Here is a 72089-nt window from a genome sequence, read left to right on the forward strand (position 1 = left end):
CAGCCACAGGTTTGCCTACCCATGAGGATTCTCCCTGGACATCTTCACACACTCTGGGTATGGGCAGGGCCACATCTTTCTGAAGCCAAATTGAGAAGGGCCCAATGCAATAATACCTCTATCATTATCACAAACACCAGCAAACACCCAAGCTGAAACAAGTGGATGTTACTCTGAGACACTGTCCCTGAATAGTGTCCATGCAATCCCTCTTTCATCAAAAAAGCTCAAGAGTGGTGATGGAGACACACACTGCCAGAAATCATCACCACACATGAGATTTGGAGAAAGTTGAGAATGAAGTACGCAGCGCAGTCTCCTATCAATCAGGTTGTATCTGGAATAAGAAACACCCGTGGGCTTAGGCCTAGGGAGCCCTCTGAAGGACACCACCTGGGTGCTCTGTCAGCAAGTACCCAGCCGACTTTCTTTAGGAGCCAGGGATTTCTGGCTTGGACTATCCATGCCATTTTCTCCATTAGGTGAGGGAGGCAGCAGTGTTTGTGCTGTAACTATGGGATCTGAGGGGTCTTGCTCAGGAATCTGCTACACTAACTTGGTTCCCTCATTCCTGGCAAGGGCTCTTCCACTGCAGAGCCCCTCTTGGTTCCTACTGCCCATGTGCAAACTGCTTCTCAGGATGAAGGCACCTCAGTCATCCAGGACAGTGAGGCCAGCTGGCTCCCCTTTACCCTCCATAGCACAGCAGGCCAAGCCCCAATATGCAGTGTCTAAAGGCCTTTCCTTTGGTAGAGTGGAGCCTGGTAGCTTTCACTGATCCCAGGAACAGAGTGTGAGATTGTGGCCAAACCGGGTTTGCCAGTTGAGTGAGTGATGGCTCCATGGCCCCTAAGGGAGAAAACATATGCTTTGGGAGACACACAGCAAGGAAAAAGAAGTGGGCACCAGGATGGCCCAAACTCGGCAATTCCAGTGGGAATGGGGATGTCCTTGGCACAGAATGAGACCAGCTCCCTGCCCAAATCTCTGGCCCTTCCTACAAACCAAATATCCTCTGCTGGGGTCCTTCAAATGCCCTCAGCTTCAGAATGGCCTAATACTTCCGAAACAAAAAGAATTATTGAAGGAGCCCTGTGGCAAAATCTCACGCACCCCCATCACAAGCACTGGACCACACTACCAGATGGAAGGTAGAGGATAGGACTCTTGAAACATTGATTCTGAATGGATTGCAGGAAGAACCATGTTTTCCCAAGAGGTCAAGGTGAATAAGGACGGCCAGAGCTCTAAGGGCATGGAAGAGAAATTCTATGGAGATGGGAATGCCCAGAGCCTGTTCCTGGCAACCTAGTGGTTAGAAGGAGAACACTAGAAGGCTTTGGCAAAAACACCTTCTCAAGTCTCCATCTGGGAGCCCTGTCAGCTCTAGGCCTGCTGTCTTCCTTCAGAGGGACCTAGAGAGCCCTGGGACTTGGCCAGCTCTTGTTGCTATTCACATCATTGAATGGAGTGAGCAGTGACAGTGCTGTAGCTGGGAGGTGCCCCAAGCTGTGGTCCCAAAGTGTGGAGACGGGCTTTTTGCTGCCCTCTTCCTGTAACCGGGTCTTTGTGCTGACCAACTTCTGGAGCCTAATGCTCCTGTGTGAACTGCTTTTCAGAAGGAAGGCACTTCAATCAGGCAGCACAAGGAGGCGATCTGGCTCCACTCCCCCCACCCTTTGTTACAAACAGGCAACCAGTAGGCCCACGGATATGAAGAATATTATCTTTTGGGATATCTGATGCTGATAGCTCTAAATAAGCAAGGGACAGAGTAAGAACCTGATGCCTGCCCATGGGTGCCTGCTAAGTGTCAGCTCCAAGCCTCCTAAGGATGAATCAAGAGGCAGTCAGAAATGCAGGGAGGCAGAAGAGATGGCTGCAGCCAGGACCAAAGGGCATTCAATATTTCCATCCAATGGGAATGCGATCAATGTGGGATGGAGATCTTTATCTTCATTTCCACGAGTCCCAGCAAGGGAACAAGCTTCTGGCTTATATGTCTGCCCAAGCTTCTCCATGCACAACTCTCAGCTGGACCTCCATCTGATGCCCTCTGGCGCTTCATGTCTTTCCAAGAAACTTGACAGCTAACAAATTGGTCAAAAAATGATTTAAGCAATATAACGGAAAAAGAATTTACAATAATAGTCATAAAATCAATCGCTGGGCTTGAAAAAAGTATAGAGGACAGCAGAGAATCTATTGCTGCAGAGATCAAAGGACTATGAAATCGTCATGAGAAACTAAAAAATGCTACAAATGAGGTGCAAAATAAAATGGAGGCGACCACAGCATGGATTGAAGAGGCAGAGGAGAGAGTAGGTGAATTAGAAGATAAAATTATGGAAAAAGAGGAAGCTATGAAAAAAGAGAGATAAAAAAATTCAGGCATATGAGGGGAGAATTAGAGAACTAAGTGATGCAATCAAATGGAACAATATCCATATAATAGGAATTCCAGAAGAGGAAGAGAGAGAGAAAGGGGCTGAAGGTGTACTTGAACAAATCATAGCCAAGAACTTCCCTGATCTGGGGAAGGAAAAAGGCATTGAAATCCAAGAGGCACAGAGAAGGCCCTTCAGACGTACCTTGAATCAATCTTCTGCACAACTTATTATAGTGAAACTGGCAAAATACAAGAATAAAGAGAAAATTCTGAAAGCAGCTAGGGATAAACAGGTTCTAACCTAAAAAGGGAGACCCATAAGACTAGTGGCAGACCTATCTACTGAAACTTGGCAGGCCACAAAGGAATGCAGGAAATCTTCAATGTGATTAAGAGGAAAAATGTGCAGTTGAGAATCCTTTATCCAGCAAGTCTGTCATTCAGAACAGGAGAGATAAAGGTCTTCCCAAACAAACAAAAACTGAAGGAATTCATCACCACTAAACCAGCCCTACAAGAGATCCTAAGGGGGATTCTGTGAGTGAAATGTTGCAAGGACCACAAAGTACTAGAGATGTCGCTACAAGCATGGAACCTACAGACATCACAATGACTCTAAACACAATGACTCTATTATCGTTCAATAATAACACTGAATGTAAAGGGACTAAATGCACCAACCAAAGACATAGGGTATCAGAATGGATAAAAATAAGATCCATCTATTTGCTGCCTACAAGAGACTCATTTTAGACCTGAGGACACCTGCAGATTGAAAGTGAGGGGATGGAGAACTATCTTTCATGCTACTGGAAGTCAAAAGAAAGCTGGAGTAGCCATACTTATATCAGACAAACTAGACTTTAAATTAAAGGCTGTAACAAGAGATGAGGAAGGGCATTATATAATAATCAGAGGGACTATCCATCAGGAAGAGCTAACAATTATAAATGTCTATGCGCAGAACATGGAGCCCCCAAATATATAAAACAATTAATCACAAACATAAGCAACTTTATTGATAAGAATGTGGTAATTGCAGGGGACTTTAATACTCCATTTACAACAATGGATAGATCATCTAGACACAGGATCAATAAAGAAACAAGGGCCCTGAATGATACATTGGATCAGATGGACTTGACAGATATATTTAGAACTCTGTATCCCAAAGCAACAGAATATATTTTCTTCTCGAGTGCACATAGAACATTCTCCAAGATAGATCACACACTGGGTCACAAAACAGCCCTTCATAAGTATAAAACAATTGAGATCATACCATGCACACTTTCAGACCACAATGCTATGAAGCTTGAAATCAACAACAGGAAAAAGTCTGGAAAACCTCCAAATACATGGAGGTTAAAGAACATCTACTAAACAATGAATGGGTCAACCAGGAAATTAGAGAAGAAATTTAAAAATATACAGAAACAAATGAAAATGAAAATACAACAATCCAAACGCTTTGGGATGCAGCGAAGGCAGTCCTGAGAGGAAAATACATTGCAATCCAGGCCTATCTCAAGAAACAAGAAAAATCCCAAATACCCAAACACCCAATATACCAAATACCAAATACCCAAATACCAAATACCCAATATACCAAATACCAAATACCCAATATACCAAATACCCAAATACCCAATATACCAAATACCCAAATATAACAGAACACCTAAAGGAACTAGAAGCAGAACAGCAAAGACACCCCAGACCCAGCAGAAGAAGAGAAATAAGAAAGATCATAGCAGAAATAAACAAGACAGAATCTAAAAAACTGTAGAGCAGATCAATGAAACCAAGAGTTGGTTTTTTGAAAAAATAAACAAAATTGATAAACCTCTAGCCAGGCTTCTCAAAAAAAAAAAAAAAAGGAGAGGATCCAAATAGATAAAACCATGAATGAAAATAGAATTATTACAACCAATCCCTCAGAAATACAAGCAATTATCAGGGAATACTATGAAAAATTATATGCCAACAAACTGAACAACTTGGAAGAAGTGGACAAATTCCTAAGCACCCACACACTTCCAAAACTCAAACAGGAAGAAATAGAAAACTTGAACAGACCCATAACTAGTGAAGAAATTGCATCAGTTATCAAAAATCTCCCAACAAATAAGAGTCCAGGACCAGATGGCTTCCCTGGGGAATTCTACCAGACATTTAAAGCAGAGATAATACCTATCCTTCTCAAGCTGTTCCAAAAAATAGAAAGGGAAGGAAAACTTCCAGACTCATTCTATGAAGCCAGCATGACTTTGATTCCTAAACCAGAGACCCAGCAAACAAAAGAAAACTACAGGCCAATATCCCTGATGAATATGTATGCAAAATTTCTCAATAAAATACTAGCAAATCGAATTCAAGAGCATATAAAAAGAATTATTCACCATGATCAAGTGGGATTCATTCCTGGGCTCCAGGGCTCGTTCAATATTCGCAATCAGTCAATGTGATATATCACATTAATAAAAGATAAGACCCATATGATCCTGTCAATTGATGCAGAAAAAGCCTTTGACAAAATTCAGCATCCTTTCTTAATAAAAACCCTTGAGAAAGGCAGGATAGAAGGAACATACTTAAACATCATAAAAGCCATTTATGAAAAGCCCACAGCTAACATCATCCTCAATGGGAAAAACTGACAGCTTTCCCCCTGAGACCAGGAACACGACGGGGATGTCCACTCTCACTGCTGTTGTTTAACATAGTGTTGGAAGATCTAGCATCAGCAATCAGACAACAAAAGGAAATCAAAGGCATCCAAATTGGCAAAGATGAAGTCAAGCTTTCGCTTTTTGCAGATGACATGATATTATACATGGAAAACCCAATAGACTCCACCAAAATTCTGCTAGTACTGATACATGAATTCAGCAAAGTCGCATGATACAAAAATCAATGTACAGAAATCAGTTGCATTCCTATACACTAATAAGCAACAGAAAGACAAATAAAGAAACTGATCCCATTCACAATTGCACCAAGAATCATAAAATACCTAGGAATCAACCTAACCAAAATGTAAAAGATCTGTATGCTGAAAACTATAGAAAGCTGATGAAGGAAATTGAAGAAGGTACAAAGAAATGGAAAAGCATTCTGCGCTCATGGATTGGAAGAATACATAGTGTTAAAATGTCAATACTACCCAAAGCTATCTACACATTCAATGCAATCCCAATCAAAATTGCACCAGCATTCTTCTCGAAGCTAGAACAAGCAATCCTAAATTTTGTATGGAACCACAAAAGACCCCGAATAGCCAAAGTAATTTTGAAGAAGAAGACCAAAGTGGGAGGCATCACAACCCCAGACTTTAGCCTCTACTACAAAGCTCTAATCATCAAGACAGCATGGTATCGGCACAAAAACAGACACATAGACCAATGGAATAGAATAGAGAACCCAGAATTGGACCCAAAAATGTATGGCCAACTAATCTTTGACAAAGCAGGAAAGAATATCTATTGGAAAAAAGTCTCTTTAACAAATGCTGCTGGGAGAACTGGACAGCAACATGCAGAAGAATGAAACTAGACCACTTTCTTACACCATTCACAAAAATAAACTGCAAATGGATAAAGGACCTGAATATGAGACAGGAAACCATCAAAACCCTAGAGGAGAAAGCAGGAAAAAAACCTCTCTGACTTCAGCTGCAGCAATTTCTTACTTGACACATCCCCAAAGGCAAGGGAATTAAAAGCAAAAATGAACTATTGGGACCTCATGAAGATAAAAGCCTCTGCACAGCAAAGGAAAAAATGAACAAAACTAAAAGGCAACCAACGGAATGGGAAAAGATATTTGCAAATGACATATCGGACAAAGGGCTAGTATCCAAAATCTATAAAGAACTCACCAAACTCCACACCCAAAAAAAAATAATCCAGTGAAGAAATGGCCAGAAGACATGAATAGACACTTCTCTAAAGAAGACATCCGGATGGCCAACAGGCACATGAAAAGATCCTCAACGTTGCTCCTCATCAGGGAAATACCAATCAAAACCACACTGAGATACCACCTCACACCAGTCAGAGTGGCTAAAATGTACAAATCAGGGGACTATACATGCTGGAGAGGATATGGAGAAATGGGAACCCTCTTGCACTATTGGTGGGAATGCAAACTGGTGCAGCCACTCTGTAAAACAATGTGGAGGTTCCTCAAAAAATTAATAGACCTACCCTATAACCCAGCAATAACACTGTTAGGAATTTACCCAAGGGATACAGGAGTGCTGATGCATAGGGCACTTATACCCCAATGTCTATAGCAGCACTTTCAACAGTAGCCAAATTGTGGAAAGAGCCTAAATGTCCATCAACTGATGAAAGGATAAAGAAATTGTGGTTTATGTACACAATGGAATACTACGTGGCAATGAGAAAGAATGAAATATGACCTTTTGTAGCAACATGGATGGAACTGGAGAGTGTGATGCTAAGTGAAATAAGCCATACAGAGAAAGACAGATACCATATGTTTTCACTCTTATGTGGATCCTGAGAAACTTAACAGAAGACCATGGGGGAGTGGAAGGAAAAAAAAATTAGGAGAGGGAGGGAGCCAAACCATAAAAGACTCTTAAAAACTGAGAACATCTGAGGGTTGATGGGGGGTGGGATGGAGGAGTGAGTGGGTGATGGGTACTGAGGAGGGCACCTGTTGGGATGAGCACTGGGTGTTGTATGGAAACCAATTTGACAATAAATTTCATATTTAAAAAATAATAATAAATAAAATTAAGTTAATAAATTAACTAATTAAAAGAAAACCAAAATAAGAGACATCACAATCCTGGACTTCAAGCTATACTACTGAACTGTAATCATCAAGACAGTATGTGGTACTTGCACAAAACGGACACTCAGATCAATGGAACAGAACAGAGAACCCAGAAATGGAAACACAAATGTATGGCCAACTAATCTTTGACAAAGCAGGAAAGAATATCCAATGGAATAAAGACAGTCTTTTCAGCAAGTGGTGTGGGAAAACTGAACAGCAACATGCAGAAGAATGAACCTGGACCACTTTCTTACACCCTATACAAAAATAAACTCAAAATGGATGAAAGACCTAAGTGTAAGACAGGAGGTCATCAAAATCCTTGAGGAGAAAACAGGCAAAAACCTCTTTGACCTTGGCTGCAGCAACTTCTTACTCAACACGTCTCCGGAGGCAAGAGAAACCCAAGCAAAAATGAATTATTGGGACCTCATCAAAATAAAAAGCTTCTGCACAGCAAAGGAAACAATCAGCAGCACTAAAAGGCAGTTGACAGAATGGGAGAAGATATTTGTAAACGACATATCAGATAAAGGGTTAGTATCCAAAATCTATAAAGAACTTATCAAACTCAACACCCAAAAAACAAATAATCCAGTGGAGAAATGGGCAAAAGACATAATAAATAGATACTTCTCCAAAGAAGACATCCAGATGGCCCACGGACACATGAAAAAATGCTCAACATCACTCATCATCAGGGAAATAAAAATCAAAACCACAATGACATACCACCTCATACCTGTCAGAACAGCTAACATTAACAACTCAAGCAACAACAGATGTCGGCGAGGATGCAGAGAAAGAGGATTTCTTTTGCATTACTGGTGGGAATGCAAGCTGGTGTAGCCACTCTGGAAAACAGTATGGAGGTTACTCAAAAAATTAAAAATAGAACTACCCTATGACCCAGCAATTGCACTACTAGGTATTTATCCAAGGGATACAAGTATGCTGTTTCGAAGGGGCAAATGCACCCCCATGTTTATAGCAGCACTATCAACAATAGCCAAAGTATGGGAAGAGCCCAAATGTCCATTGATGGGTGAATGGATAAAGATGTGGTGTGTGTGTATACACACACACATATGCATACAATGGAGTACTACTCGGCAGTCAAAAAGAATGAAATCTTGCCATTTGCAACTATGTGCTTGGAACTAGAGGGTATTATGCTAAGTGAAATTAGTCAGAGAAAGACAAATATCATATGACTTCACTCATTTGAGGACTTTAAGACACAGAACAGATGAACATAAGGGAAGGGAAGCAAAAATAATATAAAAACAGGAGGGGAAAAAACATAAGAGACTCTTAAATATGGAGAACAAACAGAGGACTACTGGAGGCGTTGGGGGGGGTTAAGCTAAATGGGTAATGGGCATTAAGGAATCTACTCCTGAAATCATTGTTGCACTATATGGTAACTAATTTGGATATAAATTTAAAATATAATAAAAATAAAATAAAATAAAGTAAAATATAAAAGATGTGGTATACAGAGATACAGATAGGTAGAGATAGGGATATAGATTATGGATATAGATATATGTACGTATACATATGCAATAGAATATTACTCAGCCATCAAAAAGAATGAAATCTAGCCATTTGCAATGAGGTGGATGGAGCTAGAGAGTGTTATGCTAAGCAAAATAAGTCAGAGAAAGACAAAATACCATATGATTTCACTCATATGTGGAATTTAAGAAACAAAACAGGGGCACCTGGGTGGCTGTCAGTTGAACATCTAACTTTGGCTACTGTGGTAATCTCATCATGGTTCATGAGTTCGAACCCCAAGACAGGCTCACTGCTATCAGCACGTAGCCTTCTTAGGATCCTCTATACCCCTCCTCCCCCTTATGCTCTCTCTCAAAAACAAAAAAGAAACATTAAAAAAAAGAAACATCTTTAAAAAAAAACAGATGAACATAGTGGAAAAAAAGAAAAAAGTGTGGCAAACCAGAAAACAGACTCTTAATGATAGAGAACAAACAGGGTTATTGGAAGGGAGATAAGGGACATGAGGATTGGGTTACATGTGTGCTGGGTATTAAGGAGGGCACTTGCGATGAGCACTGGGAGTTGTAGATGAGTGATGAATCACTAAATTCTATACTAGAAACTAATATTACAATGTATGTTAACTAACTGGAATTTAAATTTAAACTTGAGGGAGGGTATTGAGGAGGGCATCTGTTGGGATGAGAACTGGGTGTTGTATGGAAAACAATTTGACAATAAATTTCATATTAAAAAATAAAATTAAATAAGTAAATTAAAACTTGAAGCTAAAGAAGCCTAAAAACAAGTAATTGGTGTTAATTGGAGTCAATTTAGCAGTATCTACGACAATTTTTAGATACCCATCCCCTTGGCTTAATAATTTCACTTCTCAGTACCTACAAAAATATTTATACATGCACAAAAATACATGTAAAGGTAGTCATTCACTGCATTTTTTAAATATTGAAGAAAAGGAAATGCCCTAAACATTCACCATTATGGGGATCAAAAAAATATAGTGTATCTGTCTATGGAATTAAATGCAACAACTTTTCCAAGGAGATTTTCTAAGACATTGTTAAGTAAATAACTTATTGTGCTATATTGTAAAAATTATATATGTGATATTATGTAAAAATTATGTGATGTATATGAATGCAAAAGCATAAAAATGGCGTAGTGAGATACACACTTTTACTGCATTTAGTGTGCCACAAAAATTCATGTTTTCCTGGAACCCTAGAATGTGAACTTATTTATTTTTTTTTATTTTTTTTTTATGAAATTTATTGACAAATTGGTTTCCATACAACACCCAGTGCTCATCCCAAAAGGTGCCCTCCTCAATACCCATCACCCACCCTCCCCTCCCTCCCACCCCCCGTCAACCCTCAGTTTGTTCTCAGTTTTTAACAGTCTCTTATGCTTTGGCTCTCTCCCACTCTAACCTCTTTTTTTTTTTTTTTCCTTCCCCTCCCCCATGGGTTCCTGTTAAGTTTCTCAGGATCCACATAAGAGTGAAACCATATGGTATCTGTCTTTCTCTGTATGGCTTATTTCACTTAGCATTACACTCTCCAGTTCCATCCACGTTGCTACAAAGGGCCATATTTCATTTTTTCTCATTGCCACGTAGTACTCCATTGTGTATATATACCACAATTTCTTTATCCATTCATCAGTTGATGGACATTTAGGCTCTTTCCATAATTTGGCTATTGTTGAGAGTGCTGCTATGAACATTGGGGTACAAGTGCCCCTATGCATCAGTACTCCTGTATCCCTTGGATAAATTCCTAGCAGTGCTATTGCTGGGTCATAGGGTAGGTCTATTTTTAATTTTCTGAGGAACCTCCACACTGCTTTCCAGAGCGGCTGCACCAATTTGCATTCCCACCAACAGTGCAAGAGGGTTCCCGTTTCTCCACATCCTCGCCAGCGTCTATAGTCCCCTGATTTGTTCATTTTGGCCACTCTGACTGGCGTGAGGTGATACCTGAGTGTGGTTTTGATTTGTATTTCCCTGATAAGGAGCGACGCTGAACATCTTTTCATGTGCCTGTTGGCCATCTGGATGTCTTCTTTAGAGAAGTGTCTATTCATGTTTTCTGCCCATTTCTTCACTGGGTTATTTGTTTTTCGGGTGTGGAGTTTGGTGAGCTCTTTATAGATTTTAGATACTAGCCCTTTGTCCGATATGTCATTTGCAAATATCTTTTCCCATTCCGTTGGTTGCCTTTTAGTTTTGTTGGTTGTTTCCTTTGCTGTGCAGAAGCTTTTTATCTTCATAAGGTCCCAGTAATTCACTTTTGCTTTTAATTCCCTTGCCTTTGGGGATGTGTCGAGTAAGAGATTGCTACGGCTGAGGTCAGAGAGATCTTTTCCTGCTTTCTCCTCTAAGGTTTTGATGGTTTCCTGTCTCACATTTAGGTCCTTTATCCATTTTGAGTTTATTTTTGTAAATGGTGTGAGAAAGTGGTCTAGTTTCAACCTTCTGCATGTTGCTGTCCAGTTCTCCCAGCACCATTTGTTAAAGAGGCTGTCTTTTTTCCATTGGATGTTCTTTCCTGCTTTGTCAAAGATGAGTTGGCCATACGTTTGTGGGTCTAGTTCTGGGGTTTCTATTCTATTCCATTGGTCTGTGTGTCTGTTTTTGTGCCAATACCATGCTGTCTTGATGATGACAGCTTTGTAGTAGAGGCTAAAGTCTGAGATTGTGATGCCTCCTGCTTTGGTCTTCTTCTTCAAAATTCCTTTGGCTATTCGGGGCCTTTTGTGGTTCCATATGAATTTTAGGATTGCTTGTTCTAATTTCGAGAAGAATGCTGGTGCAATTTTGATTGGGATTGCATTGAATGTGTAGATAGCTTTGGGTAGTATTGACATTTTGACAATATTTATTTTTCCAATCCATGAGCAGGGAATGTCTTTCCATTTCTTTAAGTCTTCTTCAATTACCTTCATAAGCTTTCTATAGTTTTCAGCATACAGATCCTTTACATCTTTGGTTAGATTTATTCCTAGGTATTTTATGCTTCTTGGTGCAATTGTGAATGGGATCATTTTCTTTATTTGTCTTTCTGTTGCTTCATTGTTAGTGTATAAGAATGCAACTGATTTCTGGACATTGATTTTGTATCCTGCAACTTTGCTGAATTCATGTATCAGTTCTAGCAGACTTTCGGTGGAGTCTATCGGATTTTCCATGTATAATATCATGTCATCTGCAAAAAGCGAAAGCTTGACTTCATCTTTGCCAATTTTGATGCCTTTGATTTCCTTTTGTTGTCTGATTGCTGATGCTAGAACTTCCAGCACTATGTTAAACAACAGCGGTGAGAGTGGGCATCCCTGTCGTGTTCCTGATCTCAGGGAAAAAGCTCTCAGTTTTTCCCCGTTGAGGATGATGTTAGCGGTGGGCTTTTCATAAATGGCTTTTATGATCTTTAAGTATGTTCCTTCTATCCCGACTTTCTCAAGGGTTTTTATTAAGAAAGGGTGCTGGATTTTGTCAAAGGCCTTTTCTGCATCGATTGACAGGATCATATGGTTCTTCTCTTTTTTTTTGTTAATGTGATGTATCACGTTGATTGATTTGCGAATGTTGAACCAGCCCTGCATCCCAGGGATGAATCCCACTTGATCATGGTGAATAATTCTTTTTATATGCTGTTGAATTCGATTTGCTAGTATCTTATTGAGAATTTTTGCATCCATATTCATCAGGGATATTGGCCTGTAGTTCTCTTTTTTTACTGGGTCTCTGTCTGGTTTAGGAATCAAAGTAATACTGGCTTCATAGAATGAGTCTGGAAGTTTTCCTTCCCTTTCTATTTCTTGGAATAGCTTGAGAAGGATAGGTATTATCTCTGCTTTAAATGTCTGGTAGAACTCCCCTGGGAAGCCATCTGGTCCTGGACTCTTATTTGTTGGGAGATTTTTGATAACCGATTCAATTTCTTCGCTGGTTATGGGTCTGTTCAAGCTTTCTATTTCCTCCTGATTGAGTTTTGGAAGAGTGTGGGTGTTCAGGAATGTGTCCATTTCTTCCAGGTTGTCCAGTTTGTTGGCATATAATTTTTCATAGTATTCCCTGATAATTGTTTGTATCTCTGAGGGATTGGTTGTAATAATTCCATTTTCATTCATGATTTTATCTATTTGGGTCATCTCCCTTTTCTTTTTGAGAAGCCTGGCTAGAGGTTTGTCAATTTTGTTTATTTTTTCAAAAAACCAACTCTTGGTTTCGTTGATCTGCTCTACAGTTTTTTTAGATTCTATATTGTTTATTTCTGCTCTGATCTTTATTATTTCTCTTCTTCTGCTGGGTTTAGGCTGCCTTTGCTGTTCTGCTTCTATTTCCTTTAGGTGTGCTGTTAGATTTTGTATTTGGGATTTTTCTTGTTTCTTGAGATAGGCCTGGATTGCAATGTATTTTCCTCTCAGGACTGCCTTCGCTGCGTCCCAAAGCGTTTGGATTGTTGTATTTTCATTTTCGTTTGTTTCCATATATTTTTTGATTTCTTCTCTAATTGCCTGGTTGACCCACTCATTCGTTAGTAGGGTGTTCTTTAACCTCCACGCTTTTGGAGGTTTTCCAGACTTTTTCCTGTGGTTGATTTCAAGCTTCATAGCATTGTGGTCTGAAAGTATGCATGGTATAATTTCAATTCTTGTAAACTTATGAAGGGCTGTTTTGTGACCCAGTATATGATCTATCTTGGAGAATGTTCCATGTGCACTCGAGAAGAAAGTATATTCTGTTGCTTTGGGATGCAGAGTTCTAAATAGATCTGTCAAGTCCATCTGATCCAATGTCTCATTCAGGGCCCTTGTTTCTTTATTGACTGTGTGTCTAGATGATCTATCCATTTCTGTAAGTGGGGTGTTAAAGTCCCCTGCAATTACCACATTCTTATCAATAAGGTTGCTTCTGTTTATGAGTAATTGTTTTATATACTTGGGGGCTCCGGTATTCGGCGCATAGACATTTATAATTGTTAGCTCTTCCTGATGGATAGACCCTGTAACTATTATATAATGTCCTTCTTCATCTCTTGTTACAGCCTTTAATTTAAAGTCTAGTTTGTCTGATATAAGTATGGCTACTCCAGCTTTCTTTTGGCTTCCAGTAGCATGATAAATAGTTCTCCATCCCCTCACTCTGAATCTAAAGGTGTCCTCAGGTCTAAAATGAGTCTCTTGTAGACAGCAAATAGATGGGTCTTGTTTTTTTATCCATTCTGATACCCTATGTCTTTTGGTTGGCGCATTTAATCCGTTTACATTCAGTGTTATTATAGAAAGATACGGGTTTAGAGTCATTGTGATGTCTGTATGTTTTATGCTTGTAGTGATGTCTCTGGTACTTTGTCTCACAGGGTCCCCCTTAGGATCTCTTGTAGGGCTGGTTTAGTGGTGACAAATTCCTTCAGTTTTTGTTTGTTTGGGAAGACCTTTATCTCTCCTTCTATTCTAAATGACAGACTTGCTGGATAAAGGATTCTCGGCTGCATATTTTTGCTGTCTAGCACCCTGAAAATCTCGTGCCAATTCTTTCTGGCCTGCCAAGTTTCAAAAGAGAGATCAGTCACGAGTCTTATAGGTCTCCCTTTATATGTGAGGGCACGTTTACCCCTTGCTGCTTTCAGAATTTTCTCTGTATCCTTGTATTTTGCCAGTTTCACTATGATATGTCGTGCAGAAGATCGATTCAAGTTACGTCTGAAGGGAGTTCTCTGTGCCTCTTGGATTTCAATGCCTTTTTCCTTCCCCAGTTCAGGGAAGTTCTCAGCTATTATTTCTTCAAGTACCCCTTCAGCACCTTTCCCTCTCTCTTCCTCCTCTGGAATACCAATTATGCGTATATTATTTCTTTTTAGTGTATCACTTAGTTCTCTAATTTTCCCCTCATACTCCTGGATTTTTTTATCTCTCTTTTTCTCAGCTTCCTCTTTTTCCATAACTTTATCTTCTAGTTCACCTATTCTCTCCTCTGCCTCTTCCATCCGAGCTGTGGTGGTTTGCATTTTGTTTTGCATTTCCTTTAAAGCGTTTTTCAGCTCCTCGTGACTGTTCCTTAGTCCCTTGATCTCTGTAGCAAGAGATTCTCTGCTGTCCTGTATACTGTTTTCCAGCCCAGCGATTAATTTTATGACTATTATTCTAAATTCACTTTCTGTTATATTATTTAAATCCTTTTTGATCAGCTCATTAGCTGTTGTTATTTCCTGGAGATTCTTCTGAGGGGAATTCTTCCGCTTGGTCATTTTGGATAGTCCCTGGTGTGGTGAGGACCTGCAGGGCACTTCCCCTGTGCTGTGGTGTATAACTGGAGTTGGTGGGCAGGGCCGCAGTCAGTCCTGATGTCTGCCCCCAGCCCACCGCTGGGGCCACAGTCAGACTGGTGTGTGCCTTCTCTTCCCCTCTCCTAGGGGCGGGATTCACTGTGGGGTGGCGTGGCCCGTCTGGGCTACTTGCACACTGCCAGGCTTGTGATGCTGGGGATCTGGCGTATTAGCTGGGGTGGGAAGGCAAGGTGCACGGCGGGAGGGGGGGCAGGCTTAGCTCGCTTCTCCTTAGGTGATCCACTTCAGGAGGGGCCCTGTGGCAGCCGGAGGGAGTCAGATCCGCTGCCGGAGGTTTGGCTCCGCAGAAGCACAGAGTTGGGTGTTTGCGCGGAGCGAGCAATTTCCCTGGCCGGAACTGGTTCCCTTTGGGATTTTGGCTGGGGGATGGGCGGGGGAGATGGCGCTGGCGAGCGCCTTTGTTCCCCGCCAAACTGAGCTCTGTCGTCCGGGGGCTCCGCAGCTCACCCTCCCTTTGTCCTCCAGCCTTCCCGCTTTCCGAGCAGAGCTGTTAACTTATGACCTCCCAGACGCTAAGTCGCGCTTGCTGTTGGAACACAGTCCGTCAGGCCCCTCCGCTTTTGCAAGCCGGACTCGAGGGCTCTGCTTGGCTGGTGAGCCGCCCCTCCACCCCGGCTCCCTCCCGCCAGTCCGTGGAGCGCGCACCGCCTCGCCGCCCTTCCTACCCTCTTCCGTGGGCGTCTCGTCTGCACTTGGGTCCGGTGACTCCATTCTGCTAATCCTCTGGCGGTTTTCTGGGTTATTTAGGCAGGTGTAGGTGGAATCTAAGTGATCAGCAGGACGCGCGGTGAGCCCAGCGTCCTCCTACGCCGCCATCTTCCTGCGCCTCCGGGTCTCACTTTTCTGAACTTATTTAGAAATGGAGTCTTCACAGATATAATTAGCCAAGTAAAAATGACATCACAGTACATTAGTGTGGGCCCTAAATCCAATGACTGGTGTACCTAAACAAAAGCCATGTGAAGACATACAGGGAAGAAAGCCATGTGAAGATGGAGGACGAGACTGTGTGACATTAGCTACAGGTCAATGAACAACAAGGACTGCTGGTAACCACTAGAAACTAGAAGAGAATCATCGGAACAGATTCTCCTTCAGAGGCTCCAAAAGGAACCAACCTTGCCAATACCTTGACTTTGAACTTCTGGCCTCCTAAACTGTGAGAGAGAAAATTTTCTGTTATTTTAAGTCATCCATTTTGTGATAGTTTGTTATGGCAGTGCTAGGAAGCTAGTTATACACCTATGTAACAATGGCTAGCTACAAGGAAGGGACTCTATGTATTTCTATATTGGAATATTTACAGTGAGAATTTATTACTCACTAATTTATTACTCACTAATTACTCACTAATTAGCATGGCTAATTTTTTGCCAAAAAAATAAAATAATAAAGAAATTATCCATATTTTATGCTGTAAGTTTTGGCTCTGCCACTTATCAAGTATAAAATCTTGAGCAAGTCATTAAACATATGAATGTCTAAATTGCTTCATCTGTAAAAATAGGGATAGTAACATCTACCCTGCTCACCTTGCAGGTTGGTATTAAAGTCTCCTTGGACCCTTTCTTTCACTGTCCATATCCATTCTTCCTCCAAAGTGGCTCTAGTGACTATGAATACCTTTCCTTTCATACTACCATCTCTGTCTCTAATTCATGCTGCCAGCCCCCAGGAGATTTATTGTATCAAAACACCACTAAATGTTCCTTTCCTTTCTGAACCCCTTCAACAATTCCTCATTACCTGTTAAATTAGATCCAGTAGTTCTTAGTAGTTCAAGACCTTCTACATTTTGAGCCCCACTGACCATCCATCCTTATCAATCATCACTACTTCCTTGGTAGAGGAAAACCAGGTTTGTGGTTTTGAACCTTGAGCCTCACCTTTTTCAGCCATGCCATTGTGTATATTTATCCCTGTAAATGGACTGTCCTCCATCCTAACCTCCTTTCCAGCCTTATGGCTTATCACATGGTCCTCAAATAGAAATATTGCACTTTACTTTGAACTCCTATAGCACAAACCCTCAGTATCTTATGCATTTCAATTAAACTGAAAACTCCTTTGGAGAAAAAGAACTTTATTCATTATGGTGCCTAGCACACTACATTTCAGAGAGTAGGTGATCAATACATATTTGTCAAATAAATGAATAACAATTATAAAACACTTCACTTTTATTAAAGTAGTATGGGTTCTAAAATTGTTTTAAATTATAAACAAAAATAATATTCTGCCAGTACATACCAGTACAGTCAAACTAGCTGTAAAATATTGAAATACTTCCCTACCACTGCCCCTTGCCACCTGAATGCCTCCCATTACAATTGTTGGCCTGGTTTCCCCTCCCCTGGGAACACTTCAACCCCTCTACTCTCCTAACTAAAGGATTCATGCCTTCCACAGCAGGAAGCACTCAGGTCCTGGCTCTAGCCAGTGGAAGTATCTATTCTGACTGATCAAGACCCATGCAGAGTTACTGGTAAATATTTTGATAATCAACCCCTATTATAAATAAAATTTAACTATACAATTTGAAAATGATCCTTCTTCTCACTGCAAAATCTCTTGAGAGAGTCAGCAGATCCAGGGATAGAAAAGGAAAATGAAACTTTGTCAGTCTCTGACAGTTTAGGGTACATCCATTAGGATTCAATCTTCATGTAAACCAGAAGATATGCAGTTTCCCGCCTAGAAAGAAAAAAAAATGCAACATGACAGAAATGGAACATTCATAGTTAAGTGATATGTTTTTAACTCATGATAGGACAAGCATCAGAAAAGTTTCTGGTTATTGGATCAAGTCTTCATTTATCCATTATCTCAGAGGGGAAGAAAATGGGTAACCTGAGAAAATAGCCATTAAGCTTCTATTAGTTAACATCTGTATCATGGGTTGACAAACTACCTGTCCACAAGCCAAATATAGCCCTGTTTTTTTAAATAAATTTAACTGGAACACAGCCACACTCATTCATTCATGTGTCATCTGTGGCTGCTTTTGTGCTACAAGGGCAGAGTTGAGTGGTTGCAACAGAGACTGTGTGGCCCACAAAGCCTAAAATATTTACTCTTTGGCCCTTTACAGAGAAAGTTTGTCAAACCCTGATATAAATAATGGGACAATCACTGACGACCAGAAAGTGACAAAGAGTGCGTATCTAAGAGGGATGTTCAGAAGAAAAGATAAAAAGTAGAAGATTGTAAGAGAATTTAAAACACAAATTTCACCTAATTCATTATTTTTCAAGTGATCAGTCCTACTTAGCTGAAATAATTTCAAATATCACCTTTGGTGTACAATGTCACTGCAACCCAGAAACTCATCTGAAAAAACTTACAAAGTCTCTGCTTTAACTTCATCCAGGTTTTTTTTTCTCTCTAGCTTCCCCTCTGTAGTTGTTGATTTTTTAAAAAATATATTTATCACTATTTACTAAATGCAAGCCACTGTACCGGACAAAGAAAAAAAGAATGATCCTTGCTCGCAAAAAGTTCATGGTCTAATGTAAAAAAAAAGTTATATATGCAAACAATTACAAAACAGGGAGGTCCTGGGGCGCCTGGGTGGTGCAGTCGGTTAAGCGTCCGACTTCAGCCAGGTCACGATCTCGCGGTCCGTGAGTTCGAGCCCCGCGTCAGGCTCTGGGCTGATGGCTCGGAGCCTGGAGCCTGTTTCCGATTCTGTGTCTCCCTCTCTCTCTGCCCCTCCCCCGTTCATGCTCTGTCTCTCTCTGTCCCAAAATAAATAAAAAACGTTGAAGACAGGGAGGTCCTTTCTATAAATGAGGTATGCTTAAAGTGCAGAGCAAGCATATGAGAAGTCCCTACAAATCTGCTGGGGTCAATCAGTGAAGGCTTTATAGAGTAGGAAAAGCCATGAGCAGAGACATTAAAGCATGGTGGGAGTTTGCCTTAATAATAAATTAGGAGAGGGAAAGACAGATCAGGAACTGCATGTGTAAAACCATGGAGGATATGATGTTTGGGGAGCTACTTACAGTTTAGTATTGTTGGAATCTAAATTGTGAAAAAAGCATGGTATGGTAATATGGGTATTCAGAGATGAGGCTTAACAGTCACTGGGGAGTTACCCAAATATAAGCGGCAGCTGAATTCATGAGAGTTTCATACAGCACTAAGAAACCTGTGTAAACTCACTGGCTTTCCATCACTCAAACACTTCTCTTACCAGCGGTAGTTATGATTTCCATAAGTACACTGGATGTCTTCCCAGGATACCTGGAAGTACATAAACAGAAGAAATGAAGTATCCAGCTCACATATGTTAAGCATCCAGAGTATAGGGTGCTACAATTTACCCTCTGTCACATATCCAGACAAACCCCTCCCTGGTACCTCCCAAGACCTAAATCATCCAGTGATAGGATGCCATGTATATGAAGCCTCTTTTAGTACACTGGTCCTTCTATTTTTGGTTATGCTTGGTTCTAACTTACATATATCTAACTCTTCTGGCTCTCTATAAGTTTCCCACAAGCATGAAGCTGCAGGGCACTGAGCCTAGAACACCAAAAACCTAGACAATGAGCTAAGTGGATTCTTATAGGGCTATACACCAGATGGGGACTTGATGCAGGAAAGGACTTTAAGCAGGATCAGACCTATAAATACAGAGGACGAACTTATGGTTGGTAGAGGGAGTGGGTGGGGGATGGGAAAAACGGGTGAAGAGGAATGGAAGATACAAGCTTCCACTTATGTAATGAATAAGTCACAGGAATAAAAGGCACAGCATAAGGACTATAGTCAGTGATATTCTGATAGTGTTTTATGGTGACAGATGGTAGGTAGCTATACTTGTGGTTAGCACAGTATAATGTATAAACTCATTGAATCACTATACTATACACCTGAAACTAACATTCTGTTAACTATACCTGAATTTAAAAAATGTTTTTTTTTAAAGAAAAGGACTTGTTTAAGGGCTGCACACACAGAGAAAACAGGCCCACAATGTCTCCCGACCTTAAGGACCCATCTAGTCCTGGGTTCATAATTTATTAGAAGTGGCTAATCCAGGACAACATTTTGGACAATGTTCCTCACCCAACAAACATTGGAGTCGTTGAAGCAGAACCATTTTCCATCCACAGAATTCTGGATATAGGCACAGTAATGACCAAAGTCAGCTGCCCCAACATGGGCAACCACAGCAAAGAGCTCATACTGTCTTCCAAGCTGGAGGGACATAAGGCACAAAATTATTCACCTATCATCCCTTTTTTTCTAACCATACAATAAAGAAACATTATTTCATAATATATTTTACTGCCTACTCTGTGCCAGGCACTGGTACTTCAAGGGGACTAGAAAATAGTCTTTGAACTCAAGAATCTCATGATTAGTTAAGCCAGAATTAAAATGCCATATTTTATACTAGGTATATTTACAGGTAAATTTGGGAAGACTCAACTTTTGCCCCAAAAGAGAAAAAGGAACAATCATCTAAGAAAAGCTCCCCAAAGAAGACATTCTTGAATTGATCTTGAACAATGAATAAGATTAGGAGACAAGTTATGGGAAGGAGGTATACTCAATGGACCCAGAAATTGCAAAGGCTTTGCAGTGTAACAGAACAGAGCATGCTGAGGAAATGGAAATCAGAGAGGTTTCTGGGAAGTCACAAGAGATGAGGCTACAAAAATCAAGTCAGGAACTAGAACTTTATCTAATTTTTTTCAAGTTTTTATTTAAATTCCAGCTAGTTAACATACAGGGTAATATTAGTTTCAGGTGTAAAATTTAGTGATTTTTTTTATAATAAGAATTAGAATTATTGGGACCCATCATAAGTTTAAGCAGAGAAAAAGCATCATCAGATTTGTGTTTGAGAAAAATACTGAAATAATGTGGTTTGAAAAATGGAATGAGAGTTCAAGTGAGGTAGAGGCCAATGAGATCAGTTTGGGTACCACTACAATGCAAGAAAAATGGCTAATGTAAAAAAAAAGTTTCTAGTCACTAGACAGTGACTATCAGTAGTAGTCACCAAAATGATAATAATCATTCTTAACATAATAATTATTAGCTAACCTTTGGCATTTGCTATGCATTTAGCTATGTCTTTACATGAGTTATTTCATCTAATATTCATAAAAATCATGTTAAGCTGGGTGGTGATATAAATCCTATTTCACAAAGGTGGAATCTAAGCTCAGGGAGGTAAAGTAATTTACCCAAAGGTCAGAGCTTATAACTAGAAAAGGCAGAATTCCAACCCAGACCTGTCTGGCCTCAAAGCCTAAGCTCTTAATCCCTATGCTACACTAAGAAAGTGAGACTAAAGGTGAGACTGAGGGGGCATATTTGCACAAAATTAGGCATAAATAACCAAGGACTGGATATTGGGGTATTGGGGAAGGGGCAAGTAGGAGGCATCTCTGGCTTGGAAATTAAGAAAATATTGGTACTATGAAGTTAAATATGGAACAGAGCTGTTTGGGAATAAAGATAATGAATTTGGGGACTATGTGACAACATTCAGTAGAGGTGAATACACTGGTTTGGAGCTCAAGTTAAGACCTGCACAGGAGAAACAAATTTGGAAGTCTTAAGTTTGAGGTGATTACCAAAATCATGAGAATGAATGAGATGAAATTTGAAAAATGGATAGGAGAAATAATGGAAAACTATATGCTAATAAAATCATGGGCAGGAAAGGATCCACCAATAGAGAAAGAAGCCATATGAGGAAAGCTTATGGTAGATTCTGAAGGAGAGTAGGATCAATAACAGAATATTACAAAAAGATCAAGTAAGGGAAGGACCAAAAATCATCCATTAGATTTGGCAGTAAGTCATTCTACTCTCTCAAATCTTAGAAACTGAAGATAAGAGAGAATTTTCTGTGAAAAGAGAATAGTGCTAGGGGTACCTGGGTAGTTCAGTCAGTTAAGCAGCCGACTTCAGATCAGGTCACGAACTCATGGCTCATGAGTTTGGGCCCCACGTTGGGCTCTGCACTGAAAGCTCAGAGCCTGGAGCCTGCTTTGGATTCTGTGTCTCCTTTTCTCTCTGCCCCTCCCCCACTCAAGTGCGCGCGCGCGCGCGCTCTCTCTCTCTCTCAAAAAAACAAAAAAAATTAAAAAAAATTTTTTTAAAGAAATGGGAATAGTGGTGGGAGAGATGGTGTTTGGATTGATTGTGAGAAGGATCTCAACATTAGTCATAAATACCTTATTCTTTTATCTTAACACAGTCAAATAATATCCCTAATCTGAGACTTTGAAAAACTATCAATATGGGAGACAGGGGTGAGGGTAGTGCAAATGAAGCTAAGTCACCCAAAAGGGAGAACTCAAATTATTATCTATTTTCATTTGGGAATTTACACTAGACTTTAAAAATGCAGAGCAATACCTAGCTCTAATTGTTTATAAGAAATACAAAGGATAAAGGAACATGTTAAATAACACCAACCAGCAAATTCTGGATATTTTTTTTTGAAAACCTTCAACAAAATGAAACTCAAGGACAAGAAAAAGAGGGGAAAGAAATTTAAAAGAAACTTAACCTAGGGGCACCTGGGTGGTTCAGTTGGTTAAGTGTCTGACTTAGGCTCAGGTCATGATCTTGCAGTTAATGAGTTCGAGCCCCATGTCAGGCTCTGTGCTGACAGCTAGGAACTCTGAGCCTTCTTTGGATTCTGTGTCTCCCTCTCTCTCTGCCCCTCCTCTGTTAGCACTCTCTTTCTCAAAAATAAACATTAAAAAAAATTATAAAAAAAAAAAAAGAAACTTAACCTAAAAGAAAGAAAGGCAGGGAGAAGTAGAGGGAAGGAGGGAAAGAGAAGAGGAAGGAAGGATGGAAACTTAGGCAAATGCAAGTGTAGCCTTTGTTGGGATCTAGGTTCAAACAAACCAATGTATAGGTCACAGGAACCTAAATATTGACTGGGCATTAGTGACAATAGGAAATTATGAGATATGCTATTGCCGGGAGTGAAAACTGCTGCAGCCGCTATGGAAAACAGTATGGAGTTTCCCCCAAAAAAGTAAAAAATGGAACTACCCTATGATCTAGTAATCATACTACTCAGTATTTACCCAAAAAATGCAAAAACACTAATTAAAAGGAATACATGAACCCTATGTTTATTGTAGCATTATTTACAATAGCCAAGATATGGAAGCAGCCCAAGTGTCCATCAATAGATGAATGGATACACTTGAGTTAAGGTGGCGGAGCAGTAGGGGGTCCCTATACTTGCCTCAGCCCTCAAAAACAGCTAGATAAATACCAAATCATTCCAACACACCCAATAAGTCAATCTGAATGCTGAGAGAATGACCTGCAGAACCAGAGGGAAAAAAGAAGCCACATCATGAAAGGTAGGAGCTGCAGAGATGTGATTCCAGGGATAAAACAACTGCGGGTGGTATGGAGGGGAGAGAGCCTTGATCTTGTAGCGATCAGAGAGAGAAACAGAGAGAAAGCAGTGCACAAGGGTTTGCACAAGGGAAACATCTTCACTAAAACCACTGACTAGGAAACTAGAGTGGCTGATTATTGCAGGTTTTTACAAAGAGTGGAGCTCAAAGTCTGAAGTTTTAGAAGTCTGCACCACTGCTAGGCTCCACCTGGTGGGCACAGTAGTGCTCCTACAGGGAAGAAGCCAGAGGCCCAGGAGCAGAAAGCATGGTTTGAGAATCTCCTGGGTCACTGGGAGAGGCAGTTCCCCTTCTTGGAGTGCATTTGGGAGAGGTGGCATGGCATCTCTGGGGACAAAAAGTTGGTGGGCCCAAATGTGCTGCTCCATTCATTAACATAGTGACAGAGACACCTGGCTGAGGGCAGCAAACCTTGGTGCCGGCTTTTTGCTGCACTTTACCATAAATTCCAAGCCTTTGCATGATTCTGCTTTTCTGAGACAAACCAGCACAAGCTGCAGTGCGGTGAGATCCTCCTCCATAGGATCAGTGCCATGTCTGTACCACACCGGGTCCCTAAAATTTGGAGTTTTGAAACACAGCCACATGCCTGAAATAAAACAGAACTATGCTGCCTGGCAGGTAGACAGCTCAGACACAGGGTGAAGACAGGAATTTCACAGAAGCCAGGGACACAAGAGGGGAGACTGTTCGCTCTTCTGTGAGGGATTCCTGGACAGTGGCAAGCATGAACTTCGTGCTCCAGGGAGGAGAGAGCAGGGTGACACCATTTTCGCCCTGTCTATCAGCACTGACAGACTTCAGTGAGCAACACAGTGCCCCCAGTGGAAGCTGGAGCTGCTTACACCTAGCCCAGCATTCTTTTCTAGCTCCTTGGCTAGCTCCTTACACCTTCTGCCCTTTTTCCTTCTCTTCTTCTGGGATTCCTATGGTATTACATTTTATGGAGTCACTGAGTTTCCTAAGTCTACATTTGTGATCCAATACTTTTCTTTTATTCTTTAGAATGACATAATGAAATACTTTAAATGAAATGGCATGGTGTCTGAGGCGTGCTTCAAAATAATCCAGTAGAGGGTTGGAGAAAGAAGAGGATGAGAATGTTGGTAAAGCAAGATTGGGCATGAATCTTGATAAATTTTAAGCTGCTTGAAAGACATGGGGATTCATTGTATAATTCCCCATTACTTTGCTACATATTCAAGATTTTCTATAACAATGTTTTTTTAAGTGGAATAAAAATTTAATATATTATTTCATTAAGATATACTTCATAGTACACAAACAGAAATAAGGAAAATTCAAAGGACAGAAAATAATAATCTTACAAAATGTATATACACTAAATAGGCAAAGAAACCATGTTATATAGGAGCTACTATATTATCAGGCCTCAATTTTTAAAATACCAGGGTTCTAGAACATGATAGCAAACAAAGAATGAACAAAACAGTCCATAAAAGGATATCTAAAGGATATATCCTTTATGGACTATATATATATATATATATATACACACACACACACACACACACACATATATATGTGTGTATATATGTATATATACACATATATACATATATAATTATATATATATATATATATATATATATATATATCATTTACTAAATGTAGCATTTCAAAACTAAGAAAAGATATTTATGTCATATCTTTTCCTCAGAATTTCCCAATAAGTTACCAGCTCAGGACAACTGAATTCAACTTTACTTTGATTAAATTTGACCTAAATGAACTGGCTCTCTTGTTACTATCCTCAAAGTAGGCATAAACTGTTTCAGGAAGAAAGTTAGGTTGATATTATATTTAGAACCCAAGATGTTGTGTTTACCTATGTATATGTATTACATACCATATTTAAGTGGAAAGAGAGTTATGGGTTCTTTCCCTCTCTCAGTGCTGTGAAGTACATAAACCAAAGCTCAATATTTAGAAATAAAGTCTCTGGATTCTTAAAAGAAAAGCAACCATAAACAGCAAATGTTGTTGATAGTAGTATGGTAGTAACAACCTATCATTGTTATTCAGGAACACACATCATTAAAATACTGTTTTAAAAAGAATATTTCTTGAATGTATGAATATGTTTCTATGAATCACACCAAGTAGCTGCCGATGAGTTTCCCTCCCTTTGTGTACCCCAAGCACGGCCAGCAGAGGCCATGATTTCTGAGATGATACAATGACACAGATGAGATGCCCAAAAGTGCCATCTCTGTTGAGTGGGTGACTTCAAGCACCTTAGGGGAGGAGAAGCAAAATCAAGCAGACAAGGGGTCTGAAGAGAAGGAGAATGGAAGGGAACTGAGGAGCTTCTCACCTGTTCCTCAGCACTGCAGAGGTCTTCCTCAATCAGAAGGACCTGACTTAAATCCAAACTCTGGGGGAAATAAAGTGAGTGGCAGATTTTTTCTGTCTGCGAATTCCTGATGGAGAACCGCAAGAGGTGGATTGTCAAGGTCTGGGGCAAATGGGTCAGCTTCAAGACCTGAAAAACCAAAATTACTGTGGAGATGAAGTCCTAAGGCCCTTGAAATGGGTAGATTCAGAGAAATACCAGAGCTGATTATATATTCTTCCCAAAAAGAGAGGTAATAATGATATAATACAGAATTAAGGGCCCCCATTTGCTGAATCTGTTGAGCTCTCCCACAGGTACCAGAGCTCAGGGAAACTACAGAGGCTGCTCTAGAGAGCTAGTCTAACCCTATGGGGGGAACTCTGCATGCTTCCCTTGGATATTCTCCTCTTATCTTTTAAAAGGCTCTGCTCCTCTCAGTGATGGGCCTCTGATAATCAGAAGCCCCAGATCCCAGGCTGCTAGCCTGATATGGATTCCCTCCCTCAACCATCACAAGGTACCCTCAAGGCCTCCATTAGGAAATCCACCAAGGACAACCCCAGAGTAGGGAAGCTTCTGGTTTTAGGGAGCAAGTACCTGCTTCCCACAAGTCTTCTTCCCACAGTTCTCACAGAAGCATTTGCTTTTGCCTGATAACTCCCTGGGTTGGAAGAAACAGCGAAGGGCATCCTCCTGTCCCAGGAGAACAAAGAAAAAGCAGAGTTGGTATTTACTATATACAGTATAACACATCACCCTACAGATGAGGATTTAAGCTTTCCTTCTGATTCTCTCCTTGTTCCCCTTACCATCTGGCCCAGTGTGATGCATGTGGCAGGATTTCCAAAAGTACCTACTGACGTGAAGGAAAAACAGGAGGGAGCATTTGTTAAGGTAGCAGCATGAGGAAAGGAAGTAAAAGGAAAGAAAGGTTTTCACCAAATCAAAGGGGAACTTAGAATTGTGCAAAGGAAACAGAAATTATTTTTTAAAAGCCAAAGGTGGATTAAAGAAGCAAGAGCACACTGGCAGCACTGGGTTTATGGGAACAGCAAATTCACCAAGAGGAATTCCTCACCAGGGTTTTCAGGGGCTTTGAGTCCATATCAAAAAGAGGAAGGGGGAGGGTCAGCATGCTACTATTTCTGTTCCTTTCCATTGTACATTCAAGGCAAACCAAGGACTCCTTCATCCGGATTGTATAAAGGGCCTGCAGCCTCTCTACCTGCAAAAGAGAGGAAGTGAGAGGAAAAAAGGGTACAAAGCCATAAACAAAACAGGTGAGGTGAATTTCCAGAAATTATATCCACCAGACAGAAGCTCCAGAAATGGCAGCCACTGATTCTCTTTGCTCTTCAAAAAGGTACAAAATAATAACAGTAATAATATTATGGAATTGTGATAAGTATTTATGCAGGTTTTCTCTTTTAATCCTCTCTATACATTATACTGATGATAGCTGAATGAGCTAAATGAGCAGCATCTTAAACTTCTGAGTTCTTTAGTTCTAACATCTTACCAAGTCCACATCTGTGATTTGGTCCTTAATTAGGTTCCAGACTGTGAGGTAGAGTTGAGCAGCATCATGCTGGACAAACACTGGCCAAAGAGAAAAGTAACAGCTTGATCAGTGAGGTCACCAAGGACATTTCCCATGCCCCTGTGCCCTAGCTACCTAGATATGCATGAACACTCATCATTTTGTCCTCTTCTAGCCTTCACACCTTCCACCCCAGCTTTTCAGGCTAAATTTACACTCGATGGTAGACATTAATTAAAAATGAAAAATAAACTTGTTATTTATTTTTGAGAACTCCTCTTAAAACTTAAAATCCAGTCTGACTGCATCACAGAAGTTTCCCTTCCCCTGACTGGCCACTCATACCTACTGACCTCTACTGTGGGACCCAGCTAGATAAAACCAATATGCAATAGTGCATTCTCTCCTCTCCTATTTTTAAGCCAAGCCAATACCTTAATTGGACTCTAATGGCCACTAATTTCTCTGTACCTTTATTTAATTTCTTTTCTCATTCCCCAGAAATTTAGCAGTTTCCTAATGCTCATATCTGACCCAGGTCTTCCCCAAAGGTATCTAGGAGAACAAAAAAGGAAAGGACCATCTCAGTGTTAGATGATGCTAGCTAAGAGGAGATGGGAATTAAGCACTGAATTCTCCATATGTTATATAAGTAAATGTAAGGCTAAAATATTCTGTACATATATAAATGAATTTCTGTTGTTCAAAAGAAACCTAGGAAGACAACGAATATGAAAAACACACTGAGTATTATCTTACAAAAGGATAGATGTCTGCCAACATGCAAAGAAGACATTGCAAGAAAACATAACATGCAAGTTATTGTAAATGTAGTAAATATTCATGTCAGCTATCTCAACACCAATACTTACTACAATTTGTACTTAATGTTTTTGGATTTCATTTTGTTTTGGTCTGTCTCTTCTCTAAACCGTAAGCACCATGGAGGCAAAGACTCTTATCAGTCTTATTCTCTTATCTACAGCACCAGCACAATACCTGGCACATAACAGATGAACACTATATATGAGTTGAATGAATTAATTTAATCATTGGGTAATAATCCCTAACCTAAAGACAGAGTGGAACTAGGGCTGAACCTATGCTGTCCCCAGGGAATTATGGAGGCAACTCTGGACACAAAGGATGTTAGATCACCTTGCCATTTGGAGACATTTCGCTTTATCTGACCATAGCAAAGCCAAGAGTCCTGATACATCTAAAAAATACAGGGATATTTGCTCAATCCATATTTACTGAAAACCTTCTATGTGCAAGGCATTGTACACGCTAGATAAAGTTACTATCCCCAATAAATGTAAATTCTAGTGGAAGACAAGTATCCATAAAATCATAATTCAAAGAAGAATAAGAAAAATTCCTTAAGGTGTACAAAATATTATGAAAAGCTATATGAAGGTGAGAATACAATTGGAATGGTGGAGTGAGGGTCTCTATAAATCTACTCCTCCATAAAAGCAATTAAAATGCTGGCAAAAAAAAGTGAAAATTGGTTTTTTTAGAACTCTGAAAATTAACCAAAAGTATACAAAAATCTTAGGCATATTTATTCAACACACACTGCAGAACCTAAGGAGAATAGGATTTGAGACTTTTCAACTTGGCCTATTTCCATTTCTTTCTTCTCAGCTCTGTAGTAGACTTGGAAACAAAACTTGCAGACATGGAAACTGTGGAAACCAGAAGCCTAGCAATGAGAAGAAAGGGCAGACTGGGGCTGGAGCTCCTCAAAAAGTTCCATACCAAAAGCATTTTTATTATCTGACCTGCTTGCAGCTTCACTGAAAAAGCAATGAAAAGGGGAAATTTAAAGTTAAAAGCACAATATTGTTTACATTAACACCCATGAAAACGAAATACTTAGGTATAAACCTAAACAAATACATACAAGATCTATATGAGAAAAACTATAAATTTTGATGACAGAAATCAGAAGAATTATATAAGCGGAAAGATATACCATGTTCACGGATAGGAGGACTCAATATTGTCAAGATGCCAGTTCTTCCCAACTTGATCTATAGACTCAATGCAATTCCAGTCAAGATCCCAGCAAGTTATTTTATGGATACTGAAAAAGTGATTCCAAAATCTATTTGGAAAGGCAAAGACCCAGAATAGCCAACACAACATTGAGGGAAAAAATAAAATCAAAGACCTAATTCTGAAACTAATAAAATATCAATAATCAAAACAATGTAATATTGCATAAGAACAGAAAATAGATCAATGGAATGAAACAGAGATCCCAGGAATACACCAACATAAACAATATTACTGCTCTTTGACAAAGAAGCAAAGGCAATACGATGGAACAAAGATAGTCTTTTAACTCAATGGTGCTGCTTAACACCTGCATATCCATATGAAAACAAATGAAACCATACACAGACTTTGCATCTCTTAAGAAAACGAATTCAAAATATATAACAGACCTCCTAAATATAATATAGGAGAAAACCTAGACCTTGTGTTTGGTGATTACTTTTTAGATACAACTGCAAAGTACAAACAATAAAAAAAGAAGTGATATACTGGACTTCATTAAAATTAAAATTTTCTGGAACGTCTGCGGGTAGCACATGTTGTGGAGAGGGGGGCTGGGTGAAGCAGAACAATTGGAAGTGCCAGCCAGGGCAGTGGTGGCATCAGAGACCCAGCCTCGAGGCTCAGTCCCTGCATCCTTGCTGAACCCAACTGCGGAGACCGCCCCTGGCTGGCATAAGCTGGGCACTTTGGCCCAGGCTGCCACTGCCACAATGCCTTCTTGAAATCATGAATCCTGTTTACAGCCCTGGTTTTGTTGGGGTTCCCCTCTGCAAATGCCAAAGAAATTGGTTATTCAGCTGGTTTCCCTGTGGGCTATGCAGCCATAGGTCCTGCCTATTCCACCAACATGTACCCTGGAGCAAATCCTACCTTCCAAAAAGGTTACAATCCTGTCACACCTTACACAGTATCCTGTCCCCCCACCAATGGGGCAGTGCCACCATACTCCTCTTCCGCTACCAAAATGCCTACCCCCAAGAGAGCCCCTATGCACACACAGCCCCAGTAGGCAGTGCCCCCTCACATCATCCACCACACCACAGTTGTGCAGCCCAACTGCATGCTGGTGGCGATTTACCCCGATCCCATCCCTCTACTTAGAGGCAATGATGTCACCATGGGTATGGTGGCTGGGACCACTGTGGCCATGTCAGCAGGTACCCTCCTGACCTCCCACACCTCAACTCCTGTTGCCCCCATGCACTGTGCCCACATATCTGGCCCCAGAGGCCCCACTTATAGCTAGGTTCCCCCTCAGTGGTGATCACCCAACAAATATCTGAGGATAGAGCTGTGCAGTCACATCATGGAGGTTCCACAGCTGTGCTGCAGGCCTGGTGTCTCAAACCCAGACTTTCTTCTTAATGCTCTTGACACTTAGCTAAACACTACTATGGCCCAGCCCAGCAGGTACCAGTGCCATCAGTCTCCAACTGACTCTGTAGGTTGATCTTAAAGCAAATCCTGTTTTGTGGGCTGCCTGGCAATTTTTTAGCTAACTGTAATGATAAAAAAGGGAGAATTAATCTAAAAAATTTTTTAAAGTTCTGCTCTGTGAAAGATATGTTAAGAGCATAAGAAGGTAAGCCATAAACCGAGAGAAAATATTTGCAAAAAGCATATCTGATAAAGGACTGTTATCCAAAATATACAAAAACACTCTTAAAACTCAACAATAAGACATACACACACACACACACACACACACACAACCTGATTAAAAATGGGTGAGAGATTAGAAGGACGATGGCGGCGTAGGAGGATGCTGGGTTCACCATGCGTCCTGCTGATCACTTAGATTCCACCTACACCTGCCTAAATAACCCAGAAAACTGCCAGAAAACTAGCAGAATGGAGTCTCTGGAGCCAAGCACAGATGAGAGGCCCACAGAAGAGGGTAGGAAGGGCGGAGAGGCAGTGCGCACTACACGTACTGACAGGAGGGAGCTGGGGTGGAGGGGCGGCCCGCCGACCAAGCAGAGCCCCCGAGTCTGGCTTGCAAAAGTGGAGGGGCCAGACGGAGTGTGTTCTGACAGCAAGCAGAACTTAGCATCTGGGAGGTCATAAGTTAACAGCTCTGCTCGGAGAGCGGGAGGGCTGGAGGACAACAGGAGGGAGAGTTGTTGAGCCCCAGACGACAGAGCGCAGCTTGGCGAGAAACAAAGACACTCCCCAGCGCCATCTCCCTCGCCCATCCCCCAGCCAAAATCCCATAGGGAAGCAGTTCTTGCCAGGGAACTTGCTTGCTCCGCGAAAACACCCAACGCTGTGCTTCTGCAGAGCCACCCCTCCAGTGGGTCTGACTCCCTCCCGCTGCCACAGGGCCCCTCCTGAAGTGGATCACCTAAGGAGAAGCGAGCTAAGCCTGCCCCTCCTGCCCCCGTGCACCTTGCCTACCCACCCCAGCTAATACGCCAGATCCCCAGCACAACAAGCCTGGCAGTGTGCAAGTAGCCCAGACTGGCCACACTACCCCACAGTGAATCCCGCCCCTAGGAGAGGGGAAGAGAAGGCACACACCAGTCTGACTGTGGCCCCAGCGGTGGGCTGGGGGCAGACATCAGGTCTGACTGCGGCCCCGCCCACCAACTCTAGTTATACACCAGAGCACAGGGGAAGTGCCCTGCAGGTCCGCACCACTCCAGGGACTATCCAAAATGACCAAACGGAAGAATTCCCCTCAAAAGAATCTCCAGGAAATAACAACAGCTAATGAACTGATCAAAAAGGATTTAAATAATATAACAGAAAGTGCATTTAGAGTAATAGTCATAAAATTAATCGCTGGGCTTGAAAACAGTATAGAGGACAGCAGAGAATCTATTGCTACAGAGATCAAAGGACTAAGGAATAGTCAGGAGGAGTTGAAAAACGCTATAAACGAGATGCAAAATAAAATGGAAACGACCACGGCTCGGATTGAAGAGGCGGAGGAGAGAATAGGTGAACTACAAGATAAAATTATGGAAAAAGAGGAAGCTGAGAAAAAGAGAGATAAAAAAATCCAGGAGTATGAGGGGAAAATTAGAGAACTAAGTGATACACTAAAAAGAAATAATATACGCATAATTGGTATCCCAGAGGAGGAAGAGAGAGGGAAAGGTGCTGAAGGGGTACTTAAAGAAATAATAGCTGAGAACTTCCCTGAACTGGGGAAGGAAAAAGGCATTGAAATCCAAGAGGCACAGAGAACTCCCTTCAGACGTAACTTGAATCGATCTTCTGCACGACATATCATAGTGAAACTGGCAAAATACAAGGATACAGAGAAAATTCTGAAAGCAGCAAGGGGTAAACGTGCCCTCACATATAAAGGGAGACCTATAAGACTCGTGACTGATCTCTCTATTGAAACTTGGCAGGCCAGAAAGAATTGGCACGAGATTTTCAGTGTGCTAGACAGAAAAAATATGCAGCCGAGAATCCTTTATCCAGCAAGTCTGTCATTTAGAATAGAAGGAGAGATAAAGGTCTTCCCAAACAAACAAAAACTGAAGGAATTTGTCACCACTAAACCAGCCCTACAAGAGATCCTAAGGGGGACCCTGTGAGACAAAGTCCCAGAGACATCACTACAAGCATAAAACATACAGACATCACAGTGACTCTAAACCCGTATCTTTCTATAATAACACTGAATGTAAATGGATTAAATGCGCCAACCAAAAGACATAGGGTATCAGAATGGATAAAAAAACAAGACCCATCTATTTGCTGTCTACAAGAGACTCATTTTAGACCTGAGGACACCTTTAGATTCAGAGTGAGGGGATGGAGAACTATTTATCATGCTACTGGAAGCCAAAAGAAAGCTGGAGTAGCCATACTTATATCAGACAAACTAGACTTTAAATTAAAGGCTGTAACAAGAGATGAAGAAGGGCATTATATAATAGTTTGAAGAAGAAGACCAAAGCAGGAGGCATCACAATCCCAGACTTTAGCCTCTACTACAAAGCTGTCATCATCAAGACAGCATGGTATTGGCACAAAAACAGACACATAGACCAATGGAATAGAATAGAAACCCCAGAATTAGACCCACAAAAGTATGGCCAACTAATCTTTGACAAAGCAGGAAAGAATATCCAATGGAAAAAAGACAGTCTCTTTAACAAATGGTGCTGGGAGAACTGGACAGCAACATGCAGAAGGTTGAAACTAGACCACTTTCTCACACCATTTACAAAAATAAACTCAAAATGGATAAAGGACCTGAATGTGAGACAGGAAACCATCAAAACCCTAGAGGAGAAAGCAGGAAAAAACCTCTGACCTCTGCTGCAGCAATTTCTTACTTGACACATCCCCAAAGGCAAGGGAATTAAAAGCAAAAATGAACTATTGGCACCTCATGAAGATAAAAAGCTTCTGCACAGCAAAGGAAACAACGAACAAAACTAAAAGGCAACCAACGGAATGGGAAAAGATATTTGCAAATGACATATGGGACAAAGGGCTAGTATCCAAAATCTATAAAGAACTCGCCAAACTCCACACCCAAAAAAAATAATCCAGTGAAGAAATGGCCAGAAGACATGAATAGACACTTCTCTAAAGAAGACATCTGGATGGCCAACAGGCACATGAAAAGATGCTCAATATCGCTCCTCATCAGGGAAATACAAATCAAAACCACAATGAGACACCAGCTCATGCCAGTCAGAGTGGCTAAAATGAACAGATCAGGAGACTATAGATGCTGGCGAGGATGTGGAGAAATGGGAACCCTCTTGCACTGTTGGTGGGAATGCAAATTGGTGCAGCCACTCTGGAAAACAATGTGGAGGTTCCTCAAAAAATTAAAAATAGACCTACCCTATGACCCAGCAATAACACTGCTAGCAATTTACCCAAGGGATACAGGAGTGCTGATGCATAGGAGCACTTGTACCCCAGTGTTTATAGCAGCACTTTCAACAATAGCCAAATTATGGAAAGAGCCTAAATATCCATCAACTAATGAATGGATAAAGAAATTGTGGTTTATATACACAATGGAATACTACGTGGCAATGAGAAAGAATGAAATATGGCCTTCTGTAGCAACGTGGATGGAACTGAAGAGTGTTATGCTAAGTGAAATAAGTCATACAGAGAAAGACAGATACGATATGTTTTCACTCTTATGTGGATCCTAAGAAACTTAACAGAAGACCATAGGGGAGGGGAAGGAAATAAAAAAAAAAAAAAGGTTACAGAGGGAGGGAGCCAAAACATAAGAGACTCTTAAAAACTGAGAACAAACTGAGGGTTGATGGGGGGTGGGAGGGAGGTGTGGGTGGGTGATGGGTATTGAGGAGGGTACCTGTTGGGATGAGCACTGGGTGTTGTATGGAAACCAATTTGACGATAAATTTCACATTTTAAAAAAAAAGCTCCTTTCACCAGGAAAAGGAGAACAGGATGAATGACCAAGTTCCCCACCCTTTCAGGGCACTGGATGAAGGACCTAGTTTCGTTTCATCCCACCTGGAAATCAGTAAAGCTGAGATGTCTGTAAATGTCTAGGAACAAGGAATAAGGGAAGCAACTGCTAGTATTATCCATGTAACAGAAGCTACCACAGTTCCCCGTGACCCACCCCACTAAGGACCCCATTAGCTTCTACCACTGAAAAAAAACTAATGGACAGTACAACTACCATAGATACCCTGCAGATTTCACCACTGAGATGGTCACCCCACAGATTTTTGTTTACAGGCACCATTACCAGAGTCCCTCCCCACTACATTCCCCTCCACCCACCAGTGCTCAGAAAATCACAACAGCAGACATTCCTGGCCTCTGTGGCTGCACACATACAAAGTGTCAGCCTACATCCTCATAGCTGACCCCCACCCCCATTTACACACTTGTAGCTAAACCCTGTGGCTGTGCACCTACACTTGCCAGCCTGAATCCTGTCGCCATTCTCTACTGCCTTATGTACATCCAGAGTGAGCCCCTATAGCCACATAACTGCTTCTCAACAGCTAAGACCCCCCCCCCCAAGCTGCCTATGAGCCTGGATCCAACCCTAACACTTGTCACTGGCCTGCGCCTCTGGGCTTGCCTACAAGTAACCTCTGCATCTGTGCAACCTATACACTGCCAGCCTGAATCCCATCACCAACCTCTGTTGCCCTACACATTCCAGGGGCAAGCTTTTTCAGCCAAAGGAGTGCACTATGCCCACACAGCTGTTTGTGGGCCCACATCTAGCCCCAACTACTGTCTCTGTCCTATGCCCTGGGCTCATCTACAGCTAGCCTCCACAGCTGTGCATGTGTATACTCCTGGCTTGACCTTTGTCACCAGCCTTCAATGTAATATGTGCACCCATAGTGATCTCTGCAACCACAGAACTGCAAACCAATAGCAAAAGCCCCCGCAGCTGCTAATGCACCCTCAGTAAGACCCAGCACCTGCTGCTGGCCACTGCCCTCACCACTATGTGTGTGTCTACAACCAGACCCTGTCACCAAACAGCCACCTGCAACCAGCCCCCACAGACAAGCATGCACACCACCAGTGGCAACCACCACTCCCTGCCCTGGTCCTAGCTGCTGCACCTGTAGCTATTTCAGATACCCTACATCTCTCTCTAAGGATCACACAGTTATCTAGGTCATGGACCCCAGAAGCCTAAGCCAATAAGACATTATAACCCCTGGACCCAGAGCCACCATACACCACACCTGGTGCCCCACACCACTAGACCTAGACCACAGCACACTCTAGCTGTAGGTGAAGGTCTTTCTCTAAAAAAGTCAATGCATAAAGTCTGTAATAAGTAACTACTTCTTCAAATGTGGAGACACCTACACAAGGCTACAGGGATCACAAAGAATCAGGGAAACATGATATCACCAAAAGAACATAGTATACTTTCAAAAACTGATCCCAAAGAAATGGAGATATACAAATTGCCTAGAAAATAATTATAAATGATTGTTCTAAAGATACTCAGAGCTGTCACAGAACATAATCAGTTTCAGTAAATCAGGAAAACAATGCAAGAAAAACAGAAGTTCAACAAAGAAAGAAAACATAAAAAAGAACCAAATAGAAATTTTGGAACTAAATAACACAGTGATTCAGCTGAAGAATTCAATAGTTTCGACAGCAGACTGGATGGAGTCTCAAAAGAGAAAGGAAAGTGACAGAAAACTTATTTAAGAAACAGTAGCTGAGACTTCCCAAATCTGGGGAGATTAGACATCTAAGTTAATAAAGCTCATAGGTCCCAAAACATATTTAATTCAAACAGATATTCTCCAAGACACATCAGTGTTAAAACTTTAAAAAATCAAAGACAAAGAGAGATCTTAAAATCAATAATAGAAAGGAAGCTTATCACTTACAAGGGAACCCCCTATAAGGCTATCAGAGGATTTCTCTGCACAAACCTTACATGCCAGGAGACAGTGGAATGACATTCAAAGTGATATGAAAAGAAAAAACCCGCCATCAAGAAAACTTTACTTCAGAAATGAAGGAGAGATAAAGGCTTTCCCAGACAAATGCTGAGGGAGTTCATCATAACTACACTTGCCTTACAAGAAATGCTAAACGGAGTTCAGTTCTTCAACCTGAAAAGAAAGAACACTAACTGTAAAAAGGAAAGAGACTGAATCAGTCATTTTATTGATTTTTATTTTTATTTTAGAGAAAGCACGAGTGGGGGAGAGGGGCAGAGGAAGAGAGAGAGAGAAAAAATCTTAAGCAGGCTCCACACAAAGTGCAGAGCCTGACACAGGACTTGATCCCACAACCCTGGCATCATGACCTTAGCCAAAATAAAGAGTTGGACACTCAACTGACTGAGCCACCCAGCTACCCCTGAATCAACCATTTTAAAGCTTCCCACAAAGAAAATCCCAGGCCCAGAGGGCTTAATTCTGCCAAACATTTAAAGAATTAACACCTATCTCTTCACAAACTCTCCAAATACAAAGAAGGGGACAGTTCCTGACTCATTTTTGAGGCCCTCACCCTCCCTCTACCCCCTTACCATCCCCCCTCCCTCTCTCTCTCAGAGATGAGAGGGCTGTCTTACTTGGAACATTGTACTTCTGGAGACAGTAGGCAAGTTCCAAGGGTTGCACTGCTTTATGCCGGCTGTCCCGCATCCTCTCTAGTAGCAAGAGCAACTGGAAGGGGACACTTCTCCTTTGCTCTTCTGTTCCCCTTGGTACTGTTATCCTGCCAAATAAGAACATCCATTATTATCCTGCCAAATAAGAACCTCGTTATCGCCACAGTTCTCAATGCTAGAGGCATACTGGAATCACTTGGGGGAACTTTCAAAAATATCCATGTCCGGGCCACTTTACAGATACCTAAATCAGAATTTCTAATAGTCGGGCCCAGTAATCAGAACTTTAAGTTTCCCAGATGACTTAAATGTACAAACGAGTTGAAAAATACCATGTTAGCAAATTGGCTACAGAGAGTACCCTCTCAAGAGGGGATCAGACAACTGTTGTCTCACCCCTCTCCCAACTCTGCCCAAGAGTCAAACTTAAATGAAGGGCAGATGCAGAAGGTCCTGGGTCCATAGCAAAATGGCCATACAGTAAAATGTCCAGGCTGAAGTACTCCAAAATGAAAAGGCAAATACAGATCTAGGTCCTGAGAAGAAAGGCTCATGCCAATGGAAGGGAAAAAAAAGAAAGCACTGGGCAGAAAAGAATATATGATAGGCAGAAAGGAAGATGTAAGCAAAGTAGGAGGACCATAGGCTCACCTCATCCCAGGAACACAACTGCATAACTATCAAATTGTCCTAAATACCCCAGAAATTGACCTAAAGACTGATAAAACAAACTCCACAATGAAAGGAAGAGAAGAGGCCACATAGAAAAATGTAAGAAGTATGGAGGTGAGGTTTGGGGAGAAACAGATCACAGATGCTGTGGAGGGGAGGGAACCATGATTGTGGAGAAGGGGGAGAGAGAGAAAAATGCACAGCAGAGTGCACAAGGAGAACACTTCCCAAAAGCCATTGGTTTGGGAAAAAAAGAGGGGCAGAATTTTATGACTTCTTGCAACCAGCAAGGCTTAAACCTTGGAGTTTTAAAGGTCAGAGGTCTTGGCAGGGATAGAGTGTAGAGGGTCCTATACTGCTCCTGGAAAGAAGGCAGGGAAACAACTGGGGGCAGATAGCATGGAAACGACCATCTAAAAAGCACCTAGGGAATCAAGATCATCCAGAGGTAGGAAGATGGCAGCATAGGAGGACTCTGGGCTCACAGCGTCCTGCAGATCACTTAGATTCCACCCACACCTGCCTAAATAACCCAGAAAACCAACAGAAGACTAGCAGAACAGATTCTCTGGAGCCAAATGTAGACGAGAGGCCCATGGAAGAGGGTAGGAAGGGCAGAGAGGTGGTGCGTGCTACATGGACTGGCGGGAGGGAGCCGGGGCAGAGGGGCAGCCCGCCGGCAAAGCAGAGTCCCCGAGTCTGGCTTGCAAAAGCGGAGGGGCCGCACAGAGTGTGTTCGGACAGCAAGCGGGACTTAACATCTGGAAGGTTATAAGTTAACAACTCTGTTCAGAGAGCGGGAGGGCTGGAGGACAATGGGAGGGAGAGTTGTTGAGCCCCGGACAACACAGCGCAGCTTGGTGGGGAACAAAGGCACTTTCCAGTGCCATCTCCCTCGCCCAACCCCAGCCAAAATCCCAAAGGGAACCAGTTCCTGTCAGGGAACTTGCTTGCACCGCACAAACACCCAACGCTGCGCTTCTGCAGATCCATCCCTCTGGTGGCAGGTCTGACTCCTCACGGTGCCACAGGGCCCCTCCCGAAGCAGATCACCAAAGGAAAAGCGAGCTGAGACTGCCCCTCCCACCCCTGTGCAACTTGCTGATCCACCCCAACTAATATGCCAGATCCCCAGCACCACAAGCCTGGCACTGTGCAAGTAGCCCAGACAGGCCATACCACCCCACAGTGAATCCCGCCCCTAGGAGAGGGGAAGAGAAGGTACACACCAGTCTGACTGTGGCCCTAGTGGTGGGCTGGGGGCAGACATCAGGTCTGACTGTGGCCCCGCCCACCAACACAAGTTATTCAAGACAGCACAGGGGAAGTGCCTTGCAGTTCCACACCATTCCAGGGACTATCCAAAATGATGAAACGGAAGAATTCCCCTCAAAAAGACCTCCAGGAAATAACGACAGCTAATGAACTGATCAAAAACGATTTAAACAATATAGCAGAAAGTGCATTTAGAGTAATAGTCATAAAATTAATCGCTGGGCTTGAAAACAGTATAAAGGACAGCAGAGAATCTATTGCTACAGAGATCAAGGGACTAAGGAACAGCCAGGAGGAGCTAAAATATGCTATTAATGAGCTGCAAAATAAAATGGAGACAACCACACCTCGGATTGAAGAGGTAGAGGAGAGAATAGGTGAACTACAAGATAAAATTATGGAAAAAGAAGAAGCTGAGAAAAAGAGAGATAAAAAAATCTAGGGGTATGATAGGAAAATTAGAGAACTAAGTGATACAGTAAAGAGAAATAATCTACACATAATTGGTATTCCAGAGGAGGAAGAGAGAGGGAAAGGTGCTGAAGGTGTACTTGAAGAAATAATAGCTGAGAACTTCCCTGAACTGGGGAAGGAAAAAGGCATTGAAATCCAAGAGGCACAGAGAACTCCCTTCAGACGTGACTTGAATAGATCTTCTGCATGACATATCATAGTGAAACTGGCAAAATGCAAGGATAAAGAGAAAATTCTGAAAGCAGCCAGGGATAAACATGCTCTAACATATAAAGGGAGACCGATAAGACTAGTGACGCATCCCTCTTCTGAAACTTGGCAGGCCAGAAAGGAATGGCAGGAGATCTTCAATGTGATGAACAGAAAAAATATGCAGTTGAGAATCCTCTACCCAGCAAATCTGTCATTTAGAATAGAAGGAGAGATAAAGGTCTTCCCAAACAAACAAAAACTGAAGGAATTCATCACCACTAAACCAGCCCAGAAGAGATCCTAAGGGGGATCCTGTGAGACAAAGTACCAGAGACATCGCTACAAGCATGAAACGTACGGACATCACAATGACTCTAAACCCATATCTTTCTATAATAACACTGAATGTAAATGGACTAAATGCACCAAACAAAAGACACAGGGTATCAGAATGGATAAAAAAACAAGACCCATCTATTTGCTGTCTACAAGAGACTCATTTTAGACCTGAGGACACCTTCAGATTGAAAGTGAGGGGATGGAGAACTATTTATCATGCTACTGAAAGTCAAAAGAAAGCTGGAGTAGCCATACTTATATCAGACAAACTAGACGTTAAATTAAAGGCTGTAACAAGAGATGAAGAAGGGCATTATATAATAATTACAGGGTCTAACCATCAAGAAGAACAATTATAAATGTCTATGCGCTGAATACGGGAGCCCCCAAATATATAAAACAATTACTCACAAACATAAGCAACCTTATTGACAAGAATGTGGTAATTGCAGGGGACTTTACTACCCCACTTACAACAATGGATAGATCATCTAGACACATGGTCAATAAAGAAACAAGGGCCCTGAATGATACATTGGATCAGACAGACTTGACAGATATATTTAGAACTCTGTATCCCAAAGCAACAGAATATACTTTCTTCTCGAGTGCACATGGAACATTCTCCAAGATAGATCACATACTGGGTCACAAAACAGCCCTTCATTAGTATACAAGAATTGAGATCATGCATACTTTCAGACCACAATCCTATGAAGCTTGAAATCAACCACAGGAAAAAGTCTGGAAAACCTCCAAAAGCATGGAGGTTAAAGAACACCCTACTGAAGAATGAGTGTATCAACAAGGCAATTAGAGAAGAATTAAAAAATATATGGAAACAAACGAAAATGAAAATACAACAATCCAAATGCTTTGGGATGCAGCGAAGGCAGTCCTGAGAGGAAAATACATTGCAATCCAGGCCTATCTCAAGAAACAAGAAAAATCCCAAATACAAAATCTAACAGCACACCAAAAGGAACTAGAAACAGAACAGCAAAGACACCCCAAAACCCAGCAGAAGAAGAGAAATAAGAAAGATCAGAGCAGAAATAAACAAGATAGAATCTAAAAACACTGTAGAGCAGATCAATGAAACCAAGAGTTGGTTTTTGAAAAAATAAACAAAATTGATAAACCTCTAGCCAGCCTTCTCAAAAAAGAAAAGGGAGAGGACCCAAATAGATGAAACCATGAATGAAAATAGAATTATTACAACCAACCCCTCAGAAATACAAGCAATTATCAGGGAATACTATGAAAAATTATATGCCAACAAACTGGACAAACCTGGAAGAAATGGACAAATTCCTAAACACCCACACACTTCCAAAACTCAAACTGGAGGAATAGAAAGCTTGAACACACCCATAACCAGCGAAGAAATTGAATCGGTTATCAAAAATCTCCCAACAAATAAGAGTCCAGGACCAGATGGCTTCCCTGGGGAATTCTACCAGACATTTAAAGCAGAGATAATACCTATCCTTCTCAAGCTGTTCCAAGAAATAGAAAGGGAAGGAAAACTTCCAGACTCATTCTATGAAGCCAGTATTACTTTGATTCCCAAACCAGACAGAGACCCAGTAAAAAAAGAGTACTACAGACCAATATCCCTGACGAATATGGATGCAAAAATTCTCAATAAGACACAAGCAAATCGAATTCAACAGCATATAAAAAGAATTATTCACCATGATCAAGTGGGATTCATTCCTGAGATGCAGGTCTGGTTCAACATTCGCAAATCAATCAACGTGACACATCACATTAATAAAAGAAAAGAAAAGACCCATATGATCCTGTCAATTGATGCAGAAAAAGCATTTGACAAAATTCAGCATCCTTTCTTAATAAAAACCCTCGAGAAAGGCGGGATAGAAGGAACATACTTAAACATCATAAAAACCACTTATGAAAAGCCCACAGCTAACATCATCCTCAATGGGGAAAAACTGACAGCTTTACCCCTGAGATCAGGAACACGACAGGGATGCCCACTCTCACCGCTGTTGTTTAACATAGTGTTGGAAGATCTAGCATCAGCAATCAGACGACAAAAGGAAATCAAAGGCATCAAAATTGGCAAAGATGAAGTCAAGCTTTCACTTTTTGCAGATGACATGGTATTATACATGGAAAACCTGATAGACTCCACCAAAAGTCTGCTAGAACTGATACATGAATTCAGCAAAGTTGCAGGATACAAAATCAATGTACAGAAATCAGTTGCACTCTTATACACTAACAATGAAGCAACAGAAAGACAAATAAAGAAACTGATCCCATTCACAATTGCACCAAGAAGCATAAAATACCTAGGAATCAACCTAACCAAAGATGTAAAAGATCTGTATGCTGAAAACTACAGAAAGCTTATGAAGGTAATTGAAGAAGATACAAAGAAACGGAAAAACATTCCATGCTCATGGGTTAGAAGAATAAATATTGTTAAAATGTCAATACTACCCAAAGCAATCTACACATTCAATGCAATCCCAATCAAAATTGCACCAGCATTCTTCTCGAAACTAGAACAAGCACTCCTAAAATTCATATGGAACCACAAAAGGCCCCGAATAGCCAAAGTAATTTTGAAGAAGAAGACCAAAGCAGGAGGCATCACAATCCCAGACTTTAGCCTCTACTACAAAGCTGTCATCATCAAGACAGCATGGTATTGGCACAAAAACAGACACATAGACCAATGGAATAGAATAGAAACCCCAGAACTAGACCCACAAACGTATGGTCAACTAATCTTTGACAAAGCAGGAAAGAACATCCAATAGAAAAATGACAGTCTCTTTAACAAATGGTGCTGGGAGAACTGGACACCAACATGCAGAAGGATGAAACTAGACCACTTTCTCACACCATTCACAAAAATAAACTCAAAATGGATAAAGGACCTGAATGTGAGACAGGAAACCATCAAAACCCTAGAGGAGAAAGCAGGAAAAGACTTCTCTGACCTCAGCCACAGCAATTTCTTACTTGACACATCCCCAAAGGCAAGGGAATTAAAAGCAAAAATGAACTATTGGCACCTCATGAAGATAAAAAGCTTCTGCACAGCAAAGGAAACAACGAACAAAACTAAAAGGCAACCAACGGAATGGGAAAAGATATTTGCAAATGACATATCGGACAAAGGGCTAGTATCCAAAATCTATAAAGAACTCGCCAAACTCCACACCCATAAAAACAAATAATCCAGTGAAGAAATGGGCAGAAAACATGAATAGACCCTTCTCTAAAGAAGACATCTGGATGGCCAACAGGCACATGAAAAGATGCTCAACGTCGCTCCTCATCAGGGAAATACCAATCAAAACCACACTCAGATATCACCTCACGCCAGTCAGAGTGGCCAAAATGAACAAATCAGGAGACTATAGTTGCTGGAGAGGATGTGGAGAAACGGCAACCCTCTTGCATTGTTGGTGGGAATGCAAATTGGTGCAGCCACTCTGGAAAACAGTGTGGAGGTTCCTCAAAAAATTAAAAATAGACCTACCCTATGACCCAGCAATAGCACTGCTAGGAATTTACCCAACGGATACAGGGGTACTGATGCATAGGGGCACTTGTACCCCAATGTTTATAGCAGCACTCTCAACAATAGCCAAATTATGGAAAGAGCCTAAATGTCCATCAACTGATGAATGGATAAAGAAATTGTGGTTTATATACACAATGGAATACTATGTGGCAATGAGAGAGAATGTAATCTGGCCCTTTGTAGCAACACGGATGGAACTGGAAAGTGTGATGCTAAGTGAAATAAGCCATACAGAGAAAGACAGATACCATATGTTTTCACTCTTATGTGGATCCTGAGAAACTTAACAGAAACCTATGGGGAAGGGGAAGGAAAAAAAAAAAAGAAGTTAGAGTGGGAGAGAGCCAAAGCATAAGAGACTCTTAAAAACTGAGAACAAACTGATGGTTGATGGGGGGGGGGGGGGGGGAGGGAGGGTAGGGCAGGTGATGGGTATTGAAGAGGGTATCTTTTGGGATGAGCACTGGGTGTTGTATGGAAACCAATTTGACAATAAATTTCACATACTAATAAATAAATAAATAGCACCTAGGGCACACACTGGGGTGATTATTCACTCTTCTCAGAGAGCATCTCCGAGAGGCAGCATTCACAGGAACACTTCTCTGGGAGTAAAGGACCAGCTTGTGCCATTTCCCTCCCCCACTCCTCAGCAGAAATACAGAACCACCTATGGGGGGCAGCACAGCACCAACACTAGCTGCCTAACTTGCATACACCATGCCCCACACCCCCATGCTCCAGTAACACAACTCTTTTCAGTCATTCTTGCCTCAGTCCCAATGTGGTGGGCCCCTCCTCCAGAAGACCAGCACAAACTTCTGCCCACATCACACCTCTTGACCAGAGAGTCCTGCAGGACCTCAGTTCCAGTGCAGTTGGTGACAGGCTTCACTTCACAAGCAGACCAGAGCATAACTAGCTAAAACTCAACATTCAGGGAATAACATTGCCCATAGCAGGCAAGGAGAGTCTTTTCAGACAACTGGCCTGAAAGACAGAGCAGCTGAAACACAACAGCAGGTGGCATGCAGCATACACTAGAGACACTCCCTGAAGTGGTAGGCCCTGGTCACTACATGCATCTCTTCATTAGGACATTACTTTCAGGAAGAGGAAACACAACTGGCTTTTCTATCACAGAGAAGTAGGCAGAGATTTAGACACAATTGGAAGACAGAGGAATTTATCCCAAATGAAAGAACAAGATAAGGCCACAGCCAGAGATCTAAGTGAAACAGATATAAGTAACATGCCTGAGGGAGAATTTAAAGCAATAATCATAAGGATATTCACTAGGCTTGAGAAAAAAATGACAGACATCAGTGAGACCCTTATTACAGAGATAAAAGAGTTAAAAAAGAATCAATCAGAGATGAAGAGTGCAATAAATGAAATTAGAAACATGTCTGATGCAATGAACAGCAGGCTGCAAGAAACAGAGGAACAATTAATGACCTAGATGACAAAGTAAAGGAAAGCAATGAAACTGAACAAAGCAAAATTATGCAACATGAGAATAGATATAGAACTCAAAGACTCCATCAAATGTAATACCATTTTATTATAGGAGTCCCAGAAGAAGAGAGAGAAAGGGTGACAGAACATGTATGTGAAAAATAGCTAAAAACTTCCCTAATCTGGGGAAGGAAGCAGACATCCATATCCAGGAGGCACAGAGAACTCCCATCAAAATAAACAAAAGTGGGCCAATACCAAGACATACTGGAATTAAATTTGCAAAATATGATTAAAAAGAAAAACCTTAAAAACAGCAAGACCAAAGAGGTCATTAACTTACAAGGGGAAACTCATAAGGAGATTTTTCAACATAAACTTGGCAAGCCAGAAGGGAGGGGCATAATATATTCAAAGTGCTGAATGGGAAAAATCTGCAGTCAAGAATACTCTATCCAGCAAGGCTACCATTCAGAATATAAGGAGAGATAAAGAGTTTCCCCAACAAACAAAAACTAAAGTAGTTTGTGACCACTAAACCAGCCCTGCAAGAAATATTAAAGAGAACTCTTTGAGTAGAAAGAAGAGGCCAAAGTGACAAAGACAAGATCAGAGAAAATCTTCCAGAAACAATGACAAAACAAGTAATAAAATGGCAATAAATAATACCTATCAATAATTACTTTGAATGTAAATGGACTAAATGTCCCAATCAAAAGACCTAAGATATTAGAATAGATTAAAAAACAACAACAACAAGACCAATCTATAAGCTACCTACAAGAGACTCATTTTAGACCTAAAGACACCTACAGATTGAAAGTGAGGGGGTGGAGAAACATTTATCATGCAAATAAATGTCAAAAGAAAGCTGGAGTGGCAATACCTGTATCAGATAAACTGGATTATAAAACAAAGACTGTAACAAAAGGCAAATAAGGGGGGTGGGGGTGGCTGGGTGGCTCAGTAGGTTAAATGTCCAACTCTTGATTTCAGCTCAGGTCATGATCTCATGGTTCATGAGATGGAGCCCTGTGTCAAGCTCTGCACTGACAGCAAGGAGCCTGCTTGGGATTCTCTTTTTTTCTCTTTCTCTGTCCTCCCCCCAGACCAATAACCTGCAAAGAAATTGAATAATCAAAAAACTCCCAAGAAACAAAAATCTAGAATCAGATGGCTTCATAAGTGAATTCTACGAAACATTTAAAGAAGAGTTAATACCTATTCTTCTCAAATGATCCCAGAAAATAGAAAAAGAAGGAAAACTTCCAAATTCATTCTATGAGGCCAGCACTACTGTGACACCAAAACACCACTAAAAAAAGCAAACTACAAGCTATTAACCCTGATGAACATGGATACAAATAAAATAAATACTAGCAAACTGAATCCAAACCTCAATAAAATACTAGCAAACGAAATCCAACGATACATTAAAAGAATTATTCACCGTGAGCAAGTGGGATTTATGCTTGGGTTGCAAGGGTGATTCAATATTTACAAATCAATCATTGTGATAACGCTAATAAAAGAAAGGATAAGAACCATATGATCCTCTCAATAGATGCAGAAAAAGCATTTGACAAAGTACAACATCCATTCATGATAAAAACCCTCAACAAAGTAGGGATAGAGGGAGCATACTTCAACATAATAAAGGTCATATATGAAAACCTCACAGCTAGCATCATCCTCAATGAGGAAAAGCTCTCAGTCAGGAAGAAGGTCAGGAACAACACAGGGATGTCCACTCTCACCACTGTTATTCAATGTAGTACTGGAAGTCCTAGCCATAGCAAACAGACAACACAAAGAAATAAAAGGCATCCAAAGTGGCATGGGAGAATTCAAACGTTCACCATTTGCAGATGATATGACACTCTACATAGAAAACCCTGAAGATTCCACAACAAAAAATGCTAGAACTGATACACGAATTCAGTAAAGTCACAGGATATAAAATCAACATACAGAAATCTTTTGCATTTCTATACACCAATAATAAAGCAGAAGAAAGAGAAACAGGGGTGCTTGTGTGGCTCAGTTGGTTAAGTGTCTGAATCTTGGTTTCAGCTCGGGTCTTGATCTCATGATTTTGTGAGTTCAAGTTCTACATCAGGCTCTGTGCTGATAGCATGGAGCCTGCTTGGGATTCTCAATCTCTCTCTCTCTCTCTCTCTCCCCTTCCCCCACTCACACTGTCTCTGTCTCTCTCAAAATAAATAAATAAACTTAAAAAAAAACTAGAGAAATGAAGGACTCAATCTCATTTACAATTGCACCTAGATTCCTAGATACCTAGGAATAAACCTAGGCACCAAAGAGGTGCAAGACCTATACTCTGTACTCTGAAAACTATACAACACTGGCAAAAGAAATTGAAGAGAACACAAAGAAATGGAAAAACGTTCCATGTTCATGGATTGGAAGAACAAATATTGTGAAAATGTCTACACTACCCAATGCAATATACACATTTAATGCAATCCCTATCAAAATAGCAACAGCATTTTTCACAGAGCCAAAACAAACAATCCTAAAATTTGTATGTAACCACAAAAAGACTCTGAATATCCAAAGCAACCCTGGAAAACTCTTGGAGTTTTCCCTGGAAAAGAAAAGCAAAGCTGGAGGCATCACAATTCTGGACTTCAACTTATATTACAAAGCTGTAGTGATCAAGACAATAGGGTAATAGCACAAAAATGGACACACAGATCAGTGGAACAGAGTAGAAAACCCAAAAATAAACCCACAACTATATGGTTAATTAATCTTTGACAAAGCAGGAAAGACTATCCAATGGAAAAAAGACAATCTCTTCAACAAATGCTGTTGGGAAAACTAGACACCAACATGTGGAAGAATGAAACTGGACCACTTTCTTACACGACACACAAAAATAAATTCAAAATGGTAAAAATGTAAATGTGAGACCTGAGGCCATTAAAATCCTAGGGGATAACACAAGCAGTAATCTCTTTCACATCAGCCATAGCAACTTCATACTATAGGTCTACTTGAGTCAAAGGAAATAAAAGCAAAAATAAACTGTTGGGACTTCATCAAAATAAAAAGCTTCCACACAGTGAAGGAAACAATCAACAAAACTAAAAGGCATTCTATGAAATGGGAAAAGATATTTGCAAATGACATATCTAATAAAGGGTTAGAATCCAAAACCTATAAAGAACTTATAAAATTCAACATCCAAAAAACAAATAATCCAATTTTAAAATGGGCAGAAGACAAGAATTGACATTTTTCCAAAGAAGACATCCATATGGCCAACAGACACATGAAAAAATGCTCAATATCACTCATCACCAGGGAAATATAAATCAAAACTATGAGATATCACTTCACACCTATCAGAATGGCTAAAATCAACAACAACAACAACAACACAACAGGTATTGACAAGGATGTGGAGAAAGAGGAGCCCTCCTGCACTATTGGTGGAAATGCAAACTGACACAGTTACTGTGGAAATCAGTGGAGGTTCCTCAAAAGAGGGGCGCCTGGGTGGCTCAGTTGGTTGAGTGTCTGACTTTGGCTCAGGTCATGATCTCACGGTCTGTGGGTTTGGGCCCCACGTTGGGCTGTGTGCTAACAGCTCAGAGCCTAGAGCCTGCTTCGGATTCTGTGTCGCCCTCTCTCGCTGCCCCTCCCCTGCTCATGCCCTGTCTCTCTCTCTCTCTCTCTCTCTCTCTCTCTCTCTCTCTCTCTCTCTCTGTCAAAAATAAACATTTAAAAAAAAGTTAAAAAAGAACTTCCAGCTATTGCACTACTAGGTATTTACCCAAAAGATACAAAAATACTAATTCAAAGAGATATATACACCCCAATATTTATAGCAATATTAACTACAATAGCCAAACTATGGAAACACCCCCCTGGTGTCTGACTGATGAATGGATAAAGAAGATATGGTATACATACAGGATGGAATATCACTCAGCCATAAAAAATAATTAAATCTTGCCATTTGCAACAACATGGAGCTACAGAGTACTATGCTACGTGAAAATAAGTCAGTCAAAGACAAATACCATATGATTTCACTCATATGTGGTATTTAAGAAACAAAACAAACAATCATAGGGGGAAAAAGAGAGGGGAAACTAAGAAACAGACTCTTAACTACATAGAACAAACTGATGGTTACCAGATGGGAGGTGGGGACAGGGGAATGGGTGAAACAAGTGAGGGGATTAAGGAGTGTATTTGTGATGAGCACAGGGTGTTGTATGGAAGTGTTGAATCACTATATTGTATACCTAAAACTAATATTACACTGTATGTTAACTAACTAGAATTTGAACTTTAAAAAAAGAGTCTAGGGATAAGAGAAAACCTTATTAAAAAACTAATTACAGGGGGCCTGGGGTGGCTCAGTTGGTTACGTGTCCAACTCTTGATTTTGGCTCAGGTCATGATGTCACAGTTCGTGAGTTTGAGCCCTGCATTTGGCTCCACGCTGCTTGGGATTCTCTCTCTCACCCTCTCTCTCTCTGCCCCTACCCTGCTCACGCTCTCTGTCAAAATTAATTAGTAAATAAACATCTTTTAAAATAATGTGATAAAGTACATACATATGTAAATATATATACATACATATATACACTTTGTGTGTGTTCATTTCTGTTTGAGAGGGCTCAATGGAGAGACTCAAGGACCTATTCATTGATTTACTCCTCTGAATTTGGTCTAGTCCCAACACTGTTTTAACCAAATCAGTGGCTGTCAATCCTGGCTGCACTTTACAATCACCTGGGAAGTCTAATGCCTAAGCCCCACCCCAGACCATCTGAAACCAAGTATCTGGTGGTGGGAACAGGCATTTATATTTCTTTTTAAACATCTTAGGTGATTATAGTGTGTATTCTAGAATGTGCAGAACAAGTTCTTTTCTCTGGCAACTTTCAAAAGAAGACTTAAAGTCACTGTGAAAAATTGAATATTTGAAAATGTAAAATACACATGTTTATCAGCCTTACCTCTTCAATATCCTGGTGAAGCCCACATTCATAATTAATATCTGAATAAGGGAGTTAAGACAGCAGGTCTGTCCAATGTTGTGTAAACCAACCGGGCCTATATAAGAAAGAGGGAAAAAAATACTGAGGACAAGGGCAAGCTACAGGATTTAACAAAAATCAAATGTTTTTCTAAGATCTAAGGATATAAAATCCTGAAAAATACTCTCAGAGGTACAAATATTTCACTAAGGAGCATCCAAACAAATTGGAGAGGAGAGATAAAGCATTGGACTCTGAAAAGCGAAACAGGAGTAAAACTCTTAATAGGAAAAGAGAGCTGTCACAAGAAAGAGTATTACTCAGTGTCAAATGAGTAGTACAAGCAATTGTTATAAGAGCAAAGGCAAAGAAAGAAACATTATAGGAAGCATAACTGGAAGCATTATGAGTTCCTCCCACTCAAGTTGTTCCTTACAGAGTTGAGTCAGAATGGGCATCTATGGAGCTCAGAGATAAGAGTAATTTCTTAGCTAGTCTATTTCAGACTCTACTGGAAAGTCCCCTGCTCAGTCCCTACCATGTGGTTGAAGGAAATCAGAAAAAAAATCTCTGGGGGAGATTCACTAATCTAGGCTGATCTCCAGAGGCTGGAAGCCAAAAGAACTTAAAAAGATAAGAAAAACAAAAGATAGCACTTTCCTAATGTACTAGCAACCAACCTCTCTTATCCCAACCCAACTTGGGCTCAGCAGACTACACAGGTGAATAATTTAAGAGGGAGGGAATACCACTAATCTCAGCATTCCTGGGGAAAGGGTTTTTGTGTATATGAGATAGGGCATTAAGAAAAAAATCCAGGGACAGCAAGTAATCACAGATTTCAGCTCCTGAATTGGCAGGACCACCTTGCCTCAAGACAGGCTAGCACATAGGTGTAACGGCAAAGGCAGGAACTAATGCTGACTGCTACTATATGCTAAGCATTAGTTTAAAGCAGTTTCCACAGATTATCTCAATTACCCCTCCCAACAACCTTATGCACTCAGTACTATGATTATTCCTATTTTACAGATGCAGAAATAAAGGCACAAGAAATCAGGAGTCATTAAACACAAAGCTTTACTGCTCCAGGGTACAGTAGATGAGCAAAGCATTTCTATGCAGTGAAAAAGAGAAAAAATATGAGAGATCTAATGACCATGAGGGCAGTCCAAGGCACTGAGGCGCTCCCTTAGCTCTTCCTTCTTCCTCTTCATATTGTTTTCTTCCTTCTTCTCAACGAGTTCTGCTGAGAAATGCTGAGACTCAGCCAGGATGCACTGGCAAATTTCCTCAGGAACCCCAACACCTGACCCTTTACTGATCACTCCAAAATTCCCAGGCCATGAGCTGTCTGGCCTGTCTTCAGGACTGCACACTTCCAGGAAGAGCTCTTATGAGTCAGCTTTGGTGGGAGCTCTGTGAAAACACACCACAGGTAGGTAAGAGAAGAGGGAAAGCATATTCATGTGATCAGTTCTGATTCCAAACAGCCAAGTCTTAGAGGGAAAGAAACGTTTGGCTTATAAAGTTCTAGGGCTAGCAATGACAGCTAGGCTAGACACTCCTTGCCTTTGTCCCCCACATTTCCATTTTTTCTTCTTCAGACCAGACTGCCATATTCTCTTTCCCCCAGGTTCTCTATTCTGGAAAAGAGCACAACGTTCACCAAGGAGGTCCAGACCAGAAACCTAGGTGTCTCCTTGCTCCTCACCTCCAGCCCAAACAATCATTGAGGACTGTCAATTCTACCACCTGAAGGCTGCTCATAAGGACTCTCCTTGCTATACATACCCTTGACTTCCTGGGAAGCCTGTCCTGGCTCCTCCAACAGGCCTACATGCTGTCTAGGTGTCCATGCACTTTGTACTCAGAGCTATTCAAATAATTGGTTCATTATGTTCTATTGTGGGGAATAGCTATCTCTCCACTTGTACTCTACAGTGGTAGAGTACACTCAGACTCCTCCTACAGGAGAGACACCATTTCTCAGGCTGAGGGGAGCACTGGTTGACAGCTCCCCAATAAGTCCCTGTCCATTAATTTACTGCAAGAAGAAATTTATCCCTATCCAATGACTGGACAATAGGGAGTATATATAAAAGCCTTACCACCTTGCCTCATGGTGAAATAGCTCTGAAGAGTCATCTAGCCCCAGAGCTCCCCTTAAGAGCAACTGAGTTCTCTGTTGCAACTATTTGGCAGCTCAACTCCTCCCTCACCTTTCCCAGGTGTTGTTCCCAATGATACTCCCCAGTAAACCTCCCACATGCACATCTCAGAGTTTCAGCATCTGACATGAGACCCTAAAACTGTGAGCATCTGGAAGTCAGGGAGTGTGTACTTTTAACTGATTCCCTTTCACTTTGCACAGAACACAGTGGGCATTCAATAAATAACCAATGAACAAATGAATGAATTAACAAATGGGGACTTGCAGGGAACAAAAGAAATGTTTTCAAATAGCTAAAAGGCTATCATGTGGAAGAGACATAATAGGATTTAATTGGATTTCTTGTCTTTGGGGCATGGGGGTGGAAGAGATCAAAATACCTAATGTGTGAAAACTACAAAGAAATAGACTTCACTTCAAAATAAATAAGAACTTTCTCACAGCCAGCAAGCCAACTCCAGAAGCAGTAATTTGTTCCTCATATAGATACTTAAGCAGAGGCTGGGCTAGCCCTTGAAAGAAATAGAGTGTAGAAAGGAATTGAACAGTAGGTGGAGGGTGAGATCTCTTGTTTCCTTCCAAATATGAAGCCTTTGATTCCTTCTAAATATTCACATTAATTCACATTAATTCACATTAATTCGACTGTGTCCCACTGAATTATGTGTTCTGGAGAATTAACATGGCAGATGGAATAAGAAATCACTGCTGTTTCTGGAGAAAAGAAAAACCCTTATACATACACAAATACCCACTAAGGAATATATATATATGTATGTGTATATATATATATATATATATATATATATTATAATTTTAATACTGTTATTTTTCAAATAATGCTAACTTATGACAAATATTTATAAAATGCAGAAACGTAAAACAAAGAAAATATAAATCACTCATAATCCCAGAACCTAGGGATAATCACTACCTGGTATGTATCAATTTTTTTCCCATATATTTTTGATATGGTTGATATTTTACATTTTTCTCATTTCACATCATAACAAGAATTTTCCCAAGCTCTTTATAAATACTTTTATCAAAGCTTATTTGTTTATTTATTTTTGAGAGAGAGAGAGAGCATTGGAGGGGCAGAGAGAGACAGAGAGACAGAATCCTAAGCAGGCTCTGCACTGTCAGCACAGAGCTCGATGCGGAGCTTGAACTCACGAACCATGAGATCATCACCTGAGCTGAAATCAAGAGTTGAATGTTTAACCAACTGAGCCACCCACGAACCCCTCTTTATAAATACTTTTTGATGACAAATATAGAAATAAAACATTGCTAAGTATTCTGGTTGTTTTTTGTTTCAATTTTTTACAACTATAACAAATACTACACTGAACATTTTAAGGCAAAAACCTCTTCTCTACCTTTTCAATGTTTCTCATGCAAACTAAAGGTCCAGGGACACAATAAAACTCAGCTATAAATGAGATTACATTAACCACAGAACCCAAATTCCCCCTAGTCTTTTACTTTCTCCTGACAACACAGACGTCAGCCACCTATAAATGTTCCCCAAGCATATTTTGGAATCTCAAGAAGAGTCTCTCATATGTTTTAGAATAAGATGACAACCACTGTACCCTGCCTCTACCCACCCCAGAGTATCCACCAAGTATCTGCAGGACACTGCTGGATGAAACAATCAATGAAACAATCAAGGTTTCCTCCTATCTCCAAGTTGGGGCTTGATATGGAAATGTGAGGCATGGCCAGCTCCTCCCACTGCCTTGTGCCCTTCGATTTCATCAAGTTCCTTCTGCAAGGATTTCAACTTCTGCCTGCAGCTGCTCTCTGCCCAGGTTTCTCAATCCTGTGCCCAGGTCTAAGCTGGGGAGCATAGACTACACTGTCTTCTCTATGTCTCCCTGCTCTCCACTCAGGGGCATATATGCAAGATTTCCTCAGTTGTCCCCCTGTCCCCAAGCAAATAAATCTGTGGCCCTCTAAGTTATCTGACCATCAGCAACAACCAGACATAAAATCAAGGTTTAGGACAGACTCTTAGACAAGGTCAAAGTGTACAAAGTTTAAGGTTCTTAATATATGTTGCTAAATGCCTTGCACCAGTTTATACTCTGACCAGCGGGCTATGAGCGATCCATCAGAACTCAATGGCTAAATGAAATAACCTAAGTTCATTTACGCTCACAAGGACATATTTTCATGGAAAAAAAGCAAGTTAGGAATTGGGTTTATTAAAGAAAAAAGGGTATGGTTTGAAATAAGGGGCATCTTGAGGCAAGGCAGGTAACGTGCAAAAAAGATCAGTGGTTTTAGAGGAGGAGAATGTGAAGAAAAGTGTACAAAGGATTATATAAGCAGATTTGCATAGGTGAGCCCAAACTAGGACTGGAATAAAGTGTAAAAGTTCCAAAATTTTAATTTTTATAAAAAGTAACTAGTCACTAGTAGGCAGGGAAATGCAAATCATGACCGCATTTGACTATTCAATTGGCAACAATTAAGAATTCTGATGGAACCAAATGTTAGAAGGAACATAGATAAATAGGATCGTTTATACACTACCAGGGGAGGAGTGTAAAATGGTATAATCACTTGAGAAAACAATTTGGCATCATCTTATAAAGTTAAACATTCACTTAACCTCAACCCAAAAATTCCAAAAGAAATTCTTACATGTCCCTGGAGATGTATACAAGAATGTTCACAGCAGCACTGTTTACAACAGCAAAAACATGGGGAAAAAATCCAAGCACTCAACCCAATGGACAGAAGAATGGGTGCATAAGCTGTAATCAATGTATACAATGAAATAATATTCATTAGTTGTATATGAACAAACTATAGCATGTCACAATATGGTGACTCTTAGAAACATAATGTTGAGTCAAAATATATTCAGACTCAAGGAAAATGGAACATTGTGTTGCTTAGGCATCAATATATATGTGTGTAATAAAGCTTTTAGATATCTATATATGTGTGTAATGAAAACCACAAGGATCAGGTGATGACCTCTGATTCAGAGACAGAGGGATGAGACAAGTGGAGAGCATGTTATTGTGTTATTGTACTATAGTAATAGTCTAGTTTGGGGATGAAGGGGTTTCATAAGTGTTTTATTATTAATTAGTTAAATAATTAATTGGAACTTGGAGTTAAGGCTAATGGTCTGAGGAAAACATGGTCTAACATAGGCCTAAAAAAATTTATTCTCAGGGTGCCTGGTTGGCTCAGTCGGTGTAGCATCCAACTTCGGCTCAGGTGGTAATCTTGCCACCACAACGGCCTTTGAGCTGATAGCATGGAGCCTGCTTCAGATTCTGTGTCTCCCTCTCTCTCTGCTCCTTCCCAGCTAGTGCCCTCTCTCTCTCTCTCTCTCAAAATTAAATAAACATTTTAAAAGATTTTTAATTCATTCTCTCTGCACAGAGCTCATGCCACAGCTCAAGGAGGTAAGGCAGAACACAACTGATGACAAATCTGAACTGCTGACAAATCACTCTGTGGATTTTCCCCAACAACACTCAGTTTTAACTGACTGTGATGAGGAGTCTTTAAAGGCAGAAGTGCTGCCACAAAGCTCTGTCTTCTCTTCTAGTGGAAAAAAATTAAGAAGTCAAACTAAGTTTGGGCATGCAGGCACTGTCCTCAAATATAGGAAGAATATCCAAATAGAAATGAGCTGAAGAAAGTCTGCCAAGCAGTGTACCAAATAAATAAAAATGAGCACACATTAAACAACAAATAATAAAAGATATAATGTAAAAATCCTAAGTTTACCATATGGAAAGATCATTCCTATTTATTCCTATTTTTTTATGAAAGTGGCACTGTATCCAGAAGAATTCTAAACATTATATGAAGACTTAAATTTTTCAGATGAAGTAGAAAAGCCCCAAAGTGTGGCTTCAATGTCATTATTCAACCAAGATCTGCTCTTTGGCTTCAACTCTGGCCTCAGCCTTTGAAAGTCCAATTAATAAAACACCCACTTTGGTGGCATTTCTGGTGCCCTTGGACTTGTGCATGATCAAGTGATTACTTTGGTAACCACCATATGTAATCAGTGTAACAAAAAAGGAGGTCATTTTGATTAGCTGTTAATATCTGAATATGCAGTTGCAAATACTACATCCAAATTGAGGGTGGAAAATCATATACTTTATATGTTTATATGTCACCTACAAAGGTAAGATGCTGAAATAATGGGTGGTTTAGGCCATTACCTTTATGTATAAAACTAGTATTTTAAAATCTTAAAAAAGGAAAAGAAATTGAAAATTAATACATATATTAAAAAGAATAAATTTACTAAATAGTTTATGAAGAATATTATATCTTTTGGGGCTTACAATTATTTATTAAATTTAAAAAGTAATTTCAACTGTGCTTGCTTTGGCAGCACATATACTAAAAAGTAATTTCAACTAATAAAGTTAAGATTACATTACTTCTATGCTTTATAAAATTGCTACCACAGCATTCATAATACTAAACAAAATAATCTTTAAGAATTGTATTTAGGGGCACCTGGGTGGCTCAGTTGGTTAAGCATCTGACTCCTGATTTCATCTCAGGTCACAATATCACAGTTTGTGAGATGGAGCCCCACGTCGTTGGGCTCTGGGCTGGCAGTGTAGAGCCTGCTTGGGATTCACTCTCCCCCTCTCTCTTCGCCACTCTCCTGCTCGTGTGTGCACACTCACTCTCTCTCTCTCTCTCAAAATAAATAAATAAACTTAAAAAAAAAGAATTGTATTTAAGCTTTATTCGCGATGCCATAAGTCTTTCAAGAAAAAAATCCTATTTGCAAATTCTTACATCTTGTAAAGACGAATTAAAAGCAGAATGTCAGCTTTACAACCTGAAATTATCATGAGGAGAAAAACTCCAAATATATATACTAAAAAATTACTAATAAATCATCCCTCAGCCTAGGTATAATAAAGAATATTTTAAAATCTTTTAAAAGTTTAGAGAAAAACGAGGTACCCAAAACACAGTTTGTTCTCACTAGTCATACTTCAAAAACCACATACTACATAAGCTGGCTCAAGCACCCAGCTTTTTGCAGTGTTTAGTCTATTTATGAAAGCTAAAGACTGTTATCCAAATGACTGGTTAGATTGTCACTCAATTCAATAGTTGGAAATGAAACTTTTAAGACATGTCCAAACTATGAATCTTAGGGACAACATTGTTCTGGAAAATATGCTCCTAAAAATAATTTTCCTGAATTATATTCTGCTGGGCACACACAAACACACACACATAAAACAGTGATAATTTTAAATGTGCCACTTCTATATCATGTACATCAGGTATCTATCTGAACAGGCAGAAAAAAACTAGAATCTCTTTTAAATTTAAAAGTATGGTGGATTGATGGTGAATTCAGCCAGGATTCTCTCCTTGCAAATCTGATTGAAGAGATTTACAGACTGAAAAACAGTTTTCAAAATGTCAATGCCATCAACAGTGGATCAAGCAAGGTGTAGGCTATGAATGGTTTAGGAATCACATACACAGTCAGGGCTAGCTTCCTGAGTGTGCAAACTGTAGTTGCAGAGACCTGTATTCAAGACAGCCCAGGCCTGGTTTAATGCTTGCCTGTTACGGACTGGAAATTCTTAATATGTTTAACAAAGAGCCCCACATTTTTATTTTACCATAGGACCCACAAGTTAGAAGCCTGTCCTGCATACAGTATTTTGTTCATATCCTTCAGTATGTGTTCAGAAAGTAATCACAGCACAGAACAATGTAACAGAAATCCTTGGCCAAAGGAGAGAGAGAGCAGGGCAATTTCATGGCTCTTCATTAGTTTGATATTGTCCTGTTGGGTACTCACATAACATGTTCAAACACTATGGAATGACAGACATTAAGTGCTTAGAAGGCTACTCTGCCCACACAAAAAAAGCCTTAATACTATAGTTTGCAAAACTTAGTGCCTGCGGTTTGTTCACTGGAACCTACTGAAGTAACCAAACTAAAAGTCATCTTGAGAATTCAAATACTTCTCATGTGATACCTGCTGTAAGATCCTCCTGACCTTCGATTCCAATGAAGATGCTAAAATTGGTGTGCATTTAAGTAAAGGTGAGGGGCAGATGGACTCAACCGTAACCAAATATTGATTTTAACACTCAGCCCTTTAGTGTTCTGCCAAAAGGTGCCAAAAAGTAGGCAGACGCTGTTGTGACTACAAAAACACAAACTTGTGTAAAAGTTTTTCTGAACATATAGTAATTTTCAATGTGTTTTTTCAACTAGTGGATACTAAAAGTGCAACTGTTATTTTGAGGAGGGTAGGGTCCTGATTTTTTGTTTTGTTCTGCTAAAATATTGGGAACCACTGATCTTATGTCTTGCTATTTAGAAAAGCAGATCAGCATCACCTGGAAGTCTGTTTAAAAGAATATTAGGGGGCACCTGGGCCTCCAACTTCGGCTCAGGTCATGATCTCACGGTTCGTGGGTTCGAGCCCCGCATCGGACTCTATGCTGACAGCTCAAAGCCTGGAGCCTGTTTTGGGTTCTGTGTATCCCTCTCTCTCTGCCCCTCCCCTGTTCATGCTCTGTCTCTGTCTCAAGAATAAATAAACATTAAAAAAAAAAAAGAATATTAGGCCCCAATACAGACCTAGTGAATTGGAATCTGCATTTTGACAAGATTCTTGGCTATCTATTTACACATTAAAGTTTGAGAAGATGTTCTAGACAAGTACTAAAGCTTAGGATGTCAAGTGTTGACCAGTGACATACAGGTTTCAATGCAGGACAACAACCTTCAGTTAGTTTCATGAAGATTGTTCTCAGTGTTAGTTTCCTTAAAGGTGCATGATTTCCTGGTTGCTTTATTTGTATTTAAGAAATCCATTAGTGAAAACCTTATGGTGCTTATTTGTAGAGATACAGAAGATAGAAAGCTCTTGGTCCAGGTATAGCAGCACCAATCAACTTTCCATACTTACCCCCACTGCACAAGCATTCCACATTCTGCCACTGGGAGTAAACGCTGCTACACAGCCTGAACACAAATTTGGCAACATGTATCACAATCTTAACAATGATCATAGTGGACATCTGTCATTTCTGCCAGCCCACTTACCCTCCTTTGGGTAGCAGAATCACCTTTTCATTTCAAAAACTATCTCCATTTTCATACTCTGATGATTCAGTACAGCCCTTCCCAACTCCTCACACCCACTCCCTGGCTCAAATAACCCAGGTCTGACCACATAGTGTCCTTGGTGGCTGTTTTAGCAATGATCGTGTGACGCAATCAGAGCTGATCATAAACTTGTTAGATGGCGCTTTAAGCTGTAAGAACATAAATCAGACCATCCCTTCCACCACAGAAAGGAAACTCAGGGGCAACTGGGTGGCTCAGTCAGTTAAGTGTCTGAGTTCTGCTCAGGTCATGATATCGTGGTCCATGAGTTTGAGCCCTGCATCAGACCCTGTGCTGCAGCCTGCTTCAGGTTCTGTGTCTCCCTCTCTCTTTGTCAGTCCCTTGCTTGTGCTCTGTCTCTCAAAAATAAATAAACACTTACAAACAAAAAAACAAAAAAAACGAAAACCCATCAGCCAAAGAAGAGTCAGTGACAGGAAACAGAACCAAGTAATGGGAGAAACACTGAGACAGAATCCTGAGGCCAACAGCTTAAGAACTGGATCCAACCAAGCCTCAGGCTGCCTGCCCACCAAACTTCTCCACTCAGGGTCTCCTCTGCTGTTTTTAAAATTAGTTTGAAATGGTTTCCTGTCACTTGTAGCTGAAAGAGTACCAATTAATATTGATTAAGAAAATAACAAATGGGTGAAATAGGTGATGGGGATTAAGGAGTGCACTTGCTGTAATGAGCAGTGGGTAATGTATGGAATTGTTGAATCACTATATCATACACCTGAAATTAATATAACACTGTATGTTAACTATACTGGAATTAAAATAAAAGCTTGGGGCACCTGGGTGGCTCAGTAGGTTGAGCATCCAACTTCAGCTTAAGCCACGATCTCACAGTTTGTGAGTTTGAGTCCCACATCAAGCTTGCTACTGTCGGCCCAGAGCCCGCTTTGGAACCTCTGTTCCTCTCTCTCTGCTCCTCCCCTGTCATGTACTTTATCTCAAGAATAAATAAAACATAATAAAAAGTTAATAAGAAAAAATAATCAGAGATACAAAGATCTACATAAGAAATTCATTTTTATGGCTTGTTTTCTTTATGCTTTACAAAAAAGTAAAGTGAAATACTGATGAGGAAAAGTGCAGCATTTAGGAGACTCTGGTGAAATCATTCCATTACCATTTTGTCTATTCTTTTAAATATCTTTTTGTTCCTCCTTAATTAACACTAGATGATTTTGGGGGCACCTGGGTAGCCCGGTCAGTAGAGCTTCAGACTCTTGCTCTGGCTCAGGTCATGGTCTCACAGTTGGTGGGATGGAGTCCCACACGGGGCTCCAGGCTATTAGCATGGGGATTCTCTCTCTCCTCTTTGCCCCTCCCCCCGTTCACTCACGCATGTTCTCTCTCTCTCAAAATAAACAAACATTTCAAAAAACAAAAACACTATTTTATTTCTCAAAGTGGAATTTTTTGTTGTTGTCAGCTGCCAAAAAATAAAAGTATGCTTTCAAATTCAAGAGCTATGGCACTATTTATAATGGCAAAAAAAAAAAAAAAAAAAAAAGGAAATTCAACAATAAAAGTAAATTATGACCCACTCATAAAATGAAATACTATGGTGACTTTAAAATCATTTTAGACTAATAGAGATGGGGAGATGACTATAACGTTTCATTGAATAAAAAAGAAATTATAAAAATATCATATGGTATAAACCTAATTTTTTTTCAATATGAATTAACTACAGAAAGAGACGGAGGGAGAGAGGAAAGACTAGGATGAAATATACCAAAAATGTCGTTAAAAAGTAACTCTTATTGGCGGAATTACAAAACATTTTTTCCTTTTTTTAAATTATTTCTCTTAACTTCCAAACTTCTTATAATTAGTCAATATGTAATTTTAAAATAAGCAATAATTCGGGGTGCCTGGGTGGCTCAGTCAGATGAACGTCTGACTTCAGCTCAGGTCACGATCTCATGGTTGAGAATTCAAGCTCCGTGTCAGGCTCTGTGCTGACAGCTCGGAGACTGGAGCCTGCTTCAGATTTTGTGTCTCCCTCTCTCTGCACCTCCCCTGCTCAATGCTCTGTCTAGCTCTGTCTCAAAAATAAATACAAACATTAAAAAAATGTTTTTTAATTTTAAAATAAGCAATAATTCATTTGGGGGATAGATTTAATATCTCTTAAGGGAATCCTTGGGCGGCAATAGTGTTCCTATTTCAAGATCCAAAAAATTAATGAATTAGGGATGAGAAGCGTTCAAATTTCTTAATTCTTTTACAAAATGTGAAGGAAAGGAGAAAATCTGAAGTTGGGAAACACCTAAATATATAAGCAGCATACATTAATAAATTCATGTTAAATGACTCAGATAGTAAGTTCTTTTACTTAGTGTTTATTCTCAATACTCAAATAGTCTTAATAGTCTCTTAATAAATTAAATAAATAAATAAAAACAGTCTCATAAATAGTCATGAGGCTCAGCCTGGAGGGTTAAACTGAAAGAGAAATGATGGCAGTTGGCAATCTCATGAGCAAGAAATAGGATTTTAAGATCAAATTCAGGGAAATCTGATAAAACAGAGAGTACAAAAGAACCAGGATGTATTTTTTTTTTAATTTTTCAAATATGTATTTATTTTTTTTTTTAATTTTTTTTTTTCAACGTTTATTTATTTTTGGGACAGAGAGAGACAGAGCATGAACGGGCGAGGGGCAGAGAGAGAGGGAGACACAGAATCGGAAACAGGCTCCAGGCTCTGAGCCATCGGCCCAGAGCCCGACGCGGGGCTCGAACTCACGGACCGCGTGACCTGGCTGAAGTCGGACGCTTAACCGACTGCGCCACCCAGGCGCCCCAAATATGTATTTATTTTTGAGAGACAGAGTGTGAGTGGGGAGGAGCAGAGAGAGACACAGAATCCAAAGCAGGCTCCAGGCTCTGAGATGTCAGCATAGAACCTGAGGAGGGGCTTGAACTCACGAACTGTGAGATTATGACCTGAGCCAAAGTCAGACACTTAACTGACTGAGCCACCCAGGTGCCCCTAGGCTGTATTTTTTAAAGACATTGTTCTGTACTCCGCCAAGACCTCAAAACTACTTATGTCAGCCAAATATGGCAGTAAAACCCAATGGAGAGTATCCTTTGGTCAGGCTGGCAGGCCACACCCCAAAAAGGGCAATCTTCAGAGTTGATCACAGAGGGGAAATAGGTAGGTGGGGCTACAAAAGGAAGGAAAGTGAAACCTAACTAAGAAGGATGGAGAAAGGCAGAGTGGGCACAGAACATGCAGTTGAGCTAAGCAGGTAATGATAAGTACCCAGCAGAAAAAAAAGGATGGTTTTGTTCCAAGAAAGGTGAATTTTCAAACTTAAGTCCTGACTCAAAAAACTGGCTCCGACAGAGGATTTTTAGTGAAATTATTCTGTATAATACTATAATGGTAGATACATGTCATATATTTGTCAAAACTCATATAATGTACACCAGGAATAAACCCTATTATAAAATATGAACTTTCAATGATAATGATGTGTCACTGTAGGTTCATCAGTTGCAGCAAATGCACCACTTTGGTGCCAGATGTTGATAATGGTTGAGATAGGGACAGGGCATGGGGATGGGTATATGGGAACTCTGTACTTCCCACTCAACTTTGTTGTGAACCTAAAATTGCCCTAAAAAATAAAGGCTATTTCTTAATGGTTTTTGGTCTCAAAGAAATTAACTTAGCTCCCAACTTTTCCCAAATTTTTTACCCTTAAAATAAGTAGATGTGAATGACAGAAACAGGTGGCTTAAGTACACCATCATTGTAGCCACAGAATCAATCAATCTTCTAAGAAACAGCAAAAAATATGATGCAGGAAACCTAGGTGGTCCCAGTCTCTAACTGGGCTCTTCCCCTACAACTAGACTCTCCACAAGGAAAACTGACTCTCTCTTTAAATGCCCCAAGAGGAACAAAATTAACATGCCTAGAACATGATACAAGCCACCTCAAAGTCTTCCCAATCCAATCCATCACGGCAACAATAAATTTAGAACCCATCCTTAACCATCTGTTGTATGTTTCTCAAGTAATGGTAATGTGCTAGGTACACAAATTGTAACACACCAGATGAAATCCCAAATAAGAGGGAATCTTGGAGCTACTCTCTCTCACAGCCCATGTTAAAGGCATTAGGACTTCTTTAAAGCTGTGTACATGTTAAACATTTTTCCCTTTGCAAGCCCATCATTGTGTAAAAGTGCAAAAAGTGCAATATATTTTTAATAGTGAAAAAGGATAATCAAAACAGTCTTTTTTTAAGTTCATTTATTTGAGAGAGAGCACACCCGCATACACTTGTGAAAGAGAGAGAGGAATGGGTGGGGGGAAGAGCGGGGAACACATAGAATATCCCAAGCAGGTCAGTGCAGAGTCCAACCCAGAACTTGAACTCACAAACCAAACAGTGAGATCATGTCCTGAACCAAAATCAAGAGTCCGATGCTTAACCAACTGAGCCACCCAGGTGCCCCAAAACTTTAAGTTCTTTGATAGTGCTCCATAAATCAAGATGGAACTGTATACCCATTGTTACCTTCCTACCCATTTTGTTCCTATGAACACATTAGATGGCCTAAATATCTAGATTTAACACCTCCCCCCACCCCACCCTGCCTCACTCTGCACATAACACTAAAAAGAAATCTTTTAAAATACATGCCTTGTTCAGGGGCACTTGGGTGGCTCAGTCAGTTAAGCATCCAACTCTTGGTTTGGGCTCAGGTCATGATCTCACAGTTCTTGAGTTTGAGCCCCCCATCGGGCTCTCTGCTGTCAGTACAGAGCCTGCTTCACCTTCTCTCCCCATCTCTCTGTCCCTCCCCCCCCCAAAATAAATGAACATTTAAAAAAATTAAATATTTGCCTTGTTCAAACCATAAGAGACTCATTTTTTTATATGAAATTTATTGTCAAATTGGTTCCATACAACACCCAGTGCTCATCTCAACAGGTGCCCTCCTCAATGCCCATCACCCACCCTCCCCTCCATCCCACCCCCCATCAACCCTCAGTTTATTTTCAGTTTTTAAGAGTCTCTTATGGTTTGGCTCTCTCCCTCTCTAACTTCTTTTTTCCTTCCCCTCTCCCATGGTCTTCTGTTAAATTTCTCAGGCTCTTAAATACAGAAAACAAACTGAGGGTTGCTGGAGGGGAGGCACGTGGGGGGATGGGATAAATGGGTGATGGGCATTAAGGAGGGCACTTTTTTGGGGTGAGCACTGGGTGTTATATGTAAGTGATGAATCACTGGGTTCTTCTGAAATCAATATTGCACTTGTATGTGCAGTATTTAAATATATATGTTAATTTGCCTTGTTTTCTGAAACAATTTCAAAGTATAACTATCTCAATGCTGTAAAACATGTAGTTAAAGCCATTGCTTGCATTTTCAAACACTTGGAAACCAGATTTGCAAGAGTCCTAGAATGAAGTTTTATGTTTAAATATCTAAATTTAAGTTTCTTCCAGGAAAAGAAGGCAAGGTTGGAGGGGGATTAAGACTAAAATACTCTGATTTGCACAAATCTTTCAAATTTCTCAATATATATGCCCGCTGACCTAGCAATTCCACTTCTAGGAATTTTCTACAAATATATTTGTATATTCACATGAATGTGAACATAAAATGATATTCACTGCTACATCATCTATACCAGTAAAAACTGGAAAAAACCTAAATGCTCCTGAATTGTTTAAATAAATGATGTACAAGGAGCACCTGGGTGGCTCAGTTGGTTAAGCGTCCAACTTCAGCTCAGCTCATGATCTCACACAGTTCGTGGGTTTGGGCCCCGTGTGGGGCTCTGTGCTGACAGCTCAGAGCCTGGAGCCTGCTTCGGATTCTGTATCTCCCTCTCTCTCTGCCCCTCCCCACTTGCACTATGTCCAAAAATAAATAAAGCATTTTTAAAAAAAATTTTAAATGATGTACTTGCCTTATTACGTACCAATTGTTTTTAATGAGATTAACATATCTGTATGTCTTGTCATTAAAAGATGTCCATCATGCTCAACAGATCACTTAACAAAGTGGGAAAAGGTAAATTACAAAACAATTTTAAAGTCTGCTTTATATGAAAATTTCTTGTAAAGTATACACAAAAATGATACTGTGTTGAGGATTAAGAGAAATTTCGGTTTCTACTTTACACATCTGCCTGCATTGTTTCAAATTTTTTACAAGCTTACAACACTTTTGTAATTTCTTTTGAAATTAAACACGAAATGCAAGAAGTCTAAATATATCAGGTTGAAAAAATGAACTGGTCCAATATATATATGAAATGAATATACACCATTACTATCATTTGCTAAATCCAAATTAATTCCTTGATTGCCCATGTGGCATCTCAGCAAAGCCCCTCACATGTCGTTCCTGGAAAGAAAGCTTCCAAAATTAGCACCAAACTTGCCTCAATTTCCACAGAAGCGTCAAACCTCCACTGCGAATTTCGATCCAGGGGAAATTGAGAAATAGCTTCTCTATCCCTGTCCGCGCTGAGCTCACTCCGCAGGAAAACGCGCAGGGAGCGCACAGCCCTGGCGGCGTGCACCGTCAACTGGCCAGGTGCTCAACCCGGAGCGGTAGAGCTTCTGCAGCTCACGCCCCGCCCACCGAGGCTGCCCAGCTTTCGTTTCCCTTGAATGGAAAGTGAAACTCAGCGAAAGGCGGAGCGCTCCAGCGATCCTACGCGCTGGGAAGAGGAATGAAGCTCCGCCCTCACCCAGGAGCGCCAGCTACCCTGCTAGCCCCTGGGCGTTTTCGCGCTTGAGGATGTGTGCCATGTTTGCTGTCTGTGCGGTTTGCCTAACATTTCGTGAATACACGTGTCTTTTTATTTTATTTATTTATTGTTGAAATTTTACGATCCCTGTAATTAGGATGTGTCTTACAATCGTCTGGCGTTTCATAGTATACATAACAACATTCTGTCTTTGGTAATATAATTTCTGAAATTGTGTAATTTAGAGTCGATGGCTTGTATATTCGATGAAAATGTGGCACACAGGTATAAAGTCCTTATTCCTTTGTTCTGCTGCTGCTCTGTGGAGTCAGCAAAAGAGGACAGACGTGGTAAATAGTAGAGCTCAAAGGTAAATAGAAAGTATTCCTATTATTCCTCATTAGAACTTATAATGGAAAGATCTAATAAGAGGATGTTCTTTGAAAGCATTGGTTGACACATTTTTTTTTTCAACATTTATTTATTTTTGGGACAGAGAGAGACAGAGCATGAACGGGGGAGGGGCAGAGAGAGAGGGAGACACAGAATCGGAAACAGGCTCCAGGCTCTGAGCCATCAGCCCAGAGCCCGACGCGGGGCTCGAACCCACGGACCGTGAGATCGTGACCTGGCTGAAGTCGGACGCTTAACCGACTGCGCCACCCAGGCGCCCCAGTTGACACATTTCTCAAAACCATGCAAGAAAGAGTTTAAGTTGAAACTGTGTAATAGGTGTTTCAAAAAAAAGTTTGGGGACACCTGGGTGGCTGAGCTGGTTAAGTCTCTGACTCGATCTTGGCTCAGGTAATGATCTCACTGTTCCTGAGTTCAAGCTCCACGTCAGGCTCTGCACTGATGGCAGAGATTCTGTCTCTCCTCTCTGTCCCTCACCTGCTTGTGCTCCCTTAAAATAAATAAATAAACAAAACAAAGTTTGGGCCCTGAGAAGCATTTTCTGTAGTTTGCAAGGTGTCACTGAAAACCTCAGCTGGATTTTGTTCTTTTTCCTTTTTTTTTTTTTTTTAAGCTTATTTTTGTGTGTGAGAGAGACAGAAAGAGAGCAGGGGAGGGGCTGAGAGAGAGAGGGAGAGAGAGAATCCCAGGCAGACTCTGGCACTGTCAGCACAGAGCCCCACAGGGGCTCCATCTCACACAGTGAGATCATGATCTGAGCCGAAACCAAGAGTTGGTCTGACTGAGCCACCAACCTGCTCCTCCTTTTCCTTTTTAATTTGAAGTGGGAGGCAAGAAGCCACACCTAACTGCCTCATTTGAAAATTCTACCTAAAAACTTGGTTACAGAGGAAGATGCTTGACTGACTTTAGGTGATTATCTAGTTCTCTTTCACTGTGGAAGGATTTTAGAGAAGAGCTATTTGTCCAAGGTAAGGAACAATTAACCTGATGCTAATTTTTGTTCTAGGAAAAGGGCAAAGTTTCCTGCATGGAATAACAGCAAGTGATGTTTTAAGCAAAAGGCACACACACACACACACACACACACACAAAAGTAAAATCAATGACTAATAAAGTGCATGTTAGAACTTATTTGCGAAGCTCATTTTTCCACAAACACATCTGGTTTCATGTGACTTGTTTGCTTATTCCATCTTCACAACTCTTTCCCTTGCCTATTTTCCTCTGCATTTTATCAAGATACGCTTTTAATTTTAAATTTTATTTCATTTTGCATTGGTTCCAAAAATAAATTATACATTTGCTTCTTATGTGTGTAGATTGAATCTCTCTCACAGTATTCCTTTGGGTAAACACATTCTCTTAAGAAGGAGATGGTGGAGATAAGTCAAATCAAACAGAACTCTTAAGTTTCAATTTCCTGGCATAGATTTCAAAGTAGAACTAAAACAGATTATGACTTGCATCTGTTACCTTTCCTAAGCCATTCTCTATCCCCTGGCAATTTGTTGCCTTAATGGACTTTTTAAAACTAAATATTTTATTTTGGAAAATAAATTTAAACATACAGAGAAGTTACAAAAATATTACAATGACCCCATATACTCTTTACTCATTATAAACATCTTGGCACAGTTGCTTTATTGCTTTTCTCTTCTTATGTGCACGCACACATACACACACCCTATATGTATATATTTGAAAGGGTTTTTTTTTTAGTTCATTTATGTATTTTGGCGGGGGGAGCACAAGCAGGTAAGGGGCAGAGAAAAGGAGAGACAGAATCTCAAACAGGCTCTGCACCATCAGCACAGAGCCTGATGAGAGTCTAGAACCCACTAACTGTGAGATCATGACCTGAGCCAAGATCAAGTGTCAGATGCCTAACCGACTGAGCCACCCAGCTGCCCCATATGTATATATTTTAAGTCAGTTTTGTTTTATTTGTTAAAATATTTGAGAGGAAATTGCAGATAGCAAGATTCATCAGCCCTAAATAACCCAATGTATCTCCTAGGATCAAAGAAATGTTCTTACATAACGCCAATGCAGTCATCAAATTCTGGAAATTTAGTATCAATACAATACAACTTTCTACCATATACAGTAAATATTTAAACTTTGCCAATTTCCTGATTTATAAACTTTTTTCCAACAGAATCCAAGCCATAATCTCATTCATTTGGGCTTTTTATTATTAAATGTTTTATTTTGAGATAATTGTGGAATCACATGCAGTTGTAAGAAATACAGCAGAGAAATTCGAGTTTTCCCATCCTGTAAAACTATAGCACACAACACAACCAAGATATTGACACCAATGCAGTCAATGTCAATACAGGACATTTCCAACAACACAAGAACCCCTCATGTTGCCCTTTTATAGCCATACCTACTTCCTTTCTGCCCCACCCCCTCCTTAACATCTGACAATTACTCATCTGTTCTCCTTTTCTCTTATTTTGTTATTTCTGTAATGTCATATATTTGGAGTCACACAGTATGTAACCTTTTGGAATTGGTTTTTCTTTTTTTCCACATAATATAATTCTCTAGAGATTTATCCAGATTGAGTATATCAATAGTTTGCTCCTTTTTATTGCTGAGTAGCATTCCATGGTATGAATGTACCACAATTTATTTAACAGTTCATCTGAAGTGATATTGAAGAATATCTGGATTATTTCTAGGTTTTTTTTCTATTTACAAATAAACTGCTATTAACAACTGTGTACAAGTTTTTTTGTATGTACAGTACATTTTTATTTTTCTGGTTTAGATGCCCAGGAGTGCAGTTTATAAGTGGTATGATGATATACGTTTAATTTTTAAAGAAATTGTCAAAATTGTTTTCCAGAATTCTTTACCATTTTACATTCCCACCAGCAAGTGTGTTTGTTATCCAGTTTCCCTGTGTCCCTGCCCACATTTAGTGTTATCACTATTTTTTATTTTAGCCATTCTGATAGGTGTATAGTAATGTCTTGGTGTGGTTTTTCATTTAGTTTTAATGTCTCTTTAGTTTCTAGAGTTGACTTTTTATTGTCCTTTGTAACACTGACATTTTTAAAGAATTCAGGCCTGTGGTTTCCTAGAATGACCCTTACTTGGGTCTGTCAGCTTGTTTCCTCATGATTTGATTAGGTTACACTTTTTTGGCAACAGTACTACATACATGATGTTGTATCTTCTCTGCATCACATCAAGAGCCACCTGATGTCAGCGTGTCATGTTATTGATGAGGATAACTTTCAGCACTTGGTAAAGAGGTCTACCAGCTTTCTCCACTATAAAGTAAGTTATTTTCTTAATTAGTAAGAAATCTAAGGGGCGATATTTTGAGAATATGTAAATATTTTTTAACCCATGACAACTGCAAAAAACTTGGCACACAAACACTCCATTCAAACCCCTGCAGTGAGAAACTTGACCAAACTTTAACATGGCTTCTAGCAATCTAAAGCCACGTCCCTAGGACAACCCAGCACCCTACTGAGTTTCTGTCTGGAAAAGCTCAGGGCTGTCAAAATAATTTACTCTAACAAGAATTTGGTGATAGACCCCTGAACCTCCCTTAGAGCATTTACTAAAAATGGCTTATAATTATGAATCCTTCCTCTGTCCCTTCGAGATGTATGTGCATCTCCTACAACTCAGGACTGTCTTTCTCAAGGATCTAAAAGCCATTCCCTTGAAATACAATCTTCATCTTCTCTCAATCTCTGTGGAAAGATAAAATCCTCACTTCAATAATTGTCAGCTAGTAGATATAGCTGGCCTAGTCACATTTATAGACCAATCCTTTATAACTTTTCACTTGAGCCCACCATACACTTAAATATAAATATATAGGTAGGTTGACAGTATAACTGGAAAAATATATGCCATGCATACAATAATCAAAAACAGCGGCAGAAAATTATGAGGGACAGGAAAACCCATTGTATAATAACAAAAGGATCAATCCACCAAGAAGACATAGAAATCCTAAATGCATATACACTAAAAAGTACAGATGCCAAATATGTGAAGCGAAAATTGATAGAACTAAAAAGAGAAATAAATCCACATTTATAGTTGGGGACCTCACACTCTTCTCTCAACAATTGATAAAACAGCTAGACAGAAAATCAGCAAGAACAACAGAGTTCAATGATGACATGAACCAACAGGATCTAATCAATATTTTTAGAACACTTCATCCAACAACAGCAGGATACACTTTTCAGTTGCACATGGAACATTTACCAAAATGGAGCATATCAGACCACTGATACAACACACCAAAGTTTTGGGTTATAGCTTAAATAGTACTAAGAAAGAAATTTATAGCACTAAAATATTTTAGAGAAGAAGAAAGTCTCTAATCAATAATATAAGTTCTCACTGTAAGAACCTGGAAAAAAAAAGAGCAAAATAAACCAAAAACAAGTAGAAGGAAGAAATAAAGAGGATAAATCAATGAAATTGAAAACAGATACACAATGAAGAAAAATCAGATAAATAGAAAATTAATCTTTGAAAAGGTCACTAAAATTGACAAACCTCTAGCAAGACTGACAAAGAAAAAATGAGAGAAGATACAAATTACCAATATCAGGAACTTAAAAGGGGATGCTACTACAAACCCTGCAGATATAAAAGCATAATAAGAGAATATAACAAACAACTCTACACACATAAATTTGAAAAGTTATTTGAACTGAACAATTCCTTGAAAAACACAAACTACCACACTTCACCAATGTAGAGGAGATAGTTTGAAAACCCTGTAAGTTTTAAAGAAAATGAACTTTTAACTTTTACAGCTCCCAATGAAGAAATCACCAGACCTAGTTGGTTTCCCTGTAGTATTACCCTGATATCAAAATGAGACAAAGACAGTGAAAAAAAAAAAAAGAAACCTGCAGAACAATATCCTTTATGAATACTGATTCAAAAATTCTTCACAAAATATTAGCAAATAGAATCCAGCAATATATAAAAAGAATTATACATCTTGACCAGGTAGGGTTTTATTCCAGGGATGCAAAGATGGTTCAATATTCAAAAATC

The 72089-nt window shown here is 40.2% G+C and overlaps 1 protein-coding gene and 1 pseudogene across 1 annotated transcript; one reads left to right on the plus strand and one right to left on the minus strand.

Moving 5' to 3' along the window:
• Positions 1 to 17141: 17141 nt before the first annotated feature.
• USP18 (ubiquitin specific peptidase 18) lies at positions 17142 to 51958 on the minus strand. The gene is made up of 10 exons (XM_030322192.1): positions 51703 to 51958; positions 50523 to 50619; positions 37506 to 37651; positions 27374 to 27453; positions 26933 to 27079; positions 26452 to 26547; positions 25834 to 26001; positions 20152 to 20283; positions 19274 to 19323; positions 17142 to 17772 (listed from the first exon to the last, which is right to left on the minus strand). The coding sequence occupies exons 1-10, from the start codon at positions 51758 to 51760 to the stop codon at positions 17727 to 17729; spliced, it is 1020 nt and encodes a 339-aa protein (XP_030178052.1). The 5' UTR covers positions 51761 to 51958; the 3' UTR covers positions 17142 to 17726.
• LOC115518018 lies at positions 30191 to 30710 on the plus strand (annotated as a pseudogene).
• Positions 51959 to 72089: the final 20131 nt, after the last annotated feature.

Source organism: Lynx canadensis, chromosome B4 (assembly GCF_007474595.2).
Source record: "Lynx canadensis isolate LIC74 chromosome B4, mLynCan4.pri.v2, whole genome shotgun sequence".
NCBI lineage: Eukaryota > Metazoa > Chordata > Mammalia > Carnivora > Felidae > Lynx > Lynx canadensis.

Coding starts and splice junctions, on each gene's coding strand:
- USP18 (XM_030322192.1), bottom strand. CDS start 51,760: ATGAAGAGGAAGAAGGAAGAGCTAAGGGAGCGCCTCAGTGCCTTGGAC. Junction 27,454..37,505: donor CCAGAAGTACAATGTTCCAA/GTAAGACAGCCC, acceptor CTCTTTGGCCAG/TGTTTGTCCAGCATGATGCT. Junction 27,080..27,373: donor AAATCACAGATGTGGACTTG/GTAAGATGTTAG, acceptor TCTCTTTTGCAG/GTAGAGAGGCTGCAGGCCCT.